Source organism: Marmota marmota, unplaced genomic scaffold (genome assembly GCF_001458135.2).
Source record: "Marmota marmota marmota unplaced genomic scaffold, marMar, whole genome shotgun sequence".
NCBI lineage: Eukaryota > Metazoa > Chordata > Mammalia > Rodentia > Sciuridae > Marmota > Marmota marmota.
In genome coordinates, this window is record NW_026000206.1 from 2,626,549 (window position 1) to 2,685,600 (window position 59,052).

The window sequence follows — 59,052 nt, forward strand, 5'->3', positions numbered from 1 at the left end:
CAGAGGAAAAAAAAAAAAAAAAAAACAACCTGGAAGTTTAGTGGGCATTTATCAAGTTAAAAAAGTCTTTAGTTATTCAAGTTTCATAAATATTCATGAACATTTTAACTCAGGAACATAATCGATGTGAATTCTTAAGTGTCTCCCTAAAAATATAAAGTAACTTTTCCAAAACAACATTCCCCCAAGATAGCATGAGCAAAAGAAACAAAGCTATATTTACTAATAAAAGTGCAAAAGATGAATATGGTGGTTAAAACTAAGGTATTTTAAAAATTTTGGCTCAAAGATGAACTTCAGACCCTGTGTATTTTTATGCTGAATATACACCTGGCTATATTTTTAAATGGGAAAAGGAAGAAAGTAATACCAAAATAATTGTGGTCATCAATATATAAAATCATCATTATTTTAAAGTTAATTATAAGACCTCAAAGGTTTAAAAAATGGCAATTTGTGAATGCCAGTTACATCATACTACTTAACTGTAAAAGGCTATTTTCTCAATTGCCCAGACCAATATTTGAATACATTGCCAAAACATGTGCGCCCCCTAGCTGTCACAATTTAAACACATAAGATTTTGTCTATTTTACATTCCTGTTTTATAGAAATTTGAGGCAGATTTTATCCACATAGACTGAAAAATACCTTGGAACAAACCTCAACCTTTTCTGCATCTTTCCAGTTGATTCATTTACAAACTGCACACATACAGCTCAAGCCTCTATCCAGGCTTGTTATCCCATGCACACTCCCCACAAGAAAAAAAAATTAATCAAAAATAAAAATCACAACTTTGTGTACTATTTAAACTGAATATCCAATTATAAATTGGTACATCAAACTGTCTAAATAAGATGTTTTAGCAATCTTGTTAAAAAAATTCTTGGGCAAAATATATCTAATTTTTAAAAACACCCCAAGATTTTTAAAAAACACTTGTGCTATACAACGTATAGGAACCTTGAAATTGTTTTACAGGTTTTAATCAAGGTATTTACATACCAAATAATGTATAAGCAAAGAACGAAAATCTAATTTCCAGTGACATTTTAGAATGTACTAATCCATCAAAGATTCATATTGAATTAAAATTAAGGCCTTTTCTGTGTAAATAATTTGTGTCATTTTAATTTTACATAGATAGCCAACCTTGGAAATGTCAGTCTTTAACATTCTTATCAATCCACTGCATTCAATGCAGTGGAGTATGTTAAGTGTTACTTCAAATAATTACATTGCTGCTACTTCTATGTTGAAGCATGCTTTTTAAACACTGTATTCAATATTTACAATGTATATCATTTAAACTTCATGTAAAAGCACAAGTATGACTGTCTGACTTTAATACAAACACCATACTTGGAATTTCTCCCCAAAACGAAATGTAATATACTACAGTTTTAATAACACTTTCTGAAGTTTTAAAAATATGTCTTAATGAGGACCAACCAACATTTGCTCAAGGAACTCAGACAACACTGTTCCTTATTTAGGTTGCAAAATTTCAGTCTGGCTTCAGTTTCTTTTAGGCATAGAGTAAATATTCCTCCAAAGCGACTCCAAAATCATGCATTTCTTCTGAATATCACACTTTTTTCTGCTGACTTCAAATGTGGTCCACCTCAGGGTAGGGGAGGGGAGTATCAGGATTCAGGATGAAATTATGTGATTCCCAGTTTTTCAAGATCCTCCCTTTTTTGCTCGTTTAAAAACACAGTGAGTTAAAATACTGAACAATAAGATAAAAATGGAATAGTATCTAAGAATCAAAATGTATTTACCCATTTCTCTTATTATATCAAAATTTGTAGTCAGAATTGTCTTTATTGACTTTATTTTAGTTTTTGTACACAAAGAAAAATCATGTTCATATCCATCATGAACAAAAACTTAAAAAGGCAGAACTAGAAGACATGTGTCCTTCACCAAAGCAAAGCTGTGCTAAAGGTTCCAAACATTTCAATTTTTAAAATAAATATTTTCATTTTCCGATGTCTACTTTCATGTCTTCAGAGTGTCACAGGAAATCGAAGCCTATCATGAATTACAATTTTGTTTAGAGTCCCAGCTCACTGTGTTTGGTAACTTGCCATACCATATCCAGCTTGGTTAGGAGGAGGTATTACAGGGGGAGGAGCTTGTCCTTGGGGAGGCTGAGCACCAAATCCACCCATCCAAGCAGCAGAAGGTGATTGACTTGGAAGAAAAAAAAAAAATCTTCAGCAAACACAAGACAAAAAAAAAAAAAAAAAAAAAAAAAAAAATCATCTATACATTTATAGAAAAATTAAGCAGTCCAATCACAGAATAAACAACTAGAAGAAATCAACAACCTACATTATTAAATAGATCAAAGAAATAAATGCTACAAGTAGAGGCTGGGGTTGTGGCTCAGTGGTAGCTTGCTCACCTAGCATGCATGAGGCACTGGGTTCAATCCTCAGCACAACATAAATGTAAATTAAAGATATCATGCCTACCTAAAACTAAAAAATAAATATTTAAAATAAATAAATAAATGCTACATGTATAGAATGTACATCCCACTGTTTAAGTTGTTAGGACACCATAATTAAGCATGTCTCGCAAGAGTGATTTTTTAAAAAAATGCATATATGATCTACGAATTTATAAGAAAATTTAAAAACTCAAGTTCAAGTTGGAAAGAGTCTCAAAAGAAGGAACCAGTAGAAGTAAAGGTCTGGGCTGGCCTGGGGGAAAAACTTGGGAGAACCAACCCACTCTATCAACAACAATAAAAAGTAAGATATTTTATATCACATAATTTGAAGGATTTCTCACACATGCCAAATGGCATAAAATCATCAAACTTCCAAATTTATCTAGAAAAAAATCTTTTATACATACAAAAATAGACAAATAAAAGTATCATTGGAAATGTTAAGTCAAATTTTACCATCTGCTTACAAAGACAGGTTATACTAATAGGTTACCCCTAACCTCCCTTTCCATCTAGGTAAAGAGAAGTAATTTTTTAACATTATAAATCACATTTCAGTACATTTATTTCTATGTTTATAATCCAAATACCTCAATATACATAGTTTAAATAGATCATCCCTAGAAAAACACATTTTTAAATTTCTTTTGTCAGAACTATATTCTGTGTCTACAATGGAAAAACCCAAACAACTTACTCTACTCCAAATCCTTGTTGATTCCATGGTTGTCCATACACTCCATAAGGCGGTACTTGCCACCCATTTGCCATATACTGTCCATACTGTTGTGGGTTTCCATATACTTGGCTCCACTGGCCCCACTGACTATAATCGACCTAGAAAAAAGCAAATTATTGTTTTAAGAAACAAGTAAGAAACACCGTATTTGAAGAAAGAGTGGGAGACAAGGAAGAGAAAAACTAAGTAAGCACCCTTATGTGAATAGGACTCTGTTATTTATCATTGTCTAAGTTTATTGGGGTGGTGACACCTGTGAAAAGAAAGTATTAAGATTCAGTTAATACCGCAAAATCAATTTTGAAATAGCATTAATACAATCAACTGAAAGTAGATATATGCTTTATTTTATTTACTGTTTATTTTAGTTTCCAAAGCTTGTATTGTAGATATATAAGATGGAACCTTAAAAAGTACTATGAAAAATCCAATTACCTGTTGGAAGTTTTTAGTCATATCAGGAGATTCTTTACCCCAATAGCATTTAACCACATGTCCTTCAATCGTAGTACCATTCACTGAAACAATGGCATGGGCTGCACTTTCATGGGTTGAAAATCTAAGAGAAAAAAAATAATCATGTTTGTCTTATTTTTTTTTTAAGAACTTAATACAGAAACTCATTAGTTCATTACTATAAATTGGTATTTCCCCTAAATTACATCATGTAGTTAGAAGTTCTATATTGTAAAGAAATACTAAAATAAAAACCTGATTCCTTGACAGGGTCAAATAACACAAGTGTAGGAGTAAATCAAATATAAGATTAATAATGATATTACAAATAGACTATTACCTGACAAATGAATAGCCTTTCTCTGGAAAAACTCTTATTTCCATAATCTGTCCAAATGGTGAAAATGTTTGTCTCATAAGCTGATCTATAAAACATATGAATATAATATTTAGGGTTCTTATACATCATAAAATTCATACTAATAGGGCTGGGGTTGTGGCTCTGTGGTAGAACGTTTGCCTAGCATGTGTGAGGCACTGGGTTCAATTCTCAGCACCATGTATAAATAAATAAAATAAAGGTCCACTGATAACTAAAAAGTATTTTAAAAATTCATACTAATAACAATGAAGCCCCACAAAGAAAGTGACTAGGAAAGCAAACATTGTACCTGTTAACCCAGAAGCAATTCCTCCACAGTACACAGTACAATTTTTTGGACTTGACTGGTTTACTACATCTTCAAATCTCAACTGCTTAGTGTTATCTACATGCAGAAAGAAAAGAAAAATACTGACTGCTATACAATGTTATAAAATTATTTTCTGGCCTGTGGGTGTAGCTCAGAGCATCTGCCTAATGTGCAAAGTCTTGGGTTCGATGACTAGCACCACACACATAGTCTTACTAATTATTTATATACTGTTAAGATATACCTCAGGAAGAAGAAAATATAATTTTTTCTCAATGTTATGATTTGATTGTAAAATCAGGTGGTTCACATCTTCACAAAATACATCAAATCTCAATTGTTTTTGATAATAAAATTCAAGACAAAATAAGTCTTCCCATACAATTTAAATATTAAGAAATTAAATCTTATATAGAAATAAGTGGTTTGTGAATAATCCATAATCTTAACATATGTGACAGACATAGCTTACTTTCTTGTGTACTTTTAGGTGCTGGTGGTTTACGTGTGGCCCAATTGGTTCTGATTTGCCGGCCACCCAACCACTGACCTCCCATATGCACAATTGCATTTTCTGCATCCTATGGGGGAAAAAAAAAAAAGAGAGAGAGAGAGCAATCACAAACAAAACGGAATGGTATATAAGGCCAGTAATAAATAAAAGTTGGCACTGCTGGATTCACTAAATTTCAACAGTAAATGAACTCACTAAACAATTAACAAGAAAATAATTTGAACTTGAATTAATCATAAAGCTATTTTAGTTTGTTGATTGCAGATTACGAAAATAGCATTTAAGTTGATGTAAAGGAACATTTATCATAATTGAAATATGAAAAAAATCATAATCCTACTGATTACCCAAAATTAAGGTTTAGTTCCTCAAATACACACATTTTAATAAAAACAAATCCCATAAGACAAAGTAATCAAATATCTTAATTTTATTGTTGATTTATAATGTAATATTTACTGAAGAAAATTTAAAAACACAAACATTAGTCTAAATTGCCTACCCCTCAAAATCTACAATGTATTCTATTAGTATGAGTTATGACTATGACATGAGATTTAAAATATTTTAAGATGGAAGACTTTTAAATTATGACTTATAATGCTAAAAAATGTATCAACAAAAAATAAGTTTAGGGTGAGGGATTATAGCTCAGCAGTACAATGCCTGACTATTACGCAAGCCATGAGTTCAACTCCTAGCACCACACACACACAAAAAAGCTTAGGTTATCCAAATTAATATGAACCTGAGATTAATCTATGCAAAGATAGAATATAACTGGTAATTTTATCATACCCCTTCAATAAAATGTAGGTAATTTAAGTTGTTGAAACCGAACTAAACTCTATTTTATTATTGAATATTATAATAAATGCAAATGCTTAGGTACTTTGGTACATCATCTTTCTTAAAAAAAGTCATACAAAAAATCAAGAAAAATTGCTTAAATTTTCAGTTCAATAACATACCAGTTATAAAAGTATGGATAATTTCAAATAAAGAATGAAAACTGAGATCATGATTAAGACTGAATATAATCTGGGCACAGTAGCGCATGTCTGGAAACCCTGGGACTTGGGAGAATCAAGAATCAATGAAGGAGAATCATCAAATTTAAGGCTGGCCTCAGCAACTCAGTGAGACCCTCACCAACACCGAGAGCCTGACCCAAAATAAAAATTAAAAAAGACCTGGGTTCAATCCCCAGGACTCTCCCGCACTCCCCACACCCTGACAAAAAAATAAGACTCAATATAATTTATTTTCCCCCTCCAAATTTCCATATTAGTTCACTTGTCCTAGTCTTAGGCTTGATTTATAACACATTTTACCTTCATTAATGCACAAGTGCAAGTTTAATAATTGTCCTTAGAGTGTAATCACCCTATCTCAGCTATTTACTTTCAGGTTTATGAAAGAATGAATTATATTCTACTATTAACACACAAAAAAAAAATTTATGTTGAGGTTGGATTTGTAGTTAATAACCAAGCACTTTCAAATTTCAGCTACTGTGTATTAACTAGTGATTAAATCTAGAATTAAAGAATTTAAACTGGGTGCTGGGGTTTGGCTCAGTGGTAGCGTGCCAGCCTAGCATACAGGAGGGCACTGGGTTCGAACCTTAGCATCACATAAAAATAAACAAAGTTATGTCCCTCTATTGCTAAAAATATATATATTTTTAAAATTTAAATTGGGTTGAAAGAACGTACCAGTTTGTTATAAAAAGATACAAAACCATAGCCTTTGGATTTTCCAGTTGCCATGTCTTTAACTACCCGGGCATCCCTGTGAAAAGAAGCACAGCTAAATGAGGGAAGTAAGAGTCACCCTCAAAATAAAAACTAAAAGGAACCACACACACTGTATTGTGAGCATTTTTTAAAATAAAATTCCAGTTAGCCCTAATTAACTACAGCCATTCCTGAACTCTCCCTAATGCTTCTTTACCTGTTAGAAAAAAGCAGTAGGACAAAAACATGTAATAAACATGCAACCTAATCAAATAGCCTGTGCTTTCTAAACTAAATGCTCAAATTTGAAGCTTAATAGGAACAATAGTTTCCTTTTCTAATATTCTATTTGCTAGTGTCCTCTAAGATTTACTGATTCTATAAATTACTGTAACAATGCTAACTACTTTACCATGCAATCTCTAAATAGTTAAATGTCTTCTGCCTAGTGATACAAAATATATGAAATATTAAAAAATTGAAAAAGAGGAAAAAATAGGAATTAAAAAGGCATACATGGCCTGTTAACAGATTTCTTTATTTTTCTTGGTCAATTCTCTATCATCATTTTGGAGTTTGGGCAGCTGTAAATTTTGAAAAATTGACATTTTCAGAAATTTAAGAAAGGAGAATAAAAAACTAACAACAATGCTAAGCACACCAGTACGAAAACAACAAATTTACACAGAAATTTTAGTGAGTAAGTTAAAATGATTGGAAATATAGAACTCCACTGAATATAGAATGTTAAAATGTAAATACTAAAATATGTATATATAAATAATGTATAATAAGAATAAATAGAAATGAGAAAAAAAATCTACAACTGAGTTCCAGTGTGCACAGTTCCTTGCAGTTAGCCTTCAAGATCCTGTCCATTCTTATGAGCAATTCTGCAAAATAACCAGAATGCTATTACTTTTAATTGTGACTTGGACTTTAGAAAACTGCAGGTCTCAGGTATAAATAAAGATTGAAAAACAGCAACCTGTTATTTTTATACTGATTTTTAAAACAGCACTACTTACCACATTTAGATTAAAAAGCAAAGCAAATATCAAAATAGAAAATTAAGAATTAAATCTTTCCTTCAAATAAATTAAATCTACAGAACAACAAATTATACAAAGAAAAAAGTTGTTGTTCTTAACTGAAACACGTGTCTGTAAAGTAGTACTAAAACGTTTAATTTACATCTACAGGAAATATATCAAATACACTGATTTTAATTAGAAAGACAAACGGTGATAAATACTTTATACAACTTATAACCATTTTTAATTTTCCAATACAGTTATCAAGTAACAGTAAAATTTGAGCATAAATTTTGTTAAAAATCAAACCATATTTGTCCCCTTACTAGCAGAATCAAATATCACTAACAAAAAACATCTATTAATTAGTCCCACATTATAATTCAGACATGAAACATTAATACTGTAATAGTACTACTTTTTACTTATACCTAAGATATCAAAACACATTTATCATCACATTTAAACATGAACATTTTCAATTTTACCAATATACCCAAAGATTTAACTACTTCCCCCACTTATCAATTCCTCCAATAAAAGTGTAACACAGTATAATCACATTTGCTTTTTGTTAACCCATTTTTCTTAACATTTGACAAAAAGTTGGACTTTGTAAGTTTTACCACCTAAACATGTGCTTCAAAGATAACAAACAGAATCACTTAAATTTTTAAAACATATTATACACAGGATTATATGAAAACAAGACCCCAAAACATTGAAATGACAGCAACATTTGCAACAACATCTACTCAAAAAACAAAACCAAAAAAAGAAAATCAAAAAGCAAAAGAAAAGTACACTAACTAGAGAAAGAAAATCTTATTTCCAATACAAGTTAATCATATACAATTTTGCCTATCACTGTTGAGTGTAGTACTGATTATGATACTTACGATATTTTACCAAAGGGGGCAAATGCTGATTTGATATCTTCTGTTGTAATTTCTGGACTCAAATCCCCAACAAATACATGGAAGTGATCTGAAATCAGAGCATTTGGTAATCAAATACTTAAGAAGTCAGCTACTAAACCTTTTTTAGGCAACACTAAGGAGGAAGAAAAACCCTAGTTAAGCTGGTAATGCTGCCAGGAAAATTTCAGAACTCTTCCACAGTAAACGCAGCAGGAGTACTTACTGGAAGTATCTTTTTTCTGGCTACTTGGTGTTGTTGCCCAGTTTACTTTGACCTCCTAAAAATAAAGATTATATTTAATACAATTATTAAGCATGTCATTATGCATTTATAACACTTACCACTTAATAAACCATTTATCAAGCGGATTATTTTTGTAAAAGCACTAGGCTGAATAAAGCAAAACCATCAATCAGCAGTTCAATATCTGTTTAAAAACTTGCTAAGAAAGAATATAAACATGCAAACATATGTACTCATAAGGCGTCACCATTCTATTACCTTACCTTTCCCAAAATTTTTCTCCCATTCATAGCAGCTAATGCAGCAGCTGCATCTCTGTGTTCATAAAATTCCACAAAGCAATATGGGTCATTGCTTGTATGCTGCAAAACAGAAAATCCAACAGAAGAGTTGACCCTTCTGCTATCGGGTTGCTGAGAAGAAAATCCAGGAAAAAACATTACTGATAGCTAGGAATGTACAAAGTGAGATTGCAAAAGCTTATGAAAGCCTAACGCTTTAAAAAAAAAAAAAAAAGATTTACAGCTAAACCTCACTTTGTGCCTCACAGCACTACTGTACTAAACAGAAAGCAGTATGGAATCATAACCTTGAGAATTAAACTAAAATATAGAATTCTAGTGAAGTATGTTAAATATGAAATAGATTAGGCCAAACCAAACCTCAAACTCAGATTTGATGAGGATCACTCTTTATCATTGCTCTCCTCTTCCAAAAATTATTTTGAAATGACTATATTCTACTAATGTATCATAATCTTTCCCAAACTGTATTCTAGTACTATAAAAAGATACAGAATTGAACTAACTTTATAAGCTTTATTTCCTGATCAAAACCAGGACTGGTACCACAAATAATAAGTGTTTTTGTATTACTACTGAGACTGGATTATATGTATTCCTTTTTTGGATAAGAATAACAATAGAAAAATGTAATCCTTCAAAATAGTCTAACGTACTGGAGATTCTATATACTTTAAATGTGGTCTTCCAAAGTCCAAAAAATACACTAGCGAACTAGAAAATAACTGCTAAAAATGTGACTGAATAAAATATTCCAATAGTCCAGGAGAGTAATGGGGTATACTCAGTGGTAGTGTACTGGCCTAGCATGTACCAGGCTCTGAATTTGACCCCCATACTGCAAAAAAAAAAAAAAAAAGTGGTGGTGAGGAGAATCCAGGATAAAGCTATATATATTCTGTCATCACAAAAACACCAATATATAAAAATCTTTGTTAAATATATGCTTGATAGTAGTTGGCAAATACATATTTATAAAGAGGGTGAGAAAGTAGTGCTAACAACAAAAATAAATTTTTATAACATGCAGTCTATATTAGACAGTAGCACAACTGTACAAAAATTTTTTTAATATAAGATTAAAAACATTCACTCTTCAATGTGAAATGCCCTAAAAATATATTTAAAATGTGAAATTGTGGGCTGACCTACAAGGAATAAAAATACCAGATAAAATAAAGACCTTTAAAACAACCACTGTTTATCATTCCAGGAAAGTTTTAGAAGAAAAATCCCAAATAAGATGTCTACAGGATGGAGTTGTAGATTGGTGGTAGAGTGCTCACCTAGCATGTGTGAGGCCCTGGGTTCAATCCTCAGCAACACATATAAATAAATAAAATAAATAAATAAAAATTAGAAAAAAATAAGATGTCTAAACAATAGTGACAAAGCAACCAGAGGCAATTATTTTTTAACATTTATGTTTTAGTTGTAGGAGAACACAATACTTTTATTTTATTTTTATGTGGTGCTAAGGATTGAACCCAGTGCCTCATGCATGCTAGGGCAAGCGTTCTTCCTCTGAGCCCAACCCCAGCACGCAGAGGCAATTTTTTGAGGCAAAAAAAAGTAGGATCATTATCATTGACAAGAAAACTATGGGCTCTCACACAAGATCTTACTGTCACAGACATGTGAACACTGTTCTTTAGAAGTAGAGAAAGGAAATGGGGGGAAAGACTCCAAATAGAAACACACACTTAAGTTCCTCTTGTGAAAAGAGTTAATATTTATCAGAAACATTTTCTGATGGATTTAAAAGTAAATTAAAAAATTAAAGTTGTGCTGGTCCATTTTTCCTTCTATTCCTCAGCCCTGATGGTCTCTAAAGAAAATACTTAATATTTATGGCAAAATATATGCGGGTCCAATGGTAGAACAATGAAAAAAATTAAACAGGCTTTAAGAAACTAGTGTATTACATGCACACTAATATCAAATTTACTTAACTAGTAGTAAGCCAGATCCCTGTATGTATATACTGGACAAGAAATGGTTCATGTCCTGGTCAGGACAGCAAGAAACTTCATCACACTACTCAGAACTATATGCATTTTAAAACTTTTCAATTTTTTACTTCTGGAATTTTCCATTTAATATTTTTGGACTGAGGTTGACCACAGCCAAAACTGAGGGGAAAAAAAATCACAGATAAGAGAAAAAACTGTACACACGTATTTAAATAGTCACATCACATATATGCTCGTATCATGCTGCATTTCATCTAAAGCACAACTGATTTTTTTTTTAAGTCAAATCCTAAGTGTCAGAGGTGTTAAAATTATTGAATGTTTGGGGCTGGGGATATAGCTCAGTTGGTAGAGTGCTTGCCTAGCATGCACAAGGCTCTGGGTTCGATCCCCAGCACCACCAAACACACACACACACACACACACACACACACACACACACACACACATATATATATATATATATATCTCTAATGTTTGCCTTAGAATGTAGAATAGATTTTATTTTATTATATAGGGAAAGCTAGAATCTATAATATCTACAGTTAAAAAATCATAAAATTAAGGGGGAAAAAGATTTTTCATATACTGGAAAAAAATTATGAAGGGAAAATAAATGCCTAGATGAAGATTCTGTATTATAGTCCATGCCCTTTATAAGCTTCCCATTTATACCACCACCACCAAGTGACACTCTAATCTTCAGTTAGGTCCTTACCTTAATTAGTGTTGTCACCTATTTTTGTTGGATGACATAAATGTCAAGACAGAAATATGAGGTTTTATATTTACAAGTTCAAATCTAGGAGTTCTAGAATATGGATAAAATTTCGAATTTCAAATCATTTCAACCCTCAAATGGTTATGTATACATGTAGAATTTTCAAAAATATTTTTAAAATATTTATCAAATGCTTCTCAAAAATTTTCTAGACTCTACTTTCTCATATCCCATTCTCCTAAATCCCCTCCTATAAGCTTCCAACCCAAGCATGTCACTGAGATTACCTCACCAATGACTCTGTCACCTCTATAACCCCTTTTCTGTTTTCATCTTGACTTCCAGACAGAATTCAAAATAGCCGACCACTACCTTCCCCTTCCTCTAAACATTCTCTTCTCTTCAACCTACCATACACTCAGTTTTCCTGTTTCCTCAGTGGAGGATCTTTCCAAAGGTAGTTCTTCCTTAACTCAAAGTCGGAATGTAACTCTAAATGCTGAGCTGTTCCAGGCTCCAGGGCTCAGACCTTAATCCTTTTACTCTTCTCTGCTATCAATTAGTCCCATAGATTCAAATACTGCTGCAAGCTTCAACACTCGTCTCTCCAGAGTTCCAAATTAGTTAATCCAATTGCCCATATACAGTGATCATTTAGATATCTAATACATAAATTTAACACAACCAAAATAGAATGCTTAATTCCCAAACCTGTGCCCTGCTCAGTCATCCCCATTTTGGTAAACAGCATTACCACCCACATAATCGTACTAACAAGAATCTTAGGGTCTTTCCTAATTTCTTCCTTTCCCTTATATCCCACAGCCAATCCAGTTCTATTGATTCTATCTTCAAAATATATTCCAAACTTTATCTACCCCTATTTTTATCCATCATATTCTAAAGCACAAGAACCTATCACTTCTCACCTAGACTAGTAAACCCAGTTGGTTTCTTTCCTTCTTTTGCTTCCTGCGATCCTTCTCTATACCACAGTGTCTACACAGAGTAATCTTAAAAATGCCAATCAGAGCACTTCATCCCCCTATTAAAACCCCTCCAAAGGTCTGCCACTGCAACCTAAACTCTGTCATGGCCCATACCGCCCTGTGTGATTCTGAATCCTGCTTACCTTATTAGATTCGTTTCCCACCACTTATCCTCCATCACTCACCAGACTGCAGCCATCTGGTCTTTGGTTCCATAAACACAAGCTCATTACCAACTCGAGGCTTTTTTTTTTTAATAATATTTTTTTAGTTGTTGATAGACCTTTATTTTATTTATTTAAATTTGGTGCTGAGAATGGAACCCAGTGCCTCACACATGCCAGGCAAGTGTGCTACCTCTGAGCCACAGCACAGCCCCACCCCCAAACTCGAGGCCTTTTGTATTTGCTTTTCCTCTGCCTCCAGCTCTTACTGTAGACAGGCACCATCTTGTTTGTTATTACTGTCTCAGCTCAAAGAGATGACATCTTCCCTCACCTACCTATCCTACATAGCACCAACCCTCCAATCATCACAGAACTGTTTTATTCTCATCATGACTCTTATCCCTATTTGCCTGGGAACCTCCTTTCTCTGCTTCTCCATTATATGCCCAGTGCCTTGAAGAGTGCCTAGTGCAATGTAGACATTTTATTTATGAAAAGATGAATGAATAAAGTCAGGAAAGAAAGAAGGAAAATATACCAGCACAGATTAATAACTATAGTGAGTTAAGAAAGATAAAAAAAACCAGTGCACTTTACAGGTTTTTAACAGATCCCCATCTCAGGATAAAACACCAACTCCTTATCACAGCTTCTGATGTCTTACAACTAACTCCATTTTAAACTCCAACCATGCTACTATTGAATACAGGTTTCTAATAAAAAACAGACTTGTATATCCCCCCCTTTATCCTCTTATAAGCATTCCTGTTCTGTCTACCAGCCCAGACCAACATTCTTCTAATTAGAATTGCTTCTTCCTCAAATTCCTTTCTGGTCAGTTTCTATTATATTTTTAGGTTTCAGCCTGTATACTAATATCTTCAAGAAGCCTCCCTGATTTCGAACCACACTGCATACATTATTATTTTATATTCTAAGTACCCGTTAACTTCTCTATTTCCCTACTAAGCTGTGAAATACTAAAGGACTAGGAATTGTCTTATTCACTACTGTATCCTTTGTACTTACCGCAGAATCTGGTACATAATAGTCAAAAAACATGTTGATGAACAAACAAAAAGACAGGAAGAAAAGAATAGCTAAAATGTGAATCATTGGGTATCACTACAGTCAACTGAATCCAGCGCCTGCATATTCCCAGCCTCAACAAATTATTCTAACAATTTAAATGCCTAACTACTTAAGTTGTGTGTTCATTAATATTTACTAAAAATGCACATGACACATGTTGCTTTACTATGCACATAATAACCTAATATTCTTTCACATACACCAATTCCTGAACTTTAAATGAATGCTACCTGAATTATTAACATTCTAATTGGAATTATACGATATACCATCAAGTTTTTCACCATTCTGAGATAAGCTGTTTACAAGTAAAATCACTTAGAGATAACTACATCACAAAGAATGACTGTGTTAGAATAAGAGCACAGAAACTTTGCCCTTTCAAGACTCCATTCCAAGTCTCATTTACCAGCCAAATCAAATAAGTCACTGATCTCTCCACCAGAATAACCTGAGGCTTAAAATAAATTTTAAAAAATGATACTAATCAACCAATAAATTTCAAAATGTTCAACATCATACTAACTGAGAGCACATATAATTGGGAAGATCTTACCTCTGTTATCATTTTACAGCTTTTACAGGGTCCGATCTGACTGAATAACTGAAGAATAAGGACTTCTGTCACATCTCTGGAGAGGTTACCTACGTATCTGAATGAGAAAAAATATATATATTATCAGCAATTAACCTTTAGCTCTGGCTCTGTGTTATCATTTAATTTATCACCTTTTATTTCAACTTAACTTCTTGTGTCTTCAGTAAAAATTTCAAAGTAAGCCTGATCCTATCAAAGTAAGATTTAACCCTTATTAAGGAAAACAATTGTTCCTTTCCCACTAAAATTCAAAGATGTTGTAAAGAACAAATCAATATGATCTTATATATGAATACATATGCCCAAAGGCATATATATTATTCTATACCCTATATATCATTTTCTTATTCTAACCAGTCTCATGATAATGACAATTTCTATCAAAATAATTCATAGCATAGACATAATATGACAAATACTAAAACAACTGATCATAAAAAGTTATTAGAGATACAGTGGGTTTATTTAAAAATGCCAACCACGGCAATTACATGAACAAAGAACAGAGATGAATAAAGTTACAGCAAAACACATAAAGAATGGAGGAGTTTTGTTTTGGTGTTGGCTAAATAAGACTGTTTGCAAATGGTATGTCTTCATTGCTTTGTTTTAGGAGAATAAGGTAAAATAAGATTTTTCTGGTCAAAAATGCATCTGAGATGGGTGTGAGGACACACGCCCGTAAAATCAGCTGCTCAGGAAGCTTAGGGAGGAAGATCGCAAGTTCAAGGCCAGCCCCGGCAAATTAGCAAGACCCTGTGTCAAAATAAAATAAAAAGAGCTGGGGATGTAGCTCAATGGTAGAGCATTTGCCTAGCATGCACAAACCACTGGGTTTAATCCCCAGTAATTACACACACGCAAGCGCACACACACACACACACACAAATAAGTAAATAAAGCAGAATCAACAAAAAATACATTTTTATGCAGGTAACAAATAAAGCAAACATAAAAGACTTCTTTAGAAATTCAGAGAAAAATTGAGACCAATTCAGATATACTGTTGACTATAGATATTTAAATATTTGGGTTTTTTTCCCAGATTACAGATTAAACATACACATTTTGTATAAATTTTTTTTAAATAAAGAAAAATCACTACTTTACCACCAAGAGATGCCACTTTGATTTATGTTTTGCACACTGATTTACTTATGTCAGTATACTGTCAAACTTTTGCATATTTCTGGTACTCAGCAAATAGTTCCTAAAACTTACTTCTGTCATGAACAAACCTCATAAACTAAAAAGTACTTGTAAAATTTAACATAGTTTCTTCTGGAAGGTAAATGGATATAAGTTTTATTTTTCTAACCATAATATATAACATCTGGAAACTTGAGTACTGAGACCAAAAGAAGCTTTGCAACATAGTTGCCACATTAAATACATAACTGCTTTAAGATGGAATATACTAAAAGGGAAAAACAGATTTGAGAAAGCTAAGATTAAGAATTTCACCCTAGGGGTTGGGATTGTGGCTCAGAGTTACAGTGCTCGCCTAGCATGGGGCAGGTTCAATCCTCAGCACCACATGAAATAAATAAAGGCATTATGTTGTGTACATCTACACCTAAAAAAATAAATATTAAAAAAAAAAAAAAGAATTTCACCCTAATGGGTACTAATAACCGTAGGACATATGTTCTAAAACTGAAATATAAGTCCTATATTACTTAAATAGAAGATCAAAACAGTTGACAAATTGGTTTTGGTCCAGTATGCCATTTTTTCCTTATTATTAAAAGTGTAGGCCAATGCAATGACTTATTTTTTCCACCAATAGTGAAAGATTAAAGAATTCTGAGTTAGCCAGAGACAACTGCCTCCTTTTTTTTTTTTTTTTTTTTTTAAACTCACAGGGATTTGTGAGCCTGTATCCATGGAATAATTTTTCTTTCCTTTTTTTTAAACACAGGAGATGTATCTATAAGAAAAATGAACAAGTGATGCTAATATTCTAAATTCTATGTTCATCTAACCTAAAGGGCTAGTTAATTTATTTCTAAAAGAGCTGGCCATGGTGACACACGCCTGTAATCTCAGCAACTCAGGAGGCTGATGCAGGAGGATCACAAGTTCCAGGACAGCCTCATCAACTTATGAAACCCCATCTCAAAACAAAAAAGCAGAAAACTAAATTACAAAAAGTAACATAAAAGGCCTTCCATAACAACATGTAGAACATCTTAATTTACCAGGATAAAAAGAACATAATTCACTATATAATTTCCCCTAAATTTCACCCAAATTTCAGACTGCTTTTTCTTTTACTCAGAATTATATAATTCATGTATTTACATATGCCTTCATGCATAATACTTAATAGAGGCACAATTTGTAGCTTTTAAAACACTTTACTATACTGCTTAAGTACCTTTACATTATCATGAAATAACCTGTCCTGAAATAAATACTAATAAAAATAAGACAAATTTCAATTGTTAACCTAGTAAGCATCATCTTTTGGTAGTTTACTGAAAATTTGTTTTTATTTTCAAATGACAGCCTCTATATTTCACTTTCTTTCTGCTTTGATTATGAAGTAGTCAACATATTCTAAAATTTCAAGTTTTTTTTTTAAATATATAATTCTACTTGAAGAACCTATACAAAATAATAAAACAAAACAAAAAAGACAAATGATTTGAGTTCTTATAGTGAGAGGTCAATTCAAAAGAGAGAACACTTAAGAAATTCCAAAATGTTTTTTATCTCACTGGAAAAAAAAAAAAAAAAAAAAAAAAAAGGCATACCTGACACTCTATTTTGTCTTCTAAGAACAGGAAATGAAGTATTAAAAACTGAAAATGATACCTTTATCCTAACATTAGGGTTAAAATCCAATTTGAGACCAGAGACTTGGCAGTTTCACAGTAGGCAGAAGTTCACACTGCCAAACTACTTCATATGTCCAACTGGGCAGAATTTTAAGTTAAAGAACATCATGACTTACAGGAGACTAATGATAGTTTTCAACACTGAATGTGCTCTCTCTGCAAAGAGTAGCCCTACCAAGGCTAAAATTACCAGCAGTTTTACACAAAATACTATGGTCATATTTCCATAAAACTAACATTTTTGCTTTTGTTCTTGACAAGTTCCTATACAAGAGATTTTGCAACAATATCCTTTAATAGACAGCTAATGAATGTTCAATTTGTCAGTACTGTGGAAGGAGGTCAGAAGGAGGAAAGGTGCAGGTGGTACCATTGAATTGACCATCTATCTATAAGGGACACACACACACACACACACACTTAAAAAAAATACAGCAACAATAAAATCTATGATTAAATTGAATGAAGGGCTTGATTACAGCCACAATTTAGCCAAATCCATGGTATAGCTACTCAGTTTTATAACTAGATTTTATAGTATTTCCTTCTGCTGTGTTCTTAGATGTTCATATTATACTCTAAATCATAGATTTCCCTATTTTTGAGTATCAGGAAGAACCAATAGCCTCAAAGGATGGCATTATATAACATGATTATTATTATCCCAGAACCACAATTCCTATTGATTTTGGTACATCAAATAGCTGAGTAAAATAAACTATAGTGTAACACTAATGTAATTTAGTGTCATATTGTAGATTCAGATATACCATGGATCAAATCACTGTACTATAAAAATACACACAAGCCTGCAACTTATGTCCTAAAGGCTTGTCCACTTTCAAACACCAGTATTACACAGCATGATCTTGTTTATTTTTTTAAGATCACAAGTTAGCCAATACATAATATCCCAAAATAAATGTCAAATGAGAATGAAAAACATGAAAAAACAGTCCTTTAAAGCAACTATATGATAAACAGAACTTTAAGCTCAACATCAAAGCAATTCTATACCATTTAAATACCATCAAATAAATTAGTAATACTGTAGGTAATGAATATTTAAAGACCTACCTAGGCTATAAACACCATATTGTTTTCTGAAGATAGAACCATATGTCTTAGCTTGTGTGTGTCTGCAGGAAAAAAACCTCACTAGTAACACACAGGCATTTTAAGGAAAACAGCTTAAGATAAGTTTTGTTAAGAGTACATTCTTTAAAAACATACTAGCCACTTGAAAAGCTCATCCATAGATCACAAGGCAAAACATAGGATCTCCATAAACTAACAAAACCAAACCTTACTAGATAACAACCTCTAAAATCATGTTCAGTTTCCATTACATTATTTGTATCTAAAAGAGCCCTTTCAGAAATATATAAAATGTATACTTTTTAAAAATTAATATGCATTAATTTTATTAAATGCTTGCAAAAATCTGAATTGTGAAACATTTGATTTTATCTCAAGATTTTACATTTGAAGGTTTTAATATATTATATATACACACACACACAAATCAACTGCACAAAGTATGACAATAATGTCTGCCTATAATTTAAATCAATCAGGACTATTAAAAAGGGACTTAAAACTGATTTAATGAGAGAAATATATTCATTGTAAAATGTTTATTAAGTACCTCTTACGTTCCCAGCAGTGAACTAAGTGCTTAAGGGGTAAGACCTAGGAAGATGTAGCAGTCCTTATCTTAAACAATAAAAACCTTCCCATGGAGGAAAAGTGGGAGAAGGAAAAAGGAAGAATAAAGGAGAGTTGTAAACATATACTACATTGAGAAATAACAGAGCTTAGATTTTTTATTTACTCCTATGTATACATGTCACATTTTTAGATAAATATAATAAACACAGACAACTTAAGTATGTTTCAGAGGAAGGACAAGAGACTGGAAAAGGTAGTGGTAGGAAGTAACAAAGAATTAGCTTATTAGACTACTGGAGAAGGTACAATAGAAATGAAAACAAGGCAGATGCATAGATAACTATATGAATGAAAAAGTACATTATTTAGAAGGACAAAACCAGGAATTCCTCTTCTTGGGAACAAATGATACAATTAAATGAGACATTAACCATAAGAAATTATCAATTATTCAATAGTTATTATGATTCGATGATGATATTTCAGATACAATATAACTGTTATCTTCCTTAAATACATGATAGTCCCTAAATCTAACTTTCCCAGATGTTAACTACCAAGCTTTGGCTTCAACAGATGTTGAGGACAAATTTCAAGTTTGTCCTAATTCTGTTTTCTGGGAAGATGGGAAAAAAATGGAAGACAACACAAAAAAGTTCTACTGAGCAAGCCTTTCATTCAAGTAGTAGATGTGCTTAAATTGGCCTTAAATTCCCAAAACAGGATGACAAGTACTTCAGAGTAAGACACTAAAAGAAATAGGAACAAAAAGAAAATACAGGCGAAAAAAAAAAAAAATCAAGTTTGAACACAGAAGTCTACCTTCTTTAGGGAGTGTATACTTTTTTTGGTAGGAGTGAAGTTTTGAGAAGCTAATCAACCTCCTGAGTGTCCATCTACCTTCATCTATTCCCCAAAAAGTACTTTCCCCAGCAGATAACCCAGCCAAGTGAACTCTGATCATATCAATATCAGGCACAGGCAAGGGAAACAAAGCAGAGATTGGACTCCTTGTAACTCAGGGTAGGAGAACTGGGCCTCAGAGGCTGGGAATGCCAAAGGTGCGCAATTTAAACACTGAATTAGAAATAACTCAGACTAAAAATAAAAATTAAAAAAAAAGATACAAGAGAAGAAAAAGAGTGCCACGCTATTCAGAAAGAAATGTAATTGCTGAGTCATCACTCTTCATTGGAAAAGGAAGGAAAAATCGAATTAGGTGGTTGGAAGATGAAATCCATTCATTAGATTGGGCTTTGGGCAAAATGCAACAGCAAGACCAAAGAAGCGCCCCCAAAACACGCATCGTATAGCGAACGAAGACATTATTCTATCTGATTCTGATGATTTCGACACACCAATTAGGAGGCGGCAACACCAAACAGCAAAAAAGAGTGTAACAACTGGTTGTCAGTTTGGCGTAGGGCGCGCTCAAAGCAAACTTCGCTCTCCGAGAAGGGAGCGATGCTGCGGCGGCCAGAGGCATTCCGCCTGCACTTCAAAAGTAGCGGGCGCTGGGCGGGTGTTTCTGACAGCGTGGGCGGGGGCACGTGGGGCAGAAAGAGACAAGGGGCTCCCGTGGCTGAAGAGTGTCTGGCTTCCTCCGAGAGCCGAGTTCGGGCAAAGAGACGGGGGCGCCTCAAGCCCGGGACATGGAGGGCGTGAGCGCTGATTCCTCTGGGCCCGCAAGGGATGCAGCGACGGTCCCACCCCCAGTCCCACCCCCACCAGGCCCAGCCCCCGTGGGGACCGGCACCTCCCGGCCCAGCCCAGGGCCCCCAGAACACAGGGGGAGCAGAAGCTCTCTCGGGCCTGACAGCCTCAGCGGATGCAGAAGCCAGGCCTAGGAAAGGTGCGCGAAGAAGGGCGCGAGAGGAAAAGGTCGGGACAAGCCTCAGACCCCAGGAAGTGACTGCGTTTGGGGGCAGGGAGGGCTTCCTTCCCTAGGAAAAGGGGACAGATGAGGAATGCACTTAGCGTCCACGCCGCCCCAGCCAGGGAGCCGCCGAGAGTCCCGGCTTCGGCCCCCTGTCTCCTGCTCCCTCCCTTAGCGTCCCGCGGTGCCCGGGCCTCTAGGCTCCCGGCACCCCCGGTCTCGGGTACTCACAGAGTCCGGGGCTGTCCGTCGTCTTCCATCATGGTGGGTGCGACGGAGCGATCCCGGGACAAGGGGGAGGGCAGGGTTGGGGAGGGGAGGGGGTGGGGAGGAAGGGGAGGGGGGCTCCGGGCACCGGCTGGGGACAGAGGAAAAGGCACCGAACCCTGCTCTAGGGCTTTCTCCCCCCAGCCCGCTCCGGACACTGCGCTCCAACCAGGAGGAGCAGAAGGAGGAGGAGGATGAACAAAATGGCCGCCGCCACCAGCCAGGCAGGAAACGGGGCAGGGCGCAGGCGCAGCCCGCCAGGTCACCGCTCAGGCCAGCCGCGACGGCCTGCCCCGGGAGAGCTGAGGGGGGCAGAAAGCCAGGCCGCGGAGCAAGCCCTGTGCCGGTTCACGACGACCCCGTTGTCGCCGAGAGCCTGTCTGCTGGCCGTCCGACCGAACCCCAGCCAGTTCCAGCAGAGATCGGGCAAAAAGAGAAACGTCGTGAAGTGAAGTCTCTGGGAATCGCGGTCCTGGGAAGGAGCGAGGGAAGCACTTTCCAGGAGACTTCTGGGAACTGTAGTCCGAAGGAGACCCCGCGCCGCGCCGGGACGCGCAGTAGAGACTTCTGGGTAGTGTAGTCGTACGTGAGGGCGTGCGGCCACCAGGAAGTCGGCGTGCCGGGAGGGGAGGGAAGAGAACAAGCGACGGTAAAACGCGGGCCGGCCGAGTGGGAGAGTCGCTGTCCTGGAAGTGAACTACAAGTCCCAGCGTGCCTCGCGCCGGGGGCGGCTTCAGGACCGCTCCAGGCATCTTAAGGCCCTTCTGTTGGCCGGGCGTGAGCGTCGGCTCCGCCTCCGTCCTGGCCAAGAGCGGTTTCTTCAACTGCGGCTCAGGCGTTGCGCCGGCTCCGCGTGTTGTCAGAGCTATCAGGCCCTGCCGGCCTTCCTCTGGAGGCAGAACGGCTGGCCCGCGGTCATCAACCGCCAACTCGCGCCTGGCCCGAGAGAGGCTGGCCTGGCGGGCACCTGGCGGGACTCGACGGACCGCGGGCTCCCCAGGGGCGGGTCGCGTCTTTGGGGCGCCTTTTCCCGCAGATAGGAATTCCTAGCCGAGATAGTCTGGTAGGTTGCTGTATGTTTCGGAGGGCTACCTACCTTTCATATCTCGTCGGGTTAGCGGGTGAGACGAGCAACCGTCCATTTGAATGACTTGCCCGCCTTCCCCCCGTATTTAATCGTAGAAGTAAAAGTCTTTTAACAGAAATGCATAGATTTAAGGTTGTGTTTACAGACATCAGCCATGTGGGGAAGGAAGTCTTGCTTGAAGAGTGGAAAGCCACGTTCAAATTAGCTCTGCAGCCCGCCCCCCCACACACACACACACCAGTTCTCTGTATGCTTCTTTACCTCCTCAGCACCGACAGGAAAAAGCACACAATTTGTAGCTGCTCTTGTGGATGAGTGAAGGGTGGAGATGAAGAGAGGACTTGTCTCTTGCCTGACCTGACAGTTCTCAGTTAACAGAGTTGTTTCTGAAGACCTCTGCAGGTACCATCGGATCCTAATCTTGTAGGCACCATCAACCATGCAGCAACGCATGGTACTGTCAATTGGTGGGGAGGGAGATTTTAACCTGGAGGACTTCATAGAACGGTTGACAGAGGAGTCGAGCCCCATAAGACTCAATGGGAATAGCTAAAGGGTTCAGAGGCCAGCATCTATGGGTAAAATGTCTGGGTCTAGGGGTGGGAGTGTTGGCAACAATGTGGAGTTGGTCTTCAGTGCTAGAGATTTAAGCCTGGGCCTGTAGAACCATGTTGTCAAGGATCTATGCCATGCTGAGGAGTTGGAGTTTTATCTTCCAAGCAGTGAGGAACCATTGAAAAGTTGAAGCTATTTATTTTTTAACTTGGACCTAGATACAGAATTGGATTAATCATAATCCAATTCACTGACAGTGCCTAGCCCAGTGTATTAGTTTTCTGTTGCCACTATAACAAATTAGTGTAAATTTAGAGACTTAAAACAACATGAATTTATTATCTGAATTCTGGAGGTTACAAGCCCAAGTTCAGTTTCACTGGGTTAAAATCAAGATGTTGACAGGGCTGGTTTGTCTTTTCCAGTTTCTAAAGACTGCCTGATTTTTTTACTCTTAGCCCCTTTCTCCATCTTCAAAAACTGTTGCATATCTTCTCTCCTTCAATGCTGTCTTTCTGGCTGGTCCTCCTGCCTCCTTTTCTTACTTTCAATGATTTTAGGTGATTACTTTGACCAGGATAATCTCTGCATCTGAAGATCCTCAATCGAATCTGCAAAGTCCCCTTTTATATACAAAGCATTCAGCTTGGAGCAGTGGCACACATCTGTGATCCCAGTGACTCAGGAGGCCGAGCAGGAGAATCACAATTTTGAGGCCAGCCTCAGCAACTTTTTTGGGGGGGAAAGGGTACCAGGGGTCGAATTCAGGGGCACTCGACCACTGAGCCACATCCCCAGTTCTATTTTGTATTTTATTTAGAGACAGGGTCTCACTGAGTTCCTTAGCACCTCACTAAGTTCCTTAGGCTGGCTTTGAACTCCCAATCCTCCTGTCTCAGCCTCTTGAGCCATTGGGATTATAGGCATGTGCCACTGCGCCTGGCAACTTTTTTTTTTTTAATGTTATCCTTTATCTATATATCTATTATACATTTTATGGTGCTGGGAACTAAGTCCAGAGCCTTGCACATGCTAGGCAAGTGTATCACTGAGCTACATCTCCAGCCCAGAACTCAGCCACTAAGTGAGACCCTATATCAAAATCAAAAGGGCTGGGGATGTAGCTCAAGATGAAGCATCTCTGGATTCAATCCTCAGTACAAAACAAAACAAAAAACCAAAACATTCATATGTTCTAGGGATTAGGACATAGACCCCTCAGTGGGCAATATCAGTTTACTTATTGCTAATTTAGGAACTTAATGTAATAGCTGCAAATCTTAAAAAGTCATCACAGCAATTTACATCTAAATGTATGGTATGTGTCACACACAGTACTTATTTATCCCCCTCACCTTGGGTAACCATCATCCTGTGTACTTGTTTGTTTATTTATTGCAGTACTTCAGAATGTGCCCCAAAACACTCTACCACTGAGTTATAATCCCAGCTTTTTTTTTTTTATTTTTATTTTTTAATTTTGAGACAAGGGGCTGGGGATGTGGCTCAAGTGGTAGCGTGCTCGCCTGGCATGCGTGAGGCACTGGGTTCGATTCTCAGCACCACATAAAAATAAAGATATTGGGTCCACCTTAAACTAAAAAATAAAATATTAAAAAAATAAATAAAAATTTTTTTGAGACAAGATCTTGCTAAATTTTGAGGCTGGCCTTGAACTTGAAATCCTCCTGTTTCAGCTGGAATGATAGGTGTGCACCACTGTGCCTGGCTTTTCATTTACTATTTCTTGCTTTCCTTTTACAGAATTGTGTTGCATATGTATATAGTCCTATGAAAAGTATATATCACATATATGCCCACTACACACCTATTAGAATGGCTGAAAATGCAAAACACTGAGGACACCAAGTGCTAGGGAAGACTTAAAGCAGCAGGAACTCTCATTCATGTCAGTGGGAGCCACTTTGGAAGTTTGACATTTTCTTACAAAGCTAAACATAACCCCTAGGTATTTACCAAATGAATTTATCATAGTTTTCTGTTGCTGTAACAAAATACCTGACACTGGGTACTTGTAAAGAGGTCAATTTAGCTTACCATTTGGAAGCTGAAAGTCCAAGATAGGGTGGTCTTGTCTATTTGGCCTCTGATGGGTCCCTGTTGGCTCTACCACAACATGGCAAATTGGGTCACAATGGAAGTACAAGTGAATAATCTGCTTGGTAAAACAGGAAGTCAGAGGCCAGGTTCACTCTTTTTATAACAGTCTACTCTCATGGAAACAACAATATGAGTACTACATGAATTCTTTCCAAGAGCAGTGCCTCTAATAACCTGAACCCCTTCCAGTAGGTCCCACTTCTTAAAGGTTACACCACCTTTCAAGATCACCATATTGAGGACCAGCTTCTACACACATAAACCTTTTGGGGGATACCCTCAAACCATATCCAAACCATCGCAGGGTTGAAAACATGTCCACATAAAATCCTGCATACATATGTTTATAGCAGCTTTATTTAGATTACCCAAAGTTGGAAGCAACCAAAATGTCCTTGAATAAATGAATGAATGAACTCTGGTACAATGTGGTACATCCATACAGTGGAACATTATTTAGTGATAAGAAGAAATAGGCCCTCAAACCACAAAAAGACATGGAGGAATCTTAAATGCATATTGCTAAGTGGGGAAAAAAAATCTGAAAACACCATATACTTTATTCTAATTATGTGACATTTTGAAAAAGGCAAAGCTATAGACAATTAAAAAAAATTGGTAGGTGTCAAGGTTTTAGGGGATCAGGGAGGATAACTGCATTTTTTTTAAATATTATTTTTTAGTTGTAGTTGGATACAATACCTTTATTTCACTTATTTATTTTTATGTGGTCCTGAGGATCCAACCCAAGATCTCACAAGTGTGAGGCGAGCGCTCTACCGCTGAGCCACAACCCCAGACCGATAACTGCATTTTTAAGGTGGTAAAATTCTGAGTGAAATTTCTGTCAAAACCCAAAAAACTGCAACTGGAGAGTGTGGATCCCAATGTAAGCAAAGACCTACTAATGTTTCTGTATTGGTAAATCAATTGTAACAAATGTGCCACAGTAATATAGAATGGTAATAATAAGGGAAACTATGATTGTGGTGGGGAAGAGGGTGTAGGGGCAGAACAGGGGGTGGTCCCTTCCCTCACATCATAACAGGTCATGGAAGACACCCTTATAACAAAAGACATTAACAAGACAAGAATAATAAATTAACTTGCATAAGTAAGGGAGTCATGCAAAATAGAAAACTCAAAGGAGCGCCAGATGGTTGGAATTTATATAGTGTAGATGCTTCAAGCTTCTTGTAACTGGTTTTAAGGCAAGTAATGAAAGAGTGAGGGAAGGAAACTGGATCTCAGAGAAAGGTTGTCTTATTCTCCAGATAGTCTTCTGGGTAGCAGCCATTGGAAGATCACCTATGGTAATCTCTGCCTGGGCCAGGTGTCAGACCCCAATCCCCTCTTGTCCAAGGTCTTTCCTAAGCAGATTGGGTGGGGGGGAGGTAGTAATCAGAAAAGCCTCTGTTTGCATCTGCTGTTTACCAATGTAGATGTAAGTTTCTTTTTGCAAAGGGACAGCTTTTCAGGGTGCTTGTCTGTATAGAATGGCAAGCAGTTTAAAACTTGTGAATTGCTTATTTCTGGAAATTTCCATTTAATATTTTCAGACCATGGTTGACTGTAACTAAAACGACAGAAAGCAAAACTGTGGATGAAGGGGATTATGAATTTAAAAATTTATAATGCTATATACACACTCCAAGGATGTTCAAGTCCCTTATTAAAAATGGAATAGTTGGGGCTGGGATTGTAGCTCAGCAGTAGAGCGCTCACCTAGCACGGGTGGGACCTGTGTTCGATCCTCAGCACCAAATAAAAATAAAGGCATTGTGTTATGTCCATCTAAACCTAAAAAATAAATATTTTTTTAAAAATTGAATAGTATTTACATAGAACCCTTTTCATATATTCATATATATCTTAAGTCCTCTCCAGATTACTTATTATAATATCCAATGCAATGTAAATGTTATGCAAATCATCATTATACTGTGTTTAGGGAATAATGACATGAAATAGTCTGTACATGTTCAGTATAGTTTTTTTTGTTTGTTTGCTTTTTTTTTTTTTTTTTTGTTACAGGGATTGAACCCAGGGGTGGTTAACCACTATGCCATATCCCCAGCCCTTTTTATATTTTATTTAGAGACAGAGTTTCACTAAATTGGGGCCTCACTAAATTGCTGAGGCTGGCTTTGAATTGGTGATCACCTGGCTCGGCACCATTTTTGCAAAAGTTTTCAATCAGTGTTTGAATCCACATATGTAGAAACTACAGATACAGAGGGCCAACTCTATTGGGTTAGGAAAAACTTCAGTTACCTCCAGATTTTATCCCACCTCATGGTACCTACATAGTGAGAGTTCAATAAGATTATGTTTAAGATTACAAGAGTTAGCTTTTTAATTATAATAAACAATTGTCCTTACTTGACATTTCATTGGGCTAATAACTATACAAACAATTCCAGTCTTCACAACAACCCTGCACAGTTTGAAGGTTTGTTTCAGTTCCTGCCATTCTCTACTGTACTCTGTGGCTCAGGGCTAGAAGTCTGGGAACTACATCCCCTTTGTTGGCAAGCATCCTAATAAGTTCTGCTAATATGGGGCCACCAGAGGGCAGCAAGAGGAAAGAAGGGGTTTGTTTGTCCCAATTTTCTTGCCAGTTCTTCTAGATGGCTCCAATTAGATGGCTCCAATTTCCAACTTCCATATTCCCAGCACAGCTTGGTGGGGGCCCATTCTTACATGTCCCAGCTCTAGCTCCGTGAAACCCCTCCTCCAAGCTCCCAAGGTAGCCAAAGCCCCACGAACCCTCTCCACTCAACTTTCAGTTTCTTAGGATAGTTGGTTATACCATTAACCTCTGATGAATCATGCCCCCTGATATCTGTCCCCCCCCCCCGTTGTCCCCTGCACAAGCACCCTGTATGAGGCCAGGAAACTGCTTTGCCTGAGAGACAGACACAAACGAACAAGCAGAGTCTTCCTGAGCACTTGTTTTCTTGGACTGTGGATGCCACCGTGTGAGGATGAAAGAAAAACAGGCCAAGTCAACCAGATGTCCTAGCTGACCTTCCATAAGAGGGCAGCATGAATGAGCCTTAGGGAGCCATCCCTGAGAATAGGGAAGCCTCTGAGATTGAGAGAGATTTGTCACATGAAAGTAGAAAAGCTCTGATAATCCCAACCTCTTCCCTCTACAAAGGGATGGCAGCTGCTTCCCCAAGTGTTTACCTGTGATCTCCAAATACCCACTCTGCTTTTTTAGCCCTCCAACATGCTTAGCAGTTTTCCCCATATTCTGTTAAATCAGCGAGTGTAATTTCTGTCTCCTTCACTGGACCCTGATGGATCCTGCAATTTTGAAGATAAAACAGCTCAAAGAGATTAAGTATGCCAAAGGTCCATGGGGACCTCATTGGACTCCAGAGCCCTTGACATATTTTATATTAACACTATTATTCTACAGCAACTGATAATCTATAGCAGATTATTATGATGGCAGTTATTTGAAGCTGATATCACCATTGGAAGGGCCAACATCCTGAAGCCTCCTGCTCATGAACCAGCAGAGGGAGCACAGTCCCTAAGGAGCTAGTCACCTTCCACTGACCCAGCAGGGAATAAAGACAAGGAATATCCATCTTGAAGGATGGTGAAAAGGTTTGGGCAGATAGGTCATCGTAGGCAATGGCAGCTTCCTTGAGGGGAAGGGACAAGAAGCCAGGTAATTTGGATCAAGCTTCAGAAAATGTGCTAATATAATTTTAAAATAAACTGGACCCACCTATTGGAAGCAGATTGTCCCTCAAAAGGAATTCAGGATCCCATCCTGTCCTCCTCCCACTCTATTCCTGATTCTATCCCAAGGTTAATGGGTTTTTCTCTCTAGCGGGGCACATTTCCCAGGGGACAGAATTACCATGTAAGGGGGATCTGGGACATGGGTGTGGCTCCCCTTCCAAACTCATTGCCGCATGGCAGGAGTATTAGAGGGCAGGCCTGTTCTCACTCTGGAGAACATTGGGTCACCCTGCCTTTCCCCTTCCCTTCCTCTCAGACCCGAGCCAGCTCTGCACTTGGCTCTAGGCACTCTCTTGTTGGGGAACAGGTACTGGCAATGGAACTAGGGCCTCCTGCATGCTAGACAAGCACCCTTCTAGTGAGCTACTTCCCCAGTCCTTTAGAGGCTGTTGTGTTCTTACTCTTTGTGAACATTCTCACTGAGGATGTCAGGTCTGTGTGAAATGGACGTTTTCTCCCCTATCATAATGGCAAAATCAGAAATCCAAGTCTGAGAACCAGGAGAGTAAACACTGGACCCTGGAACTTAGACAGGCCTGAAAGCTGAACTCGGGTAAAAACACCCACTGGACCTGCCCAGCTTCCCTGCTTTTTCTGCACCAAGGTTTGAAGGGAATCTTCAGTAACCTCTTGATCTTCCATTTGTTACAGGGCTGGGGACTCTGGGAAACTGAGGCATCATGATGCCCTATCCCCTTTGAACTTAAATTCTTGCTATTATCAGAAAGATTTCAGACATGTCTCTTAGAGTAATAAGCATGAGTTTCTTAAAGGGATAGGAAAAGGGAAAGGGGATGCTCTCAAGGGAGACAGTGGAGTCCTCTTAGAAAGGAGAGGGATAGCATGCCTCTCATGCACTCTAGTTTAATTGGGGATACCAGAGAAGTTTTCTGAAAATCCCTCCCAGGTTCACCTTTTGACTTTCTACTGACAGCAGATGAGATCAGACTTTCAATTCCCCACTGCCATGACAACTCTAGGTTACTTTGGCCCATACTAACTGGTTCTAATTGTATTCTTAACCATTAATTCTTACAGATTTTGTGGTTAGAAGGAATTATCCTTATCTCCTTTGGGGATCTGGTCTGTGAAAAGGGTCACAAAAGTCCGTCCTTTCAGGTAATTTGGCTTCCTCTTATTGATATTATTTTGAGCCTGAATTTCTCCTGCAGATAACAGGCTGTTTGTTGGGGAATCCTGTCCACTTAAACCAGGCAGTGCTGCAGGTAAATTGCTTCTTGGAAAAGAAAGCATGAGAGGGTCAGCACAGTGGACCTGTTTTATGGAATTATTCCCTTAGCCTCCTGTACCCACCACTCACATCTGTCTGTCCTTATCAAGTTACCTACCCTAGCCTCCTTTGTACCCTATACCTGTCACAGGAGAAGTGATGTTTCTGAAGAAGGGTCCAAAGAGTTCCAGAAAAGAAGTGGGAACTTGACTCAGAACCAGTAGGGTTCTTGGCATATGTGAAGGAAAAGCATTTGGCACATGCCAGTCAAAGGCACGGGCAGAGGTTTAGGAAAGTAGATACATATTCAAGGGAGAATGGGGGCAATCTCAAGAATGCCTTTGGGGTAAAGCAAGGAATACTCATTCAAGAGAGAACATGGATCATGTCCCAAGGAAGAGATAGCAACCCATTGGTGGGTGGGCTTAATATTTATAGAGGGATGGTTGCCAGGGGCTGGACTAGAGGCAGAGCCAGGGTGGAATTACACGATTCCAGGCCAGTTTCCCTGCACTCACAGGCACTGCCTTCGTGTTGCTTTTGCAGACAAGGGCATGTTGCTCAGGAGTTGCAGTTGCCCATGGGTGCTCACTGCATTTTGATGGTTCATGGGTGTTTCCTACATTTCAATGGTTCATGGGCACTCCCTCTGAGATTTAGTATCTCCCTTTATTCCCAAATTCCTACCTCATACCTGCTTTGAATCTAGGTCCAGGAAGAATTGATAGGCCAAAGGTAGAAATTGGACATTTCTGATTTCCCTAGCCAAAATGCGTTTTAAATTATGTAACATATAACTCATACTAAAGAATATATATAATAAAATGGATACTTAGGAACACTACACCCAGCTTAAGAATGTGTGCATCACCCACACCTGGATTTGTACCTCCACATATTACCAGCTCCCAAGCCAGGATCCGGGCTGGCCAGGACTCAACACCCTACCCCTGCAATATGAAATGGGTTATAAAAAGGGAAAAATGAACTTTGTCCAATTTAATCAAACTGGTGAGAAGCAGCTAGGTTGTTTCTCCACCCCATTTATAGAAACCAGAGCCAGGTGATTGATAGATAGATAGATAAATAGATAGATAGATAGATAGATAGATAGATAGATAGGTAGATAGATAGATAGATTGATTTAGCTAGGCTGTGGTAGCCAGACCACATGTCAGTTTCAGCTTCCTTGGTGCCTCAGGACCTGGCAGGGCTTTCTGGGTTTTCATTCTCAGCGTAAGGAAATTTGGGATGCAGAAAATCACTATTATGATTTGAATGTGAGGTGTCCCCCCCCCCCAAAAAAAAGCTCCTGTGTTAATACAGGAAAGTTCAGAGGTAAAGTGATTGAATTGTGAGATCTGTAACCTAATCAGCCCATCCTAATTTGAATGACTGGGTGGTAACTGTAGGCAGATAGGGCATGGTGAGAGGAGGTGGGGGTGGTCGATGCTCTGAAAGGTGCACCTGCCCTCAGGGTACACCACTCCTTTCCAGACCCCTACTGATCTGGGTGAGCTGAGCAGCTTCTCTCCAAGTGTTGTGCTGTCCCATCTTGGGCCCATATCAATGGAGTTGGCTGCTGTCCATGGACTGAAACCTCTGAAACCATGAGCCCCAAATAAACTTTTCCTTCTAAGTTGTTCTTGTCCTGTATCTTGGTCACACAGTGATGCAAAAGCTGACTTAAACAAGCACTGTTCAGGAAGCTGCTTTTAGTTTTAAAGGGACTCTGATTCATATGCACCTTGTCCTCCAGTTTGCTTCCCCTCTGAAGGTAAGTTACAAGAGGCTGAATTTGTGGTTCTACTCAAAAAATACTAATTTTAAAAAGAGCCTCTGAGCTGGGGTTGTAGCTCGGTGGTAGAGCACTTGCCTAGCATGTGTGAGGCACTAGGTTCAATCCTCAGCACCACATAAAGAATAAATAAACAAAAAAGGGTCTCTGTCCTTAGTGGCACACATAGGGCAACTCAATTGTTTTTCATGTGGAATCCTCTAAAAAGTTTTCAGAGGTATAATTCTTTAGTTATTTAGCATCTGATGATTATTGGCCTAGCACCCTTTAAAAAATTATAAAAAATGATAAAATCCATTTTGATGAAATTGAAAAAAAATTATAAAAAACAAATTTATCACCATGTATTTATCCTTTCACATGAATACTTTTTAAAAGTTCAGGCCCTCAATTTGGATTTGTCTTATTGTCTCCTCACAATTATATTCAGGTTAAATATTTTGGTAGGACTAATGTGTAGGGGGTGTTGTATCATCAATGTGTCACATCAGAAGAGACCTGGTATTGGATTGTCCCTTTGTTGGTGTTAAGACTGATTGCTAGTTTAAAATAATGTTGTCTGGATTTCCTTTTTAGAAAGATACCTTTTACCCTTTGCAATTCATAAATGATCTCTGAGATAATCTTTCAAATCCATTCAAAAGTCTATTATCCAACATTCTTTCACTGATGGTTTTAGTATTTATGAGTCTTGCTATAGTGTTACATCAATCATCACTGTAGTGTTACAAAAACACTCTTTTTTGGCCAATCCTTCTGCTTCCCCAATGTTTGATTTGAAGTAATATTCTTTTATTCCTAGCTAATAACCACGAGACAATCAAAAAACTAATTTTTAAATTTTGCTTTCATTCTTTATTTTCTCTTGAAGTCATGTTCTGCCCTTTTTCTACCTTCTATTCTTTGTCATGAGAATCCACCTGTCAATTTCATTATCATCTCAAGAAACTGACTTTTCTCAAGAAATAAAGGCTAGATTTTAAAAGAATTGATACTTTAAAAATGAAAAATATGGGCTGGGGTTGTGGCTCAGTGGTAGAGCGCCTGCCTAGCATGTGTGAGGCACTGGGATTGATTCTCACCACCTCACATAAATAAACTAAAATTTTTTAAATGAAAAATATAATCGTTTAAACAAATATAATAAATTAAACCTAAAATTGAAAAAGGCATTGAGGAAATGTGTAAGCTGGAAGGTGAATCTGAAGAAATTACCCAACATGAACACAGAGGAGAAGAGGAAGAAAAGGGGAAAGCAGTCTGGGGAAAGAATAAAATAATCTAACATACATCAAATTGAAGCCCATCAGAGAACAGCAAGAAAGAACAAGAAGCAGTATAGTCAGAGGGTAAGGACTGGGAATTTTTTAAAAAATTGAAAAACCTGACATAGTAGAGATAGGTATATTCATTTGCTAGTACTATCCTAACAAAGTATCTCAGGGTAGAGGCTAGAAGTCTGAGGTCAAGGTGTCAACAGGACTGATTTATCTTAAAGTCTCTCTATAGCTTACAGATGGTCTTCTCTCTGTTTGTTTGTGTCCTAACCTCACCTTTTCAAGGACACCAGTTATGTCGGATTAAGATTCACCCTACTGGGCTGGGCTGTGGCTCAGCGGTAGAGCGCTCGTCTAGCACATATGAGGCCCTGGTTTCGATCCTCAGCACCACATAAAGATAAATAAATAAAGGTATTATGTCCAACTACAACTAAAAAAAAAAAAAAAAAGACTCACCCTACTGCAGGGTGTGGTGGTGCATGCCCATAATCCCAGTAGCTCAAGAGGCTGAGACAGGAGGATAGTAAATTCAAGGTCAGCCTCAGCAATTTAGCAAGGCCCTAAGCAAGTTAGTGAGACCCTATCTCAAAAGATAATAATGTCTGGGGATAGCTCTGTGGTAAATTGCCACAGGATCCCCTCAAAAACATTATCCTACTAAACTTCGTTTAAGGCAATCATCTCTTTAAAGACCTTGTCTCCAAATACTGTCTCCAAATACAGTCACATTCTGAGACACTGGGGATTAGGGCTTTGACGTATGAATTGGTAGAGAAACACAATGATCCAAGACAATACAAACCACAATATATAGTAGTTATGATGTGTAGAAAGAAATCCAGAAATCCACAACTCAACACCAGATAGTGGAATTGCAAACCACGGAGACAAATAGAAGGCCTTAAAAGCAACCAGAGAGAAACACCACAGTCCTGTTAACAGACAAATGGTTCTTACCACCTGTATTTCAAATGTTTAGGCTGGCATTATGAAGAAAACAGCCTTTCACTCCACCTAGCTTGGGCCACTACTGTCACCTGAACCCTCCATGCATACTCAAAACCAGCCTTGAAAAGCTGTCCCACTCAGCTCCAGGCCTGTCTCTCCAAGAGATCTTGCCTGGAGGTTTGCCTTCTCTGAACATACATAGCACTTGTTTAGTCCCAAACCTGTGATGTGTGGGACTTTTCTGTTCACCACCAGCAGAGAGTTGCTGGCCAAGATCATTAGTCAGAGCCAGGCCTTACAGATCTCTCCCATACAGACTCAAAACTCAAAGTCCATTTGAGTTATAGCAACTAAAGCAGATATGGGGGGCTGGGGATGTAGCTCAGCAGTAGAGTGCGACGTAGCATGCGTGAGGTCCAGTGTTTAATCCCCACTATGGGGATGAGAGGGAAGCAGACGTTTGTTGTAGGGACCTAACTCTGCAAAAGGGGTCTGGATAAAGTGTTTGCGTGGAAGATGGGATCAGCCTGCATTCCTAGCAGGGGAAAGGGAAGTTGGCATAGAGGGTGTACATTCACAGCTGTGTCTAGGGTCCCGAAGGCAGGTGTCTGGCATGCTAACAAAGTTGTCACTGCTTCTTCTGACTCCCGTGCCCGCACTCACCATTGCCTGAAGCCTGGCATCTTACAATTTCATTTGCCTCATGTCCCCATAAGGCAAGTGTCTTAATGTGGCCTATGCCTCCTACTACACCAGACACTTGTCCCTGTGCTGGGCAGTGCTCAGTAGATACCTGAGCATCGGTTGGAGATCCCTGGAGGTCTTTGTGTTCTGAAGACTATGGTGGGCTCTGACCTGCTGGAGGGAATCTATAACCATGTTCTGCTTCTATGGCTGCTGCCTCCACCAGCATCATCTCTTGCAAGGGGCACTGCAGGCTCCTTCTTTGTTGGTCTCTCTTAATACATTCTGCTCTCAGTAGTCAAGTGGTCTTTTTGAAAAGATAAGAATCAGACTATTGCATTGTTTCCCTAAACTCTTCTATGGCCTCCCATAGAATTTTAAACAAAATCCAACCCAATGGTGGTCTATACACCCTGCAAGACACGGCCCCCGTTGGCTTTGATTCTGTTCCTCTGTTTCTCACTTTGCTCCACATGGGTATTTTTCATTTCACCTAGTATGATGGCTCATCCCCACCAAAGGCTTTGCCCTTGTTCTTCTTTTTGCCTAAAATGGTCTTTTTCAGCTCTTCCTGGAGCTGAGCCCTTCTCATCTTCCACTTAGCTCAGGTCCTACCCTCAGACTGGAAACAAATGCTACAGTTTGAAAATGGTTTGAGTGTGTCCCTCAAAGGCTCATGTGCAGGGAGCTGGGTCCTCAGTGTAGTGGTGTTGATGAGATGGGAACTTTAAGAGGTGGGGCTTAGTGGAAGGTAATTAAGTCGTTGGACTCTACCTTCTGAAGGGATTATTGCACATCTTGCGGGACTGGATTTGTTCTCAAAAGAATGGATTGTGATGGGAAAAGAGTGAGCCTGGTCTCTCACCAGTCTCTTGCTTTGTAACTATGTAAATTCTCCCTCTTATACATACTTCCACCGTGATGCCATCCACCATGAAGCCTTCACCAGAGCCAAGTATATGCCAATGCCATGTTCTTGAATCTCTAGAGTTGTGAGTCAATAAAATAAAACTTTTTCTCCATAAAATACCCAGCTTCTGGTATTTTGTTATAGCAGTAGAAAATGGACAAATACAATGGATTCCCCTCAGTATTCTCTTTCTCATCACCCTATTTATTTCTTTTTTATGTTAATTAAAAGTTCCATTTCATTTACTTCCTTATTTATGTCAGCCTCCCCCTGAACTAGAATCTAAACTCACTGAGGGCAGAGATCCAATCTCATCCTGTTGCCCTCTGTATCTCTAGCTCTCAGCAGTATATCTGAAGTATTCATTAGGCTTCATAATTAGTGGTGGAAGACATGCCAGGTGCTCTCTTAGTATCCTGGACCCTGTTGTAGCACAACTCTTTTCTTATATTCCAAGGGACCCCAAAGCTCTGCATATTTACCAGAGTTGCATCTCTTATGTGGTCCAGCTCAGTGCCCAACCCTCAATCTACAATCAGGAGCCAAAAGGAATTGAAATGCAGGGTTAGCAACAGTTTACCTCCATAAATTCGGCTTCCTGTTGCTACTGATATTAACTCTGATTTCAGGCGCTTCCACTTCAATTAAGACTTGGCACATTTCAAAATACCTCTGAACAGCAGGACACTGATTGAATTTGAGGTGTAGGGAAGCCAAATTGAAAATAAATAGTAAAACCACTGGTCCTTTTATATTGTAGTTAAAAGCTTGAACAAATGACTATCACACTTCCTTTAATGCTCTGTTCTCTTCCAAATAAATCTGGAGTAATATAGCAACTTGCACTGTTTTTACCTTGCCCTATTAGGCATGTCCAGTCTGGCCCATAATGCTCTTAATTTGTGGTTCCAGTTTGTCTCTCAGCAGCATTGTTTGTACATAACGTGGGTCAAGTTTATAGGATTTGCAAATGTTGAAAATATATTTGAATAAAAAAGAAAAAAATGTGTTTGAATTATTAAATGGTTGTTTGCAAGAATTTCCAAGTATAAAACCTCTGAATAAATATGTAATTACATATCCAAAATTTTCATTTGTGGTCATGTAAACTATGATATACCATTCAATGAAATACTGCCAGGTTATTCAAAAAAAGTGTGGAGAATAAATATGCATTAATTTGAAAACATGCTCAAGATAATTACAAAGCAAAAACTACAAATTGAAGAGCATTAAACATAATATCTCTCTGTGTGCCTGTGTGTAAAGGTTTTTCTTATTGTAAGTGTGGAATCTTTCTGGAAAGAGACGCTTGGTCATCTCTGGAAGTTGAACAGCTATGATGATACTTGGTACAATACATCAGGTAGTTGTTTTCTGCCAAGCTTGCATCAAACACTTCTCCTATGCCTCCATTTCATCTCCACAATAACTCTACAAGGAAGGTGTTACTATTGTCTCTTGTTTACAGATTAGGACATTGAGGCCAGGAGAAGGAAAGTAACTTCAGTGTTCTGTACTCTTCAAGATTTTTTTTTTCTTTCACTAGTGGAAATTAAACCCAGGAGCCTTCTACCACTGAACTGTATCCCCAGACCTTCTCATTTTGAAATGGGGTCTCCCTAAATTGCTGAGATTGACCTCAAACTTGTGATCCTCTCTCCTTAGCCTCCCAGAGTAACTGGGATTACCATGCACCACCATGCCCAGCTTTTTTTTTTTTTTTAACCTCATTTTAAAAAAACTCTTCCAGAGCCCATGGTTCACACCTGTAATTCCATCTACTCAGAAGGCTATGGCAGAAGGATCACAAGTTGGAGACCAGTCTTGGCAACTTGGCAAGACCCTGTCTCAAAAAATAAAAAAGGGGGGTAGGGATGTAGCTCAGTGGTAGAGTGCCCCTAAATCCAATCCCCCATACTCCTCCCCCACAACACACACTCACAAACAATAAAAACCCAAACTAAATCTTTTACTCTTTTGGAATTTAAAAACCTAGACAAGCAATAAAAATGTTCAATTCCTATGATGGCAGTGAAAGAAAACTCAGGTTGCATCACTTCTAGCTGGGTGCCCTTTCCCCACAGCCTTGCACTGTGAAGGTGGTTAAGGGACCGTAGGTCTCACATGCAGAGCTCAGCAGAAGCACAGGGAGGAGGAAAGTCCAGTGAGAGACCCTTGGAAATAGCCAACTTGGGTTTCCTAACAATGCCCACCATAGAGACATCACAGACCTCCAAACTGACCCCCATGCAGCCTGAAAATTTCAAGAGTAGGCACTAGCTGTTGTATCCAGCAGCACCTGGATAAAACCTGTTATTATTAAACACTCATTGTGATACCAGACCTCCCATGAACATTCATTTCATGCCCACAACAACCCATGAGCTTCATAGTCCCTATTATAACAGTGAAGAACTTGGCACTTGGTGAAATTAAGTCTCACACACAACTAACTGCAAGATTGGACTTACTTGAATTCAGGTCTTTCTGTCTCTCTGCTAGTATCCACCCTGGTCCCCAGGTCATTTGCACAGTGGAGGAACTCTCAGTGAAGGAGAATCTGCCTTCAGATCACTCTGTGGCCTCTTCCCTAGACAATCTCTGAAACTGGCTCTGAAACTCATCCCTGTAGCCTATAGCCAAGATCTAAGAGTGATTGCTGTGTCCTGAGGTTTCCCCTGGGATCTGGTTCCTCACCTCTTTGGGCTACCTGTTTTGCCATCCACTGACGCCTAATTCTAATACCAGGGCCTCAATGCACTCTAGAGCTGGAGCATGGAAATACCAAGGCATGGCCTCCACAAATCTTGGAAGGGCTGGTGGAACTCTTCTACCTCTCACACCCTAGAAATCTGGTACCTTAAGGCAAGATCCTGGAGCAACATCCAAAGAAATTTCTGATGCTAAAAATGATAGTGAAGGGCAAAGGTGTGCAGAGCTAGTCTCCTGGCACCACCTTCCTTACACCTGGATCCCAGGCTGACTATGTGCACACATGCACACACTGTTACATACCTAGAGGTCTTCACCTGCTCTTTCCTCTGCTTGAAATACCCTTCTCCACTTTCTTTACATGGGTGAACAGTATTTTTTAACATGATTAGTTATTTGTTCTAAATTTGTTATACATGATAATAGAATGAATTTCAATTCATAGTACACATATGGAACACAATTTTTCATTTCTCTGATTGTACACAAAGTAGAGTCACACCATTTGTGTCTTCATACATGTACCTAGGGGTAATGATGTTCATCTCATTCCACCATCTTTCCTACCCCCATGCCCCTTCCTTTCCCCTCCCTCCCCTTTGCCCTATCCAAAGTTCCTCCATTCCTCTCATCCCCCACCCCCCATTATGGATCAGCATCCACTTCTCAGAGAAAACATTTTGCCTTTGTTTTTTTGGGATTGGCTTACTTCGCTTAACATGAAATTCTACAACTTCATCCATTTACCTGAAAATGCCATGATTTTATTCTCTTTTAATGCTGAGTAATATTCCATTGTGTATATAAACCACAGTTTCTTTATCCATTCAACTACTGAAGGGCATCTAGGTTGGTTCCAAAATTTATGGTGAATTAAGCCGCTATAAGCATTGATGTGGCTGCGTCACTGTAGTATTCTGTTTTTAAGTCCTTTGGGTATAAACCGAGTAGTGGGATAGCTGAGTCAAATGGTGGTTTCATTCTAAGTTTTCTAAGGAATCTCCATACTGCTTTCCAGGTTGGTCGCACCAATTTGCAGTCCCACCAGCAATGTATGAGTGTGCCTTTTCCCCCACATCCTCGCCAACACTTATTGTTGCCTGTATTCTTAATAACTGCCATTCTGACTGGAATGAGATGAAATCTTAGAGTAGTTTTGATTTGCATTTCTCTAATTGCTAGAGAAGTCGAACTTTTTTTTCATATATTTGTTGATTGATTGTATATCTTCTTCTGAGAACTGTCTGTTCAGTTCCTTCACCCATTTATTGATTGGGTTGGTGAGCAGTATTTAATCATGGAGAGTCAGCATTAGCTGAGCTGAAGTTTAATGCCATCTATCACATGGAAATGTCCTAGCAATGCATCTCCCCCATTGCACAGCAAGTCTTTAAGGAGGAGGCCTAAGTCTGGCTGCTCTGTGGCGGCTTAGAGACTCTGGATGTCTGGTCTGCCACAGGTGCTCAGTGCAGGCACATCCCCGTCTCAGCCTCCAGGTGGCGTCTTCCTTGTATCACGGCCAAGTTCCCATTGTGCAGCCTCATTACATAAGTGCCAGAGCTTGTAAATTTGCCATTTACCTGAGGTCCATCTGCAAGAAGCTGTAATTGAAAGAGCTTCCAGGATGGGAAAACTGCTTCTAGAATTTAATTTCCAAGCTTGCAGCCTGGATCATTCAAGCTGATTACAGGAAATGGTTGGAGCGCTAAAGCTCCGTGTGTTGAATCCAGATGGGTGTGTTTACTAGGCTGAGAAATATTAATCCCTGTCTTTGGCCCCAGAAATGCCTGGCATTCACTTTGGAAGAAAATAAAAAAAAAATAGGGTAGTCTAAGTCAACTAGGCTCAATTATAGTCTCCTAAAGACTGTTTTGTTTTATTTTCAAAACAAGGTGGGGAGGGGGTCTGAGAAGTCAAAACAGGGGCTGTTGGGAGCCCACTGAAAGCAGGAGATAGTGTGCTACTATTGTTGGTTTTAAAAGTTCAGAGGAGGGCTGGGGATGTGGCTCAAGTGGTAGCACGCTCGCCTGGCATGCGTGCGGCCCGGGTTCGATCCTCAGCACCACATACAAACAAAGATGTTGTGTCTGCCAAAAAAAACTAAAAAATAAATATTAAAAAAACATTTCTCTTTCTCTCTCTTAAAAAAAAAAAANTATATATATATATATAAATTCTCTCTCTCTCTCTCCTCTCTCACTCTCTCTTAACAAAAAAAAAAAGTTCAGAGGAGGAATTTTGAGTAGTTGTTCTTGACTACCAAGGCTGGCATTTGAGCATGGGGTCTGAACACTGATAGAATTGCATGTTGGGGGAAGCTGGGGACAAGGCGCCGAGTCTGAATCCTCCTCTACAGGCCATGAGGAAACATGCGTGAAAGACAACAGAATAGCTCTCATGTTATGTGAGATGGCTTGTTGCCAAGCATTATTCTAAAAACTTGACAGTCCTGATGTCATCTGATCTGATAACTCTTTGATGTAGTCATCATTATTATCATTATTACCCACCCCATTTGCAGTTGAAAAAAAAAAAACAAGATTCAAGGACTGACTTGTCCAAAGTGGCAGGATTCCTACATGCCCTGCAAACACTCCTGCACCTAACAACTTTAATATTCCCAGTGCAACAAACTCAGTGGGCTGGGTGGCCGCTCCCAATCCACATGGTTCCACATGGGGATGAGTCACACCCTCCAGCAGGTGCTCCCCGAGTAGCAGGGCTATGGGGCATCAGGGCCCTTTTGTTCCTAGTAAATATTTCTCCCTTGTAGTGCTCAACCTCTGGACACTAAATGAGGGACCTGTCCAAGCTCTCTGAGACACTGTCTTGACTTATAAATGCAATGAGCCATGATGGGAGGAGTAGGGTTTTTTGGTTTTTTGTTTGTTTGTTTTTGATACCATGTAACCATGGAATGGAAGTATTTCTGAGCTTTCCATGCACCTTCCCATGGATGCTACAGACAGCAAGGGAGGGAAGAGCCTCTCTTTGTCAGTCAAGAGTGCCACTTCCTGATACTGACGCCAGAACAGAGAACTGAACACCCTTAAGCTCAGCCCTATGAGTCATCCCCACAGCCTCTGCCTGGTAGTAAGCTCTGTTTGTGGTGCTCTGTGATTAGTTAATGAACTATCTGAATGATATTTCTGCAGTCATTCAACCAGCACCATCCTCAGGGTGGTAATTGTATTGCGGGTTATTTTAAATCATTGTTGTATCCAAATAGAGTTTACATCAGCAGACATCGTGCTTAGTAATCCTGCTATCCCTGGTGTTTCTAAGTTATGCTATAAACTGCCTGGTGAGTTGTGCAAAGATGGTTGCGCCAACAGCTCGTCTGCCTCCCTATTCCAGGCAGGCCTCTTTACCGAACAACCCTCTAAGAGGAAATGTAGTGAAACCTCATGGCTAGGGTCCAGCTGACCTTGCTTTAAAACACCGCTTTCAAGAGGTCCAATCATCATCTTTGGATGGAAACCAACTCTTCTTTCTCTTTATAAGAATGTACTTTGACATGGATCCTGGTCTGCCTTCCTTTACCAGCTTTCTTGGAGATGTTAGAATGATACAGTTAAAAGTGTGGCATACAGGCTGGGGGTGCAGTTAAGTGGTACAACTAACATGCACAAGGCCCTGGGTTCCATCCTCAACACTAACAAAAACAAAAAACAAACGGATTTTTTTTAAAAAACCCAACACAGTCATGGCTTTTTTTTTTTTAAGAGAGAGAAAGAGAAATGTTTTTTTAATATTTATTTTTTAGTTTTTTTTGGCAGACACAACATCTTTGTTTGTATGTGGTGCTGAGGATCAAACCTGGGCCGCATGCATGCCAGGTGAGCGCGCTACCACTTGAGCCACATCCCCAGCCCCACAGTCATGGCTTAATGAACATCCCCAAGCCTCCATTTCTTCATCTGCAAAATGGGGACCATCATAGTGACAGTATGTGTTGGTACTTTTAGTGTCTATCATGTTCCAGCACTGTTCCAAGGGTCGTTCATGAATTATCTCATGACATCCTCGTGATAACTCTATGAGCATGATTATTTGGTACTGTACTTAGGTATTATTGTTATTCATACTTTTCATGCCAAGGACCTGAGTCACAGAGACAGTCAGTAACTTCTCGAAGATCAGTTTGCAGCAAGTAATGGAACCAGGATTCAAATCCAGGAGACTTTTTCTAGAACTGAAATACTAACCACTCTGTTTTTCTCATAAGGTTGTTGTGAGGACACAATGAGATTCATGAAATAAATATTTACTGTGTGCCAAATGTAGTAAAATGTGCCAAGGACAGCTCTGGGTGTGGGAGGTAAAGTTGAATCCCCGCTCTCATGAGGATCACATCTTAGCAGGGAAGATTATCCACATAAAGCTTTTAGTAAAACACTCAGGACAAAGCCACTGTTTGGTCTAGGTGGTGGACTTTAGAAGTTTCTGTATAACTTTTTAGCTATTTATATACAAATTTGAATGTTCTCACTTGGTTATAAAGTTTCTGAAGGCAACATAATTTCTGCTTTCTCTCTGTCTTCTAGCTTCTTAAATATAGTAGGAGTCAGTAAGCATTTGTTGAATAAATGAATCTTTTGGTCCCATACACAATGAAAGAACTGCAAACTGCAAAATGGGCTTTATTCCTGCCAAAGTTTTTAATGTAAAGTTAATCAGTATCTCTAGTTGTAAATATGTGTGAGATCTGCGTATTCATGTCAGTTGCTAAAGAGGGTCAATGAGATATAATGAAAATTGCTTTGAAAATAGTATCACAGTAAACATATACAAGGTGTTATTGATAGATGAAATTCAGAGAGAGAGAGAGAGAGAGAGAGAGAGAGAGAGAGAGAGAGTTTTCTTCCTCTTCTATCCTTCCAATGGTACTAGTCCTAGGGCATAAACTGCCCCGTATGTAAATGGGAACCCACCAATCACATGAAGCAGCTATGCGTAAATAGCAAGAATAATCATGCATCATTAACAATGGGGATATTTTCTGAAAAATGAGTTGTTAGGTGATTTTGTCATTGTACAATCATTATAGAGAGTACCTTCACCAACTAAGATGGCTACAATGTCACTAGTGATAGCATGCTATTGAATGGTTGCTGGACATGCAGTCAAAAATTTTATTATGAAACATTTGACTGTATTTAGCACACAAGCTGATACAAGAACTTCGTGTTGTAAAGAAACAACATGACATTTTACCTCAATATCTACTTGCATAAAACAGCTGCAAATATTTATCATCTCACCCAGTTCCTATGTGTCAGAAATTTGGAAGCTGCTCAGTGCATCAAGCAGTCAAAACGTCATCAGAGACCTGACTGGGGAAGTAGAATTCTCTTCCAAGGTGGCTCACTCATGGGCTTGGCAAGTTGGTGCTGGTTCTTGGCAGTGGGCCTCTCTAGGAGTGGATGAGACTATGTGATCATCTCCAGAAGATGGAGACTGGCTTCCCCCAGAGGTGATGTTTCAAGAGGGCAAGGCGGAATGTGCAACATTTATGATCTATCTTGGAAGTCACAACCATCACTTCTGTCACATCAGCTTTATTCAATGTGGAAGAGAACATACAAGGGCAAATACCAGGAAGCAATGATCATGGGGCCATCTGGGAGGCTGGCTTCTATGAAGGGGAACTGGGTCTCAGGAATCAAGAACAGTGCCATAGCTCAGCCAGGCCTCTGAGACACAAGAACTGGAGGGCATTGTGGGAAGCAAGGCAGCTTTGGGCACTTTAGTGGCAGGGCCCAGAGTCTTCAGTCTATTCTGTCCCCTTCATGTGACTTGGCCACAGCCTTCCCTCTGCTACTGCCAGTTCTTCCCATGTCTCTTAGCTCACTTTCCTAAAAGCAGAGCCTGATGGGTCAGGTCATGTTTTCCTCAGGTCATCGCAAGTCACATGCCAGCCTATGGGGTGGCTTCTTAGGACATACTCCTAGCCTAAACATTGAGGAAGTGAACATAAAGACCTTAGCCCCAGGCTATGGTCAGGACAGTCTTGCTAAGATGGGATGCTGGGCAGGACAGATCTCAGGACAGGCATCCTGCCATATATAGTTACTGCTCCCCAGGCCTGGTGTCCAATGCAGGGGCCACAGGAAGGGACAAGGAAGAAAAGGAAGACAAATTGATCGCCAGACTCTCTGTTTAGAGAGGAAGACACTCATAACCAAATACCCAATGGCATTAGGGTGGGGACGATGCCTATACTTGGGGCTGATTGGGACGACTCCCCAGGAAGACTGACAGGGTCTTGAAGGGCAAGATGGAATTGATGAGACAGAGGAGAATAAACCACATGCCTGGCTGAAAGGAACTTGCAGGCGATATTTTGAGGGAAGGTGAGATGCTATAAGTAGGACTAGAGGGCGGGAGGATAGGAGCACAGCTTGAGAGGTCAGCTGGGGTAACTCTATGAAGGGCTTGGGGGCTCAGCCAGTGTGGGGGCTCTGCCAAGCAATGGGGACCCCTTGAGGGATTTGAAACAGAAATGAGTACTACGGGTAGCTCCAGGGGCTTACCTAAGAGCAACCAAGGAGGGAGACAAGGCCCAAAGATGCACAGGAGTACCCCTGATGTTCTGAGCCTGGTTCCCAGGTGCCCGGTGGCATGTTTTGGAAAGCCAGATTCTCCTTACCAAAAAGCCATCCTAGTTAACTAGTGACTGCTCCTCCACTGGTTCCCATTAATAGCAATCCCTTCAAATACAATTCCACAGACATCCAAATTAAGCACAGCCTTATTAAGCACCAAGAAGGCCACATCTGCATAATGAAAAGGTTTAACCAAAAACCTGGGAAAAGCCTCCCTGTGGACTCCTTATCAGATAATTCCTCTTCCTCCTATAAACAACCTCTCAGCAAATTCAGAAAATAATGTCTGGATGGGGAACCCCTTTTTGCAGTTCAGGCCAGACCACTAAGCAGCTCACCACATGTCCCGAGGTGGGAACCCCGAGGAGTGCGGGTTGAGTATACCATCTGCGCTCTATTATTTAAGAGTCCTAGGGCTAATTTCATGACTCACTGGACCACGTTTATAGGGTGGCTTAAGGTAGAAGCAAGCTTCTGGACTGTGACTCCGGGAAATGGGCCATTCTGGTGAGGCCAGCCTCATGGAAGGGGACCTTTGTGTTGCAGAAGCCCCGGAAGCTGCATGTCTTGTGACCTGTGGTTCAGAGCCCACCCTTTGCAGGTCACAGACCCTCTGACACTTTCTACTGCACCACTGTAGGAAAGTTCCTTGAGCTCTCTGTTCCTAAGTTTCCTTACCTGTGAAATGGGAATAATAAAAACAGCCCCTCTCTCTGAGACTTCTTGTGAGAATTCAGTGAATCCTCTAAGGACAAAACTCTTAGAGGATATTTGGGTGGCACATAGAAAATTCCGTATGAGTGTTTGTTATTGTTATTTTTACTTGGTATAAATTAATTGATCTGCAACTCATTAAGCCATACCTTCAACAAATTAGCTTTCTCTTGTTTCTGTTTGTTTGTTTTGTACTGGTGATTGAACCGAGGGCACTTTACCACTGAGCTATGTCTTCAACCCTCAACCCCTGCCCCCCTTTTTTTAAGATTTCACTAAGGGCCTACTAAGGAACTACTTAGGGCCTAACTAATTTGCTGAGGCTGGCCTTGAATTTGGGATCCTTCTGTATTAATCTTTGAAGCCACTGGAATTACAGGCATGTGCTACCATACCCTATCAAATTTTCATTTTGAGTTAGCTGTCTCTAAGATAACAAATGGAACTAATTATCTTGTTGGGCTCATGGAAGAAATCATTCCACCCATCATCAAGTTTTGTTGCTTCTTACTCTGAAATACGCTTTGATTCCATCTAGTTCTCTCCACTATGGGTGGGTATTAAGCCCCCAGGCTCAAATCTTGACTCTCCACACCAATTGTGTGACCTTGGGCAAGTTTCTTAACTTCTCTGAGCCTTTGTATTCTCTGTCAGTCAAAACTCATAATGCTATCTGTTTCATAGGTGTTTCATAGGTGTTTGTGAGATCATTCAGATAAAGTGCTGAGAACAATGCCTGGCACTTATGATAATTTTCAGCCAGGTGTTGATAGACCCAACCTGACCTTTTCTTAAAATTGGGAGCCATCTCATCACAAAGCCATGAAAAGATAATTTTGGCTTTACTATAAATTACTGCAAATTCTGAACCTGCTTGGAATGCCTGCCCGTGCCTTGAACTCACCCATGCCTGGCCCTCTGACCAGATAGCAGCCCTCTCTGAGACTTTAGTGACGCCTCACAAATCTTGGCCTTCCCTGGCCAGATAATGACCCTCTCTGAGGCTCTAATGACCTTCATAAATTCTGATGTTGGGCCAGCAAAAAATGTAAACTACCATTAGTGTTTTGCTCGTCAGAGTTCTGTTATCTGTCACCCCCCTTTGTGTAACTTTCTGGGCTATAAAGCTGGGCTGCAGGAAAGCTGCTGCTGCTGTCTTGTTCCCGTGGTTTTGGGTGGGAGAGGCAGCCCGGCCGGTCGAAATAATAAGCTTGCTTTAATTTGATTTTAATTGGAGTCAGTGGTCTTTTCTTGCGTCCTAGTCTAACAGTGTGTTGGTGCGTACCTGTAACCCCAGTAATTTGGGAGGTTGCAGTAGGAGGATCACAAGTTGGAGGCCATACTTAGCAACTTAGTGAGGCCCTAAGCAACATAGAGTCTGTCTCAAAATGAAAAATAAAAAAGGCTGGGGTATGGCTCAGCCATAAACCTCTGGGTTCAATCCTTGGTACTAAAACAAAAACAAAAACAAAAACCCCATAGCCTGGCTTTCATAGTACTATCCCCATTCTTGTTCCAGCCACACTGTCTTTTACTTCAACATTCACAGTCAGCCTCTTATCTAGCCTCTTAACTAACATCCACCCCTAATCCACTTCTAGTCTTGCCCTCCTGCAAGACTCAGCTACGCAGCAGCTAAAATTTCTAAAAACACAAGCTTGATCATGACGGGCCTTTGCTCACAATGCTGCAAGTGATCCCATGGCCCTTGATAAATTCCCACACCCTACAGAGGCTGCCCTGGCCCTGCAGGATCTGGCCCCCGCCGACTCGCCAGCCAGAGCCCCAAGTCACCTGCATCCTCCTTGCGGCTTCACCACCTTCCCCAGAAGGTTCCCCAGCTCAAAGCTTCCTGCAGGGTGGATAACGGCCTGTCCTCACAATCTACTACTGTCCAGCAAACTCCTCCTCACTGGACCAGCCTCAGCAATGGGTGACTTCCTCAGTGATACCTTCCCCACTTCCCGATCAGGACAGATTTCACAAGGCCTCTCCCTCTGTTTCTTCCTGGTATAAACTACTGTGTTAAATTCTTGTTTGTATAGCTTGGGCTGGTGATAGAGCACTTGCCTAGCACTTGACTCCCAGCATCTCAAAATAAGAATTAAACAATTAATTCTTATTTGCACAACTTTAATGTCCATTAGGAACATGATTTGGACTTTGTGTCATCCACAGAACATCCTCAGAGCTTGGTGTGCTGTCCAGCTCATTGCAGGCCCTCAATAAAAGATTGGATGAATGAATGAACAAATGCATGATAGATGTGGCATTCCCTCTCTGGGACCCATAACCCTCTTCTGTAAACACTATCTGCCTCCTCTGGTCTTGTGGGCACCAGCAGAGACAAAGGGGTGTGTTATTTTGAAGTCAAAGGACTCACGCTGCCCCATCACAAAAATCAGAGCTGAAGTCCTTTCAGAGGCTGATGGTCTAGTCCTCTGCTGTTGATACCCCAGCAACCTGGAGCTTACTCTGAATCCTTAGCAAGTTGTTTCCCATATCATCCTTCATCCTTATGAGTTCCCCCCATTTGTGAGATTTTTATTTTCTCCTGTGACTTTTGAAGCTTCCACCTTCTATAAAGTGTGAATAAATCACTCATAATTAGAAAGAAAACAATGCATTTAAAAAACTCTAGGGGCTAGGGTTATGGCTCAGTGGTAGAGCTCTTGCCTAGCATGTGTGAGGCACTGGGTTCCACCCTCAGTACTACTTAAAAATAAATAAATAAGAGAAAGGAAAGGCATCGTGTCCATCTACAACTAAAATTCTTTTAAAAAATAAAAAACTCTAACCACAAAATCTTGTTCCAACCTTTACATAAACAAGAAAGGAGAGAAGAAGAAAAAGAATCAAATCACTGGCCTCCTCTCCCACTGCAGGATCTGGCCCCACCAACTCGCCAGCCAGAGCCCCAAATCACCTGAACGAAGCTGATGACCGAGTCCAGTGCAAGCACAGCTCGTCCTCGTTGTTAGGACCTGCGTGCTATTTGCAAGCATCACTAACTAGCAGGTGCTTTTCTTGCCTTTAGCAGTCTGGTACTCCATGCCTAGAATAGTGTATGGCCAGCCAATGGTCACCAGTCCTGTTCTAGAGGGAACAGGTTGCCTCCCAGTTCTTGGAGTCCTTGACAATGATACCTGCTCCAGTGCCTGAGTAGGTCTGGCATCCTGTAGCCAGTCAACAGCACAGGATAAGGAATGGGGCCAAGGCTCCGTGTGGCTTGCTTGCCCAGCACGCCCCACAGCACCACAACCAATACTGCAAAACAATACTGCACAGGACAGCTGTACTGCAGATGGGTAGCCCCTAGGAAACTCAGTAACATCAACCTGGGAAACAGAAGCTTTAGAAAATCCTAACGGACTTTCCCCAGGTAAAAGAGGGTTAAGCTTTAGACCTGAACCTATAAGAACAACCCTGAAGATTGCAAAGACAGGCTATATTCAGACTTGTGAGATGAAGGACTTCCTTTACAAAATAGCTTAGAATGTCAAACACATTTTCAAACAAGGATAGATTTTTATGTATTATTATTTATGTATTTTATGTATTATTTATGTTATTTATTATTAACATTGCTGATTGTGGTGTCACATGCCTATAATTCCAGTGTCTCTGGAGTCTGAGGCAGGAGACTTGCAAGTTCAAAACTAGTATTTAGCAACTTAGTGAGGCCCAAAGCAACTTAGCGAGACCCTGTCTCAAAATAAAAAATAGAAAGGGCTGGGGAGCTGAGTGCAGTGGTGCACGTCTGTAACCCAGAAGCTTGGGAGGTTGAGACAGGAGGATCGCAAGTTCAAAGCCAGCCTCAGCAACAGCAAGGTGCTAAGCAACTCAGTGAGACCCTGTCTCTAAATAAAATAGAAAATAGAGCTGGAAATGTGGCTCAGTAGTTGAGTGCCCTTGAGTTCAATCTCNTCGCTTTTGCTGAGGCTGGCTTTGAACCCGTGATTCTCCTCTCTCAGCTTCCGGAGCTGCTGGGATTACAGGCGAGCACCACCACGCCCAGCCAGATATTCTATTTTATAGTTTTATTCATTGTCTGAATTGTTTACAAGTATGTGTTTAGGAATAGAAAGTAATAAGGTTATCTCCCCTTTGGGAAAAACAATTCTCATGACTGTCATTGCCAAGTTCTCATCACCTTTTGGAACAGGGAAGGGAACTCATTCTGCCCTTGATTATGATTCACTAGGAGAACAAAGTTAATTCACGAATTCCACAACATTTATTTGAAATCGACAATGCCAAGAATGGAACTAAGTAGGCACAGAGATTGCACAGGGCTAAAGAAGACCCAGCTAAAGAGGGAAATGGGTTTTAAACACATATTCCCTCTAATACGTGTCCAGCTGTACCTGTGATGGCGGCCACAAGAGAGGCACCAGGACCCCAGCCTGCTCTCCTCCTTGGGACTTGATCTACAATCCTGCTCAGGTCTCCAGCTCCTATTCAAGGTCTCCTGGATTAGAAATGTCCATCTCCCCACCTCCCCATTTGGCATCTCCCTCATCTGGACCCTGTCAGATAACACCTTAGGATCATGCAACTCGTTACTAGTTGTATTGATGAAGGTTCTCTAGAGAAATAGAAACAATAGAATGTATGTATTACATAAAATTATATAAGTTTAGGGAATGGACTCAGGAGATGGTGGAAATGCAAGTCCAAAATCTACAGAGTAAGGAGGCAGCCTGGAGATCCATGGAAAAGAATCCAAAGGTAGTCTGCTGGTGGAATTCCTTCTTTCTCAGGGGAGGACAGTCTTTGTTCTGGTAAAGGCCTTCACGGGCCAGGCATAATAGTGCATTTCTATAACCCTAGCAACTTGGGAGGCTGAGTGGGGAGGATTGCAAATTCAAAGCCAGCCACAGCTATTTAGAGAGAACTTGTCTTTAAAAGAAAGAAAGAAAGAAAGAAAGAAAGAAAGAAAGAAAGAAAGAAAGAAAGAAAGAAAGAAAAGGTAAAGAAAGAATGGGACTGGAGATATAGTTTAGTGGCAGAGTGTCCTTGGTTTAATCCCCAGTATTAAAAAAACAACAACAACAACAAAAAAAAAAAAAAACCCTTCAACTGATTCAATGAGATCTACTCATATACTCATATTATGGCTCCGGAAGGCAATTTGCTTTACTCAGGAGTTCACAGATTTAAATGTTAATCTCATCCAAAAAGTTGACACATGAAACTAACTCTCAGGTTAGGCTTATCTCCCCAACTGAAGCCTACTACATGAAAGGAATGGATCAACTCTTACATGTCCTTGAAATCTCCCACAGGGCCTATCTCAGGACTATCATCAGGAGGTGTTCAATCAATCCCTGAAGAGTAGCAGAATAGAATATGAGGTTTGGTAGATCCTGTAGAAGCAACTTTGTGTACCTTCTAGAAACTACAGAGGATGTGTCGCCAATCTCTGCTTAAAACCCGTCATGCAAACCATGTTGGCAGCAGAGACCGCAAAAGCACAACCCTGATTCTTTCTCCACCCTGAAAATGACTCTTTGGCCTTACTTAGTTATACCTGCTTAAGATAATAACAAACTCAGACAGAAATGTCTGTCTATTTGGGTTTGAAATTTGCACAGCCCTAGCCGGTGAAAAAAAGACCAAAGAACAATATAAAGGAAAGTGTGGCCTTGGGGAAGTACCTGACTCTGGTCTCTGATGTCACTTTATGACATATGTACTTATTTCAATCTTCGACTTTCTCCCAAGCCTATTATTAATTCACTCAATAAACTCCTACATCTCATTTCCCTTTATCTCCAACAAAGCTTACCTCACTCTTTAGAGATAACCAGGCCCAGAGGAAGGGCCTAGTGGTTTCTTGGACAATTCACATTCCAAGCTCAAATTTGCAATTCTAAACCCAGAATTTAATTTTCAGGCTTTCCCCTTGGTTCCAGAATAGACTGCAGCTTGGTTAGAAGGAGCAGGGGACACCTAGGTAAGAAATACCAAGCAACTGGCACAGAGGTAGTATGCCTCAGGCCATTTTTCAATGCCATTCCACATCTTTGTGTGCCCCACATTATCTGGTGGCCTTGTTTTGTTCCCTGTTCTGCATCTATAAAAATCCTTTATCATTCTTCCTCTGTCCCAACAGAAAACTGGGCAAAGGATAGGTACAGACTGTTCACAGCAAAGGAACTCCAAAAGTCTTTTGAACACATTGAAAAGATGCTCAATTACACTCTTAATAATGGAAATGCAAATTAGAAGCACCAGGGGAAGATGTGAGATTGGCAAAGATCAGAACAGGAGCCAGCCAGTTCAGTAAAATGTGTTTGGGGGGTGGGGGCAGCAGTTGCAAGCACTCTGAACCTTGTTGGTGGAAGCTGATCTTCTCTGACCTCTTTGGAGAGGGATTTGGCCAAATATTTCAAATTTTAAAATGCATTGGCCTGATGAACAAGCACTTCCTCTTCCAGGTATTAACAGATCTACTTGTATATGCACAGCAAAATGATATTTGCAAAAGAATATACATTTTAGCATTGTTGGTAAGAGCAAAAGCCTGGAACTATCCAAATGTCTAACAAGAGGGAACCAATTTAAGCTGGCAATGTGCTCATGGGGCCCTATGTTTGACACTTAACCCAATAAAAAAAAAAGGTGGGGAACCAGTTAAAGTATAGACTTGAATATGCTTTATAGTCACTTAAAAGGGTAAGGAAGGTCTCTATGGACAGATGGAAAATTTCACAGGAATATTGTTAAGTCAAAAAAGCAAGCTGGATGTCAGAGCACAAGATGTGCTAGAAGAAAGTGCACACAGATGTTGATAAATGAATGGAGGACCCCTGGAAGAATGCCCAGTAACTGGGGGGCATTGGTTGCACCCAAAGCAGGAAGCTGGGAGACTGGAGAACATCAGAGGAAGAGAGACTGAAATACTAGGGTCACTGCAGATATAATTAGTTAAGATAAAGACATACTGGTGTAGAGTGAGCCCCTTAAAAAAAAAAGCAGGGAGGACTTGGACATAGACAAGGAGACAGAGAACATCATGTGAGGATGAAGGCAGAGACCAGGTGATACCCAGCAAACCAGCAGAAATTCGGAGAGAGGTGTACAATAGATTTTTCTCTCTTGACCTAACCCTGATGATACCTTGATCATAGACTTCTAGCCTCTTCTTCCAAGACCAGCTTGTGGTGCTCTATTAAGCTGATAACAGTATTCCCGAGTCCCTTTTGAATTCTGTATTCAAAAGTGCACGTGTTAGTGATTAAAAATTCTTCTTCTTCTTCTTTTTTTTTTGTACTGGGGATTGAATCCCAGGATGCTTTACCAATTCTACCCTTATTATTTTGATATGGGGGGTTTCACTAAGTTGCTCAGGTTGGCCTCGAACTTAGAATCCTCCTGCCTCAGCCTCCTAGTTGCTAGAATTTCAGGTGTATACCACTGTATCCTGCTTACATTTTCTTTCAACACAAATACTCCTTCCTTCTGGAAACCTTCCTGATTCACCAGGCTGAGCTGGCATTAGTTGCAATAGCTAAAATGTTGCTCAGGCTGGCCTCAGACTTTGAATCCTCCTGCCTCAGCCTCCTAGTTGCTGGGATTACCGTTCTGCACCTGGCTTAAATGATGTAGCTTATTGATAAAATATCCCTGGATTCAATCCCCAGAACCATTTTAGCTGCAACAGCTAAAATCCCTGCAACAGCATTTACCCAGTGGTAAATGTAATTTAACTATTCACGAGGGTCTGCCTCTGCAAAATCATAACTCTAGAAGGGCAGGGGCTGAGCCCTCCATTCATTCATTATGGTCCCAGAGCCAGTCAGTCCTCCAGGGTTTGCTGGAGGAAGTGAATAAATAAATAACTAGACATTTTTCACTTCCTTCCTTCTTTTCTATAATGATTTATTGGTTTGGGGCTTCATAAGCTGTCAGTGCATTTATGTTTAGCCAGGGTGACGTCTGAAACCTGGCCCTAGGCTTTGGAGGATCTTGATAGGTAGAAAGGAAAAAAAAAATCATTTACAAGCACATTAAGAGTTGAACTTTAAATGAGCTAAGAGTTTAGTCCAATTCAGGGGAGATATTCCTCAAACAGGAAGAGTTCATTTTTTTTCTGGAAAAGAGAGACACTTCAAGAAAATCTTCCTCTCTGGAGTGCCACATTAGATGAGGGAAAAATGAAACAATTTGTAGCTCATACTCCAAAGGGGGACTCCTATATCGATTATAGAAGTGACACTTGAGTTGGGCACTAAACAGCCACACTCTGGCTACTGTCTTCCTTTCCCAAGGCTGCTCTAAAAAAATACCACAAACTGGGCAGCTTAAAGCAATAGAAATTTATTATCTCACTGTCCTGGAGACCCAAAGTCAGAAATCTGGTGGGGAGGAGATTCCTCATCTCTTCTACCTTCTGGTGGTTCCCAGAAATCCTTGATGTTCACTGGCTTGTTGATGAATCATTCTGATCTCTGCCACCATTGTCACATGGCCTTCTCCCTGTGTGTCTGTAAGTCTTTGTGACACATTCCTGTCTTATAAGGACATCAGTCGTTGGATGGGGGCTCACCCAAATTCAGTATAACCTCATCTCAATTTGGTCACATCTGCAAAGTAAAGTGACATTCTGAGGTTCCAAGTGGGCATGAATTGGGAGAGGAGGGATACTATTCAACCCATGCATTAAGCTAGGACTTGCACAGGAAGGAGAAGCAGCAAAAAACCAGAGCTGTTTAGCCTTGTCAGGCACAGACTGTTGGGGGGTAGGGTATTGCTCAATGGTAGAGTTCTTGCTAAATGTGAGGCCTGGTTTGATCCCCAGAATGTGTGTGTGTGTGTGTGCGCGCACGTGCATGCGCTTGCAGTTAGTACAAATGCCTGCTTTCAAATCCTGGCTCTTCCTGCCAGTGTGTTAGGTTACTCAACATCTCTAAGCCTGCTCCCCATTCCATAATGATTGGATTTTAATAAAAGTCTGTGCTTCCTCTATTGCTGGGCAGAAAAATGAGATCCTATCCTGATGATCTTACCAGGGGTCCCTGATTTTTTTCTTTTCTTTTTTTTAGGCTGGGGGATAGAAGTGAGGAGAACAGGTTGGGATGTGTTGGGTCTGAGGCCCTGGGGCTGGGGAGGCAGTTATTCCCCCAAGATGTGTTGTCTTTCAATGCCTAGCTGGCTGTCCTCCACTTGCCTTCCAGCTCTGGGCTCGGAAGGTCCTGACAGAGTCTGAGGTGGGGGTAGAGGAGCTAGGTCAGTGCTTACATGTCCAAAGGCTGCTGACAAACCTGGACAAGCCTTCACTTCCTGCCAACCAGAGTCAGACCTGATAAAATCTGTCCTCCAGCCCCTGAAAGCTCTGTCCCACCAGCCCCAGTCAGGCCTGGAGATCGCCACACCTCCTTCATGATCCCCCACTTGACCTCTACCCATCTAACCCCCACGCTTGCCCAGCCCTCTCCGGGCTGTCATTGCAGGGATTCTACTGCCCTCAGCCCCTCACCCCAACCCTCCCCCTTTCCCTTTTCCCTCTCAAAAAAAAAAAAAAAAGCTTTTAATACTGAAGTGCCCCGTTCCAAGGCACCTGCCATCCTCTCGGGGAAGAATGCAGACAGTTAATCGGCAAAACAGGATAGTTTATGATTAAAGGCACAGATGCCTGTTACAGGATGTACCTGCCTCATGAGGTCAGAGAGCACGGAGTGGCTGGGCTCGAGCACACACCGACTTTAACTTTTAATGACAAACAGATGCAAAGTTAGAGCTGCAATCTGAAATGCTGCAGCTAAGCCATATTGATTTCCCACCCCTCCACCTCCACCAGGGTGTATTTATAGAACTTATCATTGGAGTCTCCATAGCATAAACAGACCAGATATGTCCTCTGCCACTCTGCGCTAACACCTCTCTCTGATTCACCTGACCATCCACACACTCCCTCTGGGTGTGCTGGCCTCCCCTTGTCTAGGCTGCCCATTGAGGAAGAGCCCCCTGGGAGGGGACAGCTGGGGACAGTAGGCAAGGCTGAGTGGGCAAATCTCTGCTAACATCTCAAAGGCAAACAAACCCACTTGAGATAATCAGTAATTTTCATAGATTGGAGAGAACTGGCTGTTCCCGTGGGCCAGCTCATGTTCCATTAGAGCTGGATCAAATCATCCAGACACTGAAATCTTTTGGGTGACATTTTCATTTAAACTTGCCATCATAGTTGGGCTGGAGTCCCCTGTCTGTGACCTGTGCTATGAGTCAACCAGGCTCGGACACATCATTGCTAGAGCTGATTTGTAATCTTCCATAGCCACTGGCTGCTGCTTGTTTCCTCAGCACTGAGAAAAACTATGTGCACAAGCTTTGTTTCTCAATTGTAGCTTTTAATACTTTTTCTTGGTGACTAGTGGGGCCAAGTCATTGATTTACTTATCTTATGCATTGAGTGCAGTTAATAATGTGGACTCTGGAATCAATTGCCTCAATTCAAATCCCACCTCCACCAATTAAAGCTTTATGTTAGCAACTCTAAAAACCTCAATTGCTTCATCTGTAAAAGGAAAATCATAACCATCTCTGACCCAAAAGCTGCTCAGAAGATTTTTCCAGTCCAGGTTTCTGGAAGCAGACTATGAAAGTTAGCAAGAAGGACTTGCTCAGGGAATTCTCTGAAGAGCCACACCTCAGGATTGGGCAGAGTTGAGCTGTGATGTAGTCCCAAAGAAAACACCAGCCAAAGCCAGGGGACACTCTGGAACCAGGATGTCCCTTGGCCCTGTCTTAAGCTGAGGTAAAGGAACTGAGGTTGGTAAGCCCCTTAGTAGCTCAGCTTTGGACGCAGGTTGCCCCCAAGGAAGCGGGACCATGGGTCAGGCAGTTTTCTTCAGCTGAGCCTGTCCCTGAAGGATAGCTGAGATTTTTATGTGAACTTTGGAAAGTTACTGGACATCTCTAAGCTGGTTTCTTCATCCATTCAATGGGTTTAATAAAAGCCTGGGCATGCTAGGATTGATGTGCAGATAAATGAGATTGTGTCTTGCCCTTTTCCTGTAGCATTCCCAGTAATGGATAGAGTAAGTCCCTTATTCTTGGAAAGAGACCTGGGCAGCACGTAACAGCTTCCACCACAAAGATTAAATGTGATAATCCACATGGAACCCTCAACACAATATGTGGCAGGTAGTAATTGCTCCATAAGTGGTAGACATTGCAATTGTTGTTGCTTTAATAACTATTATTTGTCAGGCATTGTGCTAGAGGCTGGGGACACAGCGGTGATCATGATTCTGTTCCTGCCCTCAAGAAACTCAATCCTTGAGCAATTTAAACAATGAAACAAGCAATTACAACCCAATTGACAAGGTGGCGCAGGATGTGCATGGGAGCACCTAGAAGAGGCACATGACCTAGACTAGAAGGAGGATGGAAAGCAACGCTGAAGGTGATACCTGAGGATGAAGAGGCCCCAGTCAAGCAAAGGGAGCAACAGGTGGGGGTGGGGTGGGGAGAGGTCTGTCCAGGTGGAGGAAGCAGTGTGTGCATGTGTGTGCATGACACAGTTTGCAGGGGCAGCCAGAGTGTGCCAGGACTAGGAGGAAGGGCCTTGTGTACACAGGACAAGGAATGTGAACTTGCATTCCGAGAGGGCAATGGGAGTTATGGATGGATTTTTTAAAAATGTTTTTCTGTAGTTGTAGATGGACAGAATGCCCTTATCTTATCTGTCTATTTTTATGTGGTGCTGAGGATCTAACCCATTGCCTCACGCATGCTAGGCAAGCACCCTGTCACTGAGCTACAGCCCCAGTCCACATGGATGGATTTTAACCACAGAAAGGACAAGGTCCATTTTGTGCTTGAAAAGATCATGCTGGCTGACATACAGGCAAGTGAATAGAGACAGACAAGGTTAGAGGCTGGGAGACCAACAAGAGGTTGTGTCAGTGTCCAGATGAGAGGCAAAGGTGACCTGGACAAGTTGATGGCACTGAAAACACATAAGAGCACACTGAGTTAAGTAATATTTAGGAAGGGGTGATGACTGGACGGTGAGAGAGAAAGGGAATTCAAGGTTAGACTTGAACTTCTGATCTGGGCAAGAGATCTTCAGGAGGCCATGGAATGAGTGTCCTAAGACCAGGAGGGAAAAAAGCCATTGAACTCAGACATGCCACTCCTTATTCAGAATGGCTCGAAGGAGCTCTTCCAGCCAGCTCTCGGAGCATATGCCTCCATTTTAAAGAAGCCCATTTGAAGTCCCAGTAGAGTACAGTACAATCACCAGAAGCTGCTATGTTAATCCCAGAGGTACCTGTTTCCTTCCCTTCTAAGGGGACTGGCCAGCAGAATGCACTCTCGGTGTTTAATTGTAGTTGTAGTGGGAAGCAAACTAGGCAAAGAAGAAGACAGAAAGAAAAATTCACTTTGGATTCAATCTTCATGAACATCAACAATGTTTATTGGTAGGGACTCTAGGTCCAGCCCTGTGCTCAGGGCTTCGGATATAAGGAAGCATAAGCATATAAGTTCACTGACCCGTGAACCTGAGGGCCCAGTTCCTTCAACAGTAACTTTTTTTTTTTTTTTTTTAATGGTGTTGGGGATGGTGGAGATGGAACCCAGCCCTATCACCACCAGATTTCTCATGGTAAATTAGTGTGCAGGCATCCAAGTTTGTACATGGATCCTTCTTATGTTTCATGATCTGAGTCAGTCCCTGAGGCCTGATCACCTCTGCACTTTTACGGCTTCAAAGCAAATAAGACCTTTGCAAGTGGGAATAATCCCACTAGAAAGGGTTGGCAGACCTCTCTAGTATTTGCTCCAGGGGAATAATCTGAGGGCAGGAAAAGACCTGAGGATTGTTCCTCCTCCTCCTCCTCCTCCAACTACTACTACTACTACTACTACTGCTACTTCTTCTTCTTCTTTCTTGTTTTGTTTTTTTTTTTTTTTTTTTTTTGAGACAGGGTCTGTATCATTTGCCCAGGCAGACCTCCAATTCATGCTATCCTGCCTCAGCCTTCCAAATAGCTAGGATTACAGGCCCACCACCAGCCCAACTCCAGAATATTCTCTGAATTTGAGTTGGGAAATCAGGCCCAATATTAGTTCAAGACATTTCTGAGGAAAGAGAATGAGTCGTCATGCCTAAGGATCTAAATTGGCACCTCCCCAAATTCTTTCTGGAATACATTGGAGAATCAGGGTGCTTGTGAGGTTACAAGTGAAACTGCCATTGAATCAACCAAATAAAGAATTTTCATGGTTTGGTTTGGTGCCTACTTTCCAAAAAAGGGTATAGATTTAAGACATCAAGAACCAACCTCTACTATTAAAAAAAAAAAAAAAAAAAAAAAAAAA

The 59,052-nt window shown here is 40.1% G+C and overlaps 1 protein-coding gene and 2 non-coding genes across 10 annotated transcripts; 2 read left to right on the top strand and 1 right to left on the bottom strand.

The window, feature by feature from the left end:
• Positions 1-1,823: 1,823 nt before the first annotated feature.
• Tial1 (TIA1 cytotoxic granule associated RNA binding protein like 1) lies at positions 1,824-21,817 on the bottom strand. 8 transcript variants are annotated; one of them, XM_048791301.1, is made up of 13 exons: positions 21,269-21,794; positions 18,568-18,629; positions 14,606-14,702; positions 9,069-9,218; positions 8,785-8,839; positions 8,541-8,628; positions 6,587-6,662; positions 4,827-4,935; positions 4,334-4,429; positions 4,003-4,087; positions 3,642-3,765; positions 3,165-3,304; positions 1,824-2,223 (listed from the first exon to the last, which is right to left on the bottom strand). In XM_048791301.1, exons 3-13 carry the CDS (start codon positions 14,615-14,617, stop codon positions 2,076-2,078), a joined length of 1,083 nt encoding a protein of 360 aa, XP_048647258.1. In that variant the 5' UTR covers positions 14,618-14,702; positions 18,568-18,629; positions 21,269-21,794; the 3' UTR covers positions 1,824-2,075. The 8 variants fall into 8 exon arrangements, with proteins under 8 accessions (XP_048647258.1, XP_015353808.1, XP_048647256.1 ...); XM_015498322.2 differs by lacking the exon at positions 18,568-18,629 and having other exon boundaries at positions 1,824-2,202; positions 9,069-9,167; positions 21,269-21,817; XM_048791299.1 differs by lacking the exon at positions 18,568-18,629 and having other exon boundaries at positions 21,269-21,796.
• On the top strand, positions 11,411-11,483 carry Trnaa-agc. Its single transcript has one exon. It is a non-coding gene; the product is annotated as a tRNA-Ala (tRNA).
• A 10,177-nt stretch (positions 21,818-31,994) lies between the features above and the next one.
• On the top strand, positions 31,995-32,126 carry LOC125612761. Its single transcript, XR_007343236.1, has one exon. It is a non-coding gene; the product is annotated as a U11 spliceosomal RNA (small nuclear RNA).
• The last annotated feature ends 26,926 nt before the right edge of the window (positions 32,127-59,052 follow it).

Excerpts from the sequence above, each read along its gene's own strand:
- Tial1 (XM_048791299.1), bottom strand. The coding sequence starts at position 21,300 with ATGATGGAAGACGACGGACAGCCCCGGACTCT. Across the intron at positions 14,703-21,268 it reads GACGGACAGCCCCGGACTCT|ATACGTAGGTAACCTCTCCA; the intron begins GTGAGTACCCGA and ends TTTCTCATTCAG. Across the intron at positions 4,430-4,826 it reads ACCTAAAAGTACACAAGAAA|ATAACACTAAGCAGTTGAGA; the intron begins GTAAGCTATGTC and ends TTCTGCATGTAG.